The 72,089-nt window shown below is 43.0% G+C and overlaps 1 protein-coding gene across 1 annotated transcript; it reads right to left on the reverse strand.

The window, feature by feature from the left end:
- Positions 1 to 26,570: 26,570 nt before the first annotated feature.
- Positions 26,571 to 55,722, reverse strand: LOC103203082 (myosin-3). The gene is made up of 39 exons (XM_007948042.2): positions 55,519 to 55,722; positions 53,502 to 53,645; positions 52,866 to 53,022; positions 51,969 to 51,996; positions 51,275 to 51,383; positions 49,902 to 49,994; positions 49,104 to 49,167; positions 48,922 to 49,020; positions 47,255 to 47,358; positions 47,036 to 47,174; positions 45,504 to 45,622; positions 45,269 to 45,418; positions 44,120 to 44,290; positions 43,708 to 44,014; positions 43,523 to 43,593; positions 42,868 to 42,955; positions 42,656 to 42,773; positions 41,917 to 42,040; positions 41,674 to 41,810; positions 41,333 to 41,588; positions 40,195 to 40,437; positions 39,745 to 39,921; positions 39,338 to 39,483; positions 39,167 to 39,257; positions 38,367 to 38,756; positions 38,137 to 38,263; positions 36,513 to 36,631; positions 36,147 to 36,343; positions 34,404 to 34,587; positions 33,598 to 33,763; positions 32,165 to 32,289; positions 31,016 to 31,324; positions 30,695 to 30,898; positions 30,493 to 30,618; positions 28,946 to 29,116; positions 28,747 to 28,851; positions 28,284 to 28,379; positions 28,045 to 28,182; positions 26,571 to 26,597 (listed from the first exon to the last, which is right to left on the reverse strand). The coding sequence occupies exons 1-39, from the start codon at positions 55,720 to 55,722 to the stop codon at positions 26,571 to 26,573; spliced, it is 5,823 nt and encodes a 1,940-aa protein (XP_007946233.1).
- Between the last annotated feature and the right edge of the window lie 16,367 nt (positions 55,723 to 72,089).

Here is a 72,089-nt window from a genome sequence, read left to right on the forward strand (position 1 = left end):
GGTGTCGGCAAGTAGAGTTCAGTGATAGTTCTTGGCTGAAATGTCCATATCCTGTGTCCTAAAGATTTAGGAGATACTGCCCTGCACCTATCTCTAGGCCTTCATCTTTTTGAAGAAATATTACTGCCATTGAATATTTTCCTTTTAACTATTTTCCCTGCATACCCTCCAGAGTATCTTTATTAATCTCAGCAACATGATAAGACCCCCAAATAGTGGCTGAGGAAGTTTAGTTTAGAAATAGAAGTCTCAGAAGGGGCTGGAGCACTTTGGAGGGAGCTTCCAAGTACCTAAGATAACTCATTTTAATCGCTTTTACAATGTTCTTGTAAGCAATTCTAAGTCAACCCTCTGCTTTTGCAGATGAGGCCTCTGGGAAGTTGGCCTCCCCAAGAGCCTAGGGAAACTCTGAGATGTCCTTCCAAACAGGGACCCAAACAGCTGAAGGGCTCTAGTTACCCAAGAAATGAGTGACATGAGCACTCTGCCAGTGGAAGAAATGAAAGGAGTAGGGTGAGGAGGACAGAGGAGAAAGAAGGACAGGGACATGAGGGTGGGGCCAATGAAGAAGGAGAGAGGCAGGATTTGGTGAGCCACAGCTGTCCAGAGATCTTGTGGAAGGGAATGGAACATCTTATTTCTAACTTGTGCTTTGGGGGACATGAATGGCACCCCCATTTTGAAGCTCAGGATATAATTGGTGAATTACCAACCCAAATTACATCCTGCCTGAAGTGGAACCACTCTCACTGATTCCCTCAGTATCATGAAGGTCCTCTTATGGCAAGGGACTATATTCCCTGTGTGGTGAAAGAGTCACTACTGCTAACCAAAAGGTTAAGGTTCAAGTCCATCCAGAGACAGCTCAAAAGAAAGGCCTGATAATCTGCTTCCAAATATTCAGCCAGTGAAAGCCCTGTGGAATACAGTTCTACTCTGACACAGATGGGGTCACCATGAGTCAGAATCAACTATGGCAACTGGTTTATGGCAAGGTACTATTGTAAACGAAGCTCACCATCTGTTGGACAGTGGAATTTGTCCTCAACTTTCAATTCAGTATTCAAACATGTATTAAGTTTTTTAAATAGTGGACTCAAATGCACACCCATTGTAATTATTTTTTTAATTTTACCTTCTTATTGCTTAATTTCACATTCTATATTTTTCTGAAATGAATATGGATTACTTTGGTAATAATAGAATAAATTATCTTTAATTATAAAAATTGAAGTGATTGTCAAAACAATTAAATTTTGTTTAATCAGAAAGGGGCAAAGAGATACCTATGAAATTATAAACCTTAGTTAACTTGTAGGATGGAGATGGAATGGCAACCAAGACGGGAGACTGTCAACTTAACTGTCTCTGTATTGTTTAGCTTGTTGAGAAAGAATACTTTTGTCATTCTGTTAAAGTCAATTCTAGAAAGAAAGAAAATACTTTATTTTCAACCATCTGTTTTTAAAAAGCAATGGTGTTTCATTAAGGAAAACATTTTTTTCACTCATTATTTTTTAATTGCATGGAATTTTAAAAAATTGAACATCATTTTTTTAACCCTTTAACAAATCCCTCTGCCAATTTTACCTGTGCCTATCCACCTGAAAAAAAGTTGAGTTTTTCATTTGTCACTATGGGCAATGCAGGCTTTCCATCATAAACCAATGTCCCCACCAAATGAGTTCACATATGTGTATTTGATACAGAGTTTCTAATAGCTTAAATAACTTTTTTTTTCCAATTATGAAGTTGCAAACTGATAGAAGTATGGGAAATAACTAACAAATATCTATACCCACCACTCAGGTTGAACAAATGTAATTTTTCCACATTTACCTCAAGAGTTTAAAAATAACAACTACAATAAAATATTACAGTCATCACATACCTTTAAAAGATACTGTTTGCCTGAAATTGATGTGTATTTTCCTGTCTAGTATGTTACACTTAGGATTGCTATGATTGGGATCGACCCAGTGGCCGTAGGTGGATATTATAACCATAAACAATATATAATTCTATTTTGTTTTTTTTAAAAAAACTACACCAAAATACCATAGTACATTATGTAGAAAATTCTTGCTATTTTCATCAACTTTTTTTTTTGAGACCTAATCAAGTTGATGCAGGTAGATCTGATTTATTAATTTTCATAACCGCATAGCATTCCATTGTATGACTCCACTGTAATTTATTTGTCCATTCTCTTACTGATAGACCTTTAAGATATTTCTAATTCTTCACTATTATGAAGAATACTTCATTGAACGTCCTTGTGTGTGTCTTCTTGTGTATTTGAAACAGAGTTCATGTAAAGGGACATTCCTAAGAGTGACCTTGTTGGGTCACTGGCAAATCTTTTTAAATTCAAGAGTAAGAGAGAAACAGAGACATGGAGAAAGTCTTAGGATTATTTCGGGATGGCTGGCTGTAAAAAGGGTTCTGGGTCATCTCATTTCACCTGACGATGAATTCTCCCACTCTTTTTGCCGCTTTCCTCCCAAGTTTGACAACTGGAAAATGTCTCATGGCATAGTGGTTAAAGCATTCAGCTGCTAACTGAAAGGTTGGCAGTTTGAACCGACCAGCAACTCCATGGGAGAAAGATGAAGCAGTCTGCTTCCATGAAGATGTACAGCATTGGAAACCCCATGGGGTGGTTCTACTATAACCTAAAGAATCTCTGTGAGTTGGGATCGACTCCTTGGCAGTAGGTTTTCTCAATAAAAGCCCCGATTAAGAAGAATTAGTTGGTTGGAATGCAAAGAACTAACTCACTTGAAGCTGATCTAAGAGGGAGATTGACAAATATATTATTTTTTCTTTCTTTTGGAATATTGCATATCAATTTAAACCAACTGACATCGGGTTGATTCTGACTCATGGTGACCCTACAGAACAGAGTAGTACTGCCCCATAGGGTTTCCAAGGCTGTAGATCTTTACAGAAGCAGACTGCCTCATCTTTCTCTCACGAAGTGGCTGGTAAGTTCAAACTGCTGACCTTTTGGTTAGCAGATGAGTGCTTTAACCACTGTATCACCACAGCATATCAATCTAGAACATATTAAATGAAACTACAAAATAAATAAGTTTATTCCAAAAAGAAAATAGGTCAGAATACTTGGTAAGTAGAATTATAAATTAAAAATCCCGACTCATTATGAACCCAGACTAAAGGGTGGCATATAGTCTAAGTTATGCCCCTGTGATGTTACTTTAAGAGCATCCTGTAGTGGAGTGTTTTGTTTTTTTCCCCCTCACCTCTAGATCAATTTCAGCAGGTTTGCATCAGCAGATTCCAGATGAAGGATAGACAACTCCATTTTAACAGTCTCTTGGCACAGGGTGACCTGTGGCCTTTCCAGAAAAGGTAAAATAAATCCTCCTGTCATGCCCTGCCTTCCTCACTCCAACTCTGACATTAATCAGGCCTCACAATCCAAACGTCACTGAGGACTGACAGTCTCCATGAGGATCAGGTACTACCTGGTACCTATGGGATTACCTGTAGTCGATTCAACCTCACATATGAACAACTGCTGGCAAAGGTCTGACAACACTTGCCCTAGACCTTTAAACAATTTAAGAATACCCCAACACAACTGTTCCAGATGTGATGTGTGTACCAGGTGTCAATTCACTTTCATAATTATTAATGTTTAGGTGTACTTCACAGATTTTATTACTGAAGACAAGGCTGAAACAAGCATTTAAATTTTTTTTTTTCTTTTTTTCTTTTTTTTTTATTAGGATTTGGGTGAAGATTTACAGAGTAAATTCACTTTTCATACAGCAGTTCACATATACTTTGTCTCATGTCATTGACCAAAATGTACAATGCAGCAGCTCCCCTCCCACTTCCTCCCCATAGTTACCTCCTCCCAGTGTCCATCCCTTCATACTCTTCGAGAGGCCCATTGTCTGCCAACCCTGTATATGATCTTGGATACACTCTCCATTTAGACATACATAATTGTTTAGCTTGTGACATCTGTTTAGATGGGTGACATCTATCCGTCCCTATACCCATGTTTGCTTTCATTGACAACTCAGTATTGTATTTACAAAGGGGTTCATATTTGTTGTTTGTACTGCCCATGTAACTCTCTCTGTCTTTCTCATCCTCAATGCTGCCATATTGGTCACTCACATTTGGTACATTGCCCTTCTCTTCACCCAAATCAATATTTATCTCTATCTATCTAACAGCATTCCCTCCCCTTCCCTCCCACCCCTGGTAACCAACAAAGAAAATGTCCTCCAATATATAAACCTTTCCTTAACTTTCACAATAACGGACTAATACAATATTTGTCCTTTTGTGACTGACTTATTTCGCTCAGCATAATGTCCTCCAAGTTCATCCACGTTATGCGGTGTTTTGCAGATTCTACATTATTCTTTAGCGTTGCATAGTATTCCATTGTGTGAATGTACCAAAGTTTGGTTATCCATTCCTCAGTTGTTGGACATCTAGGTTGTTTCCAACTTTTGGCTATTGTAAATAGTGCTGTGATGAACATCGGCATGCATATATCTGTTCTTGTTATGGCTCTCACTTCTTTAGGGTATATACCTAGTAATGGGATGGCTGGGTCAAGTGGTATTTGTATTTCCAACTTTTGAAGGAATCGCCATACTGCTTTCCACAATGGTTGTACCATTTGACAGTCCCACCAGCAGTATATGAGAGTCCCAATCTCTCCACAACCTCACCAGCATTTGTTATTTTCTGTCTTGTTGAACTTTGATACTAGTGCTGGAGCAAGATGGTATCTCATTGTTGTTTTGACTTGCATCTCTCTAATAGCTAATGATCGTGAGCATTTCTTCATATGTTTGTTGGCCGCAACAAGCATTTAAATTTTAAAACATCATTTGTTTTAAAGAAAAACTATTAAGTGCATAGAGATGCTTGTGGCTATGACAAATATTATGGAGATCATATGCAAATGACTAAATGATTGCCTCAATCAAAGCATAAAAACCAAACTCACTGCCATCAAGTCAGTTCCGACTCATAATGACCCCTCGTGGGTTTCCAAGGCGGTATCTCTAAGGAAGTAAATAGCCCAATCTTTCTTCCAAGGAGTGGCAGGTGGGTTTGAACCACCAGCCTTCTGGTTAGCAGTCAAATGCCTTAGGCACTACACCACCAGAGCTCCCAAAGCATAGCCTGACTTAAAGTACTACAAATCACTGAACTTATCAAAGTATTACACTTCAATGAATGTAAAAATCATCATGCCCTTTCCTTTCCTTGGGCCCAGTTTACTCATCTAGAAAATGTAAGATTTGGAATAGATCAGTGATTCTCAGCCCTGCCTTCATCTTTGAATCACCTGAGCAGTATTTAAAACACTTATGCCTGGCATTCTTTCCTGACCAATTAAATTAACATCTCTGGGGGCTGGGTCAGGCATTAGCAGTTTTTAATAGTTCTCCTAGGTGATTCTAATTTGCAGGCAGAGTTGAGAACCACTAGATATAATGTTGTCTGAGGTTTCTCCCAGATCTAAATGAATCAGTTTTCTGATTTCATGAAGAGACTACACATGAGAAGGACTGATTTGATCATTGTGGAGGATGCGTGTTGTCCCCTTCAGGCTCAGCCATCACAAGTGATATTTAACTACTGTCCAGGCCTGGCCAACACTGGTCTGGAGCTCCCTAAGGGGAAGGACCATGTCCCTACCAAGTAAAGAGCTGATGCCTTTGAATTAGTGTTGGGGAAGAATACAGAATATACCATGGACTGCCAGAACAACAAAGAAATTTGTCTTGGAAGAAGTACAGCTGGAATGCTCCTTGAAGGCAAGAATGGCCAGACTTCATCTCACTACTTGGACACGTTATCAGGAGGGACCAGCCCCAGGAGATGGGTATCATGCATGGTAAAGCAGAGGGTCAGTGAAAAAGAGAAGACTCTCAATGAAATGGATTGTGACAGCGGGTGCAACAATGAATTCAAACACAGCAACAATTGTGAGGATGGAGCAGGACCAAGCAGTGTTTCATTCTGTTGTACATAAGGTCGCCATGACTTGGAACCGACTGGACAGCACCAAACAACAATAACAGTGCTAAGGAACCTGGTGGCACAACAGTTAAGTGCTTGGTTACTAACTGAAGTGATAGGGGTTTGAAATCGTTACTGACTCCGCAGGAGAAAGACCTGATGATCCGATTCTGCAAAGATTACAGCTTTGGAAACCCTATCTGGCATTTCGACTTCATTCTATAGAGTGACTGTGAGTTGGACTCAACTGGACAGCAATCAGTTAGCACAGTGCTTGCTATCAGTTAGTGCTCAATACATTGGATGAAAAATGATATGTTGAAGTTCAGATACATGCTTTTATCAGGGCATGTAGCCTTGGTCAAGTGGTCAGAAATTGATGCATATGAACCAAACTCACAAGAGACTGATGTTTACAGCAGAATGCTAGTTTATTAGTTTCTAAAAGGAGCTCTTCTGAGTCCAAAAAGTGGACCCAGTCTTTGTTCCAGAGCATTCTCTTCCTAGGGAATGAGATCAGAAGGTTGTTTGGTGAACACAGAATGAAATTAGATCCCCTTGTGTCCTATTTCTATCAAACTCTGATGATCTGATGGCATAGCCTCTTTTTCTTTGAGTCTCTTTTTAAGTGAAGGGTCAGGATCAAGCACCCAAATCACAGAGCTTACTGGATCTCCTAGTGACACACTGATAGATTTTTATTTCCCAACTTTCCCGCTCAAGTATCCATGCAGACCACTCCCCTGGCATTTATACCCGTTACCACAACACACAGTTTCCTAAGTGTCAGGTTGTTTTGTATAGAGTTTGGCTGCTTGCTAATGAAGTACTTGGGAGAAGCACTTTAATCTCCTCTGTAAGGTCACTTCAAATCACTCTGCAAGATGGGTTACTTCTGGAAAGCTGTCTTGTAGACAGCTAATCCCATCCTTCTTGCAGTCTTGACTTACGGAGAAGGCATTTGCTGACCTTAGGTTTTGGGAGCCATCTTATTTTGAGGCTTCTAGCACTCTGTCCACTGTCTACAATTACCATGACTAAAAATACTTTGGAGGTTGAAGAATCCTCAAGGGGACTTTGTAACCTGAACTATATTTCTCGTATTTTGGTATTCTGTTTCAAGGCAGTAGCCTTGTTCCTGTGTTATGTTGCTTAAGATTTTAATTGCTAAACCTATATATTTCACTTTACAGCTGATTGGAAGGCAATCTTTATGTTGAGCCTTATGATCGCATTGCCTTTTCCAAAAAAATTTACCCATTTAATGATGTCACTTGTGGTTCTTCTGGTACTTCCACCACATAACCACCAGACACAGAATTAGCCACCTTCCCTGTGCATCACGACAAGGCTTCATTTTTCTCCTCAAATTTAAGTGCTCATCCATGGGTATCCACAATAATCCCCACCCCAGTAGTATATCTTGGGAGCTTCCATATAAGCCTCCAACCAGAGAAACAGAGATGTATTGTGTTACACAGTGCTGGTGTTTATCCAAAGACGAGGAAAGCATGGAGCACACACCTGCAGGTCCAGACTGGACTGTGCCTGTGTCTTTATGCCTTCTCATGCCATTGACTGGATGACCTGTGTGAGTGTCATTCAGAGTCATCTCATGTGACAACAGGTTGCCCACTGCTGATCTCGGGAACAAATTTGTCAGACTATACCAGCCCCTGTATTTCACCATGCTGAAGTAAAGGGAAGTGCTTCCACCATATAAGGTGAAGACTTGCTCTTATATTAAGGAAGCTCTTCCTTTTAATTAGTTTACATTTTCCCTCTTATATTTTCTGTCTAACTGGACAACAGAGGACATGTGTATATGTGTGTGTGCATACATGCACATGCATAGAACATTTATGGAAGGATATACAATAAACTTGCGATATTGGTTAAGTTAGAGAGAGGACTGGTGAACTGGGCTGAGTTTTCATGTCAAAATCTTTAGTGATCTTTTACAACAAAATACGTAAAAGTCTTGTTCCTCATCCTACATTGGTGAGTAGCAACTGGGGTCTTAAAAGCTTTCAAGTGGCTATCTAAGATGCAGCTAATGGTCTCCCATTGTTGGAAGCAAAGAAGAGTGCAAAAAAACAAGGGTATTTGGAAGCAATCAGCCCTAGGACATGATGGTCCTCGAGACCAGAAGAACTAGATGGTGTGTGCTACCAATGCCAATCACTCAGAAAAGGATCAAATCTGGAGATCCTTGATAGAGTGGGAGGAAAAACGTGGAACAAAATCCAAACACTCAATAATGACCAGAATTACTGGTCAGATGAAATCTGGTGACACCCCAATACTATGGCCCTGGCATACATTCTGTACCTGGAATAAAACGTACCCCCAGGGGCAAGCTCTCAGCCCAATAATAAACCAGATGTGTGTGCAGACCACTCAACCCGGGTGGATGCACCCACATACTCTATGGAAATGCATCCCTTGGAGCAGTAGACCACAGGGCACCAGAGGGGCAACATTCACACGGAGGTAATATAGGACAAACAGGAGTACATAACTATGAGGAGCACAGGGGGAGGGTTACTGGGCAGGGAGGGGAGGAGACTGGGTTAGGGTTCGGCATGGTAAATGGGGAGTGAAACTAAATGTACACGTAATGTTGAATGTAAAACAAACTCTTAAAATAAAAATTTAAAATATCATTCAAAATAAAAAAAAAACCCTTTTGTGCTTTTTTAGACTGTTTCATTAAATAAGTGATTATATATGAATAAGCATATACTCTTCTGCATCTCTTTCTTCTCTTGAAGTCTATAATTCTATTGCATCAAGGGTACATTTTATATTTTCTTTCTCTAATCTCTTTACTGAATTCAGCTCTGTTGATTATATAGAAACACCCCCTTTTTCCAGCCTTGACTGAGAATGGCATTTTCCACACTGTGAATTCTCTAGGTAAATGAACCTAGTCCTTTTATATTGTAGAAGTTTTAGAGTAATTTCTAATGGAATATATATAAGTCATATTACATTCCTTCCTATCCTCTTTTTTTCACAGCTTTGAGATATATTTCACATATCATCACATTTGCCCATTAAAAGCTCAGTGGGTTTTAATATATTCACAGAGCTGTGCAGCCATGACTACAGTCTAATTTTAGAACATTTCAACACCCCAAAAAGAAATGCCACGCCCATTAGTGGTCCTTCCCCATATGCTCCTCTCTCAGCCCCTGGCAACTACTATTTCTGTCTCTAGGAATTGTCTGCTCCGGACATTTAGCATAAATGGATGCTGCAAATATGTGGAGTTTTGTGACTCTATCTTCTTAAACTGAGTAAAGTTAATAGAGCATTTTACCTTCTGTTTTGTTTTCTTTTGTTGGATGTTTTAGGCTTATTGCTATTGACAGTTTGCCAGGCTCATGATGACCTCATGGAATATTGAGGCTGTTTGCCTCTAGATTCCATGGTCTATTAAGGTGCAGATGACTTTGTCAGGGCTCTGTTGCTGAGATCATCAGGGAATTTTGAATACCTTTCCTTAATAACTTTTAATTCCCATTGTAACCATCATTTCTTTTCTGGTCCCCAGAATGCTGGGTCACTGGGATATAAACCAGATGGGCCTAAGATCTGACTCAGCTCTTGATTCAGGCTCAGAATGTAACTCAACTATGAGCCTTTTGGGTGTGTTTCTGTCTTTCTCCTGAGATGATTAAGTAGGCTGAAATCTCACCGCCCCCCGCCCGCCAACCCTGTTTTTTTTTTTTTTTTTTTTGCTATCTTGAGCATCTTGTATCATTCAGTCAGCTAAATTCCATCTTAGCAATAAATCCCCCACAAGTATTTTATGATCTCTCTGGTTTAAGCAGTGTTAAACCCTTTGATTCCTTGTATCCTTCCTCTCCTCTTTCTTAAAATAGTCTGTAGCCCTCATGTCAAGAACCTTATTGACTTCCCTTTCTCTAAAATTGCATAATTAAAAAAGAACATTTTCCCTTATTTTCCTTGAAAAGCATGCTTAATCAAACATTCTTAAACACAAACCCCCAGGCCAAGTGGAGCAGGGCAGCCTTTAAGTTGGTGGGACACACCACTTACCAAGTCCAAGGACATTTGAGTATTTGATATAGAGAATATTCGACATCTGAACTGTTGGGGAAATGAGAGGGTCTGTAAGTATTTCTTCCCTCTTGATTGGAATGGTGGAAAGGGGAAGAGTCTAATTTGGGGCACTGTCTTGGGTCTGGGTCAGATTCTTAGGAGGTGTTTAAGATTTGAGTCTGTTTGGCAGGGAGGGAGTTGTTGCCGTTGTGAATTTGACTAGGGGAACACGAAGGGTCTGACCTGGATTCAAGATCGGAGGATTCTCATCATATATCTCTTATCAGAAAAGGCCCAGCAGTTTGAGGCACGCTGATTGAGAGCAGTCCTGGGTCATTCTGAATCTGGAGGGATCCAAGAAAATTGAGTCTATGCCAAGGAAACCAGCACTACATTGGGCCTGATTTGGGCTGGAGAACAGAACAGCAATAACTCAGTGCCTGGCATGTAGTAGGTCCTCAGAAAATATCTGCTGAATGACCAAATCTCTGGTGTCCAGTCTGAGCAGTTGTAGTCATTGCCTGACATGTGATGTTGAGACAGATTCTTAGACCAGCCTCAGTGGGAAATGCTGTAATTCAAGATTGATCCACACCTGCCACAGGTGCAGGTGAGAGAAGAGCTCACTGACATGCAGAAGGTGGTGTGGAAGCCACACAATCTGAACTCTAAGATGTTGAAATGCATCTAAATGGGCACCAGAAAAGATTTGGTGCACATGCAGTTTGGGATGACTTGATACTAGGTGACTGTGCTCAGCTCAGACCCCGGCAGACTGGCCTAGGTGCCACCTCAAGGCTCCACTAAATGTTTTTAGAATCCAGGCAGCCTTGGCAGCTCTGGTTAGTAGTCCTTTGAGTTTACTGACCAGGAAAAGTTCCTATCATAAGTTACCCAGCACTGCCCTCTCGTGGTCACTTTCGTCATATTCACTGTTTAGAAGAATGCATTCCACAGCCTCTTATTTTACAAGGTCTCAGATAACCTTAGGAGTGCTGGTGGTGTAATGCCTAAGGCATTTGACTGCTAACCAGAAGGCTGGTGGTTCAAGCCCACTGCCACTCTTCGGAAGGAAGACTGGGCAATCGACCTCTGTAGAGATACTGCCTTGGAACCCAAGGAGAGCTCACTGTGAGAATTGGAATCAAATCCACAGCAGTGTGTTTAGTTTTTTTGGTAGATGCCCTCATCGTTTGGGCTTTGGGACCACTTTTCTTAATCTACATGGACATGATCCTGCTGTGATGTGAATATAATAATCAGGAAAAGCTCCTCTGTGCCTCTGTTTAGTTCCAGTAATAGTTTGAGACAATTCAGTTAGCCTTTAAGGAGAACCGTCCAGTAAATACTTAGTATATGACAGGCTCTTTATCTGTGTCATGTCATTATTCCTCTAGGATAGATGCTATAATTATTCACATATTGCAGATGAGAAACAGGTTCAGCGCAGCAGATAATGGTCTCTCCCTTGTTGCAAGAATATGATGCTCCATCTGGATAAACCACAAAAACCAAACTTACTGCCATGGAGTCGGATCCGACTCATAGCGACCCTCCCTGGGTTTCTAAGGCAGTATCACTATGGTAGATTGCCCAATCTTCCTCCTGAGGAGTGGCTGGTGGCTTTGAACCGCCAGCCTTCTGGTGAGCAGTCCAATGCCTTAGGCACTATACCACCAGAGCTCCGCCACCCATATTTTAACAGTGGTTCCCTGCCCCCACCCCTGGACAGTGGGAATGAGAGAATGGAGGAGTCAGGGGGTGCTTTTACTTCTGTTTTATTTTGGTTTTTACAAATATATTTCATGACAAACAAATATTGCTCCTATAATATTTTAAAAAAAAACAAAACAACAACAAAAAAAAAACTTAGACTGAATTCTGGGTGTCACATTGATAAAGATACATCGCCAGTCAGCGTATCAAGAAAAGGACAACCAAGGAGGGAGCAGAACACAGGTGAAAGAACTGGGTCTCTTTCACCTTGAGAGGACTTGCTCCTACAGAAGTAAGGGGAATGTCTTTGGACCCTAGAAGAGCAGAGAGAGTAGATTTATTGTGTCTCCGGTGTGAAGAACGACAGCCAAGGGAGTCCACTTCTCAAGGTGGATTTTAGCTGCATGCCAAAAGATCTTGCTAATCAGTAGCGGCTGCCTCACCAGCACAACTAGTAGCCTAAGGAAGCAGGATATCTTTTGAAGGGCTTGGGGTGGAAGTCACTAGGCAATTTGTAGAGGAGAATCTTTGGTGGGGAAATTAGGTTCTAAAACCCTAACATCTCTGATGTCTGTCTGCCCCCTAGTCTGTGATCCTACCGTAGGTCATACCACCTGCACTAGCCTGTAGGTAGCACCTCTGGGTGGAAGCCCAAGACTGTTTTTGATGCCTTAGTTCTCAAGTTTAAGGAGCTCTGGTGGTGTAGTGGTTAAGGTGTTTGGCTGTTAACCAAAAAGGCCCATGATTCTAATCTGCCAGCTGCTCTGTGGAAGAAAGATGAGGCAGTCTGCTTCCATAAAGATTTACAGCCTTGGAAACCCAATGGGGGTCTCTATGAGTCAGCATCAACTTGATGGCAGTGAGTTTGTTTCTTTTAGTTTGAGTTCTAGTTCTTGGCTGGGTATAGTTTCCACCTGGGGAAGTTTATAAACTACTGATGCGTGTCGGAACCATGCATGAGTTTATAAACACACCCTCAGAGATTCAGATTTAATTGGCTTTGGGTGTGGCCTTTGGGATTTTTAAAAGCTCCCCAGGTAGCTCTAAACCAAGGCTGGGAGTGGCTGTTTATCCAGCGCTTTGATTCTGCCATTTCTGTCAGTTCAGTGGGCAGCTTGTTTCACTATGGTGTCCTGTTACTACACAAGGCAACTGGGCTCACAGAAAGAAAGTAGAAGCATCAGAAGACATGTCACGAGGAACTAAGAATATTAACTCATTAACCCAAACTAAAACCAGTTGCCAGCAAGCTGATTCCAACTCACAAAGACTCCAGGTGTTTCAGAGCACAACTGTGCAGCATAGGGTTTTCAATGACAGTGAACTTTCAGTAGATCACCAGGCCTTTCTTTCAGGGTGCCTCTCGCTGAATTCAAACTGCCAATTAAAACTCACTGACATTGAGTATATTCTGACTCATAGTCACCTCCACTGGGTTTCCAAGGCTGTCTTTATAGAAGCAGACTGCCTCATCTTTCTTCCATGGAGCAACTTATGGGTTCGAACCACCAACCTTCTGGTTAACGGTCAAATGCCTTAACCACTATACCACCAGAGCGCCTTAAATTGCCAATTTTTGTTATTGTTATATGCCACCAGGTAGACACAACTCATAGCCACCCCTCCTTGGGTTTCCGAGGCAGTATCACTATGGAAGTAGATTGCCCAACCTTCCTTCTGAGGAGTGGCTGGTGGGTTTGAACTGCCAGCCTTCTGATTAGCAGTCAAGTGCCTTAGACACTACACTACTAGAGCTCCTAAACTGCCAATTAGGTGAGAGAAAATAAAAAGGCCTCTCCTAAAACAAGACCACTCCTCGGAAGGAAGATGGGGCAATCTACTTCCCAGCAATACTGCTTCGGAATTCCAAGGAGGGGTCGCTATGAGTCGGGTCCGACTTGAGGGCACACAAACAACAACAACAAAACAAGAGGGAATGAGGGAATCAGAGCCCAAACAATGAAGGGATAATAGGCATTAAACTCCCAGGTGAGCTCTGGTAGTGTAGTGCCTAAGGCACTTGACTACTAACCAGAAGGCTGGCGGTTCAAACCCACCAGCCACTCCTCAGAAGGAAGATAGGGCAATCTACTTCCATAGTGATACTGCCTCGGAAACCTAAGGAGGGGTCACTATGAGTTGGGTCCCACTTGATGGCACATAACAACAACAAACTCCCAGGTACTGAATCCCATCAAGTCAAGCAGTGGGCAGGGGAAAACTGTAAAAAGTGGGTGATACACTGAGCTAGGAAATCTGTCTCCTCCAATAGCAGGGGCTTTGGCTTGTGACCACACAGTGGCAGTTCTGTATGTTAGGACTCTTTGGTAGCCTGGTGGCATGGGCTGGCAGAAACTGATTAGCAGGGAGAATGACTGGCTTCCTGAGAGGCAGAACTTACCCTGGGGGAATAGGGCTCCTTCCCAGTGGCAGCCAACTGACCCAGCCCAAAGCTTTCAAGCATAATAAATGCCCTAAAAGGTGCCCAGCCCAGCTTCTGTTACAGGAGGGGCGGGGGAATGCCACTGAGTCGATTCAGATTCATAGCAACCTCCGTCCGGTTTCTAAGGCTTTAAATCTTTACATAAGTTGATTGCTTCATCTTCTTCTATGGAGCAGCTGATGGGTTTGGACCACTGACCTTCTCCATTACAGCAGTCCCAGCAATTTCCATAATGCTTGAAGACCCCAGGGCACAGCCCACACTGTTCTTGAACAGGCCAGGCCTAGGGTGAGGAAAGTGAGGTACTGCTTGGTGCAAAATTTAAGGGGGTGTCAAAAAAACTCAGTAATCAAGATAAGTAATGTTTTCACGCAATATTTTTAATCAACTATTTTTAAAAAATCAATTACATTCTTTAAATCAAAATTCATGATGAACAATATTTTAACATCACAGCTCATGAATCAAAATATCAAAAAAAAATTTTAATCAAAATTCATGATGAACAACAACAACAACAAAATCCATGATAAACAAAATGTCCAAATATTAAATGAAGACGGGAGTAGTATAACTGACTTTTCCTTTTGCCAGGGGCCTCATGCGGCCTGGCACTGCTCTGTTCTTTTCAAAGTGCCTGGCAAAGGGCAGAGAGGTAATCTTCTCCCACTTCTCACCCACATTTTGCCAGCGCCTCCGCTCACTTGGCACTCTCGAACTTTACTACTTGTGGGGAGGCCTAGCCCAGAACCAACGTGCCTGGCAGAGCAGCAGCGCCACCTAGAGGGAGACTCTGGTGTCAAGGGGGTGTGTCAGCAAGTGAAGGATGATGCCGACAGAACAACAGAGGCCTTCAGGAGAAAAGATTTGCATTGAGCACGTTGGGAATCTGCTCCGGAACTTTCATAACATCTTGCTGCAGCTCTGGTAGTATAGTGCCTAAGGCACTTGACTGCTAACCAGAAGGATGGTGGTTCAAACCCACCAGCCACTCCTGGGAAGGAAAGTTGGGCCATCTACTTCCATAGTGATACTGCCTCGGAAACCCAAGGAGAGGTCACTATGAGTAGTGTCCGACTCCAGGGCACATAACAGCAACAGCTGCAGTGACATCACTAGGTTGATATCACTCAGTATGGCAACTGATGATGTTACCCTCCTCTCACAGACCTCCTCCTGTACCAGACCATACAGAATCCTTAGTAATGTTTATTATCAATTTTAATCATAGAATAATATGTGATAAATATTGTTGTAAATTGCTTAAAGTATCTGAATACTAACAAAAAAATTGTTTTGTAAAATCTTTCTACATTGAATTGTATCATTAGTTACAACATTATTAGTAACTGAGCAGAAGCCTTTTTTTTTTCATTTTTCCCTTTTTCCTTTAATTGCTAATTCATTCTCAAAAAGAGTTATTCATAGGTTCACAAATACCAATTTGTGCACATGCTAGATAAAACCACGTAATTTGAAGCATCATTGTAATTCGGTAACAATGACAGCTCTGACTGAAGTGCATTAGATGCTTCAAGAAGTAAATTACCATGTTGTTGTTGTTGTTGTTATGTGCCGTCGAGTCGGCCCCGACTCATAGCGACCCCTCCTTGGGTTTCCGAGGCAGTATCACTACGGAAGTAGGATTGCCCAACCTTCCTTCCGAGGAGTGGCTGGTGGGTTTGAACCGCCAGCCGTCTGGTTAGCAGGCAAGTGTCTTAGCCACTATGCTACCAGAGCTCCCATAGAGTTTAGCTTTGTAGGTATACTGATACATGTTAGCTGGGCCTGCCAAAAAGGTTTTTGTTGTTACAATTATACAGGTATATTTTCACAAAAAATAATAAATTTCTGCTGAAATACTGCACAAAAATTTTACAGACAGTCATTTTCGTGTCACTCCCTCTACGACTGTCACCTGGTGTGATCCACCACCATCAGCACCCCCCTAGTGACACCACTGGATAATTCAAGTGGAAAGAACCCTGGTAGCACAACGCTTGAGCACTAGAACTGCCAACAAAGCCGAACCCACCCGGTAGCTCTCACAGGAGAAAGACTATTGGTCTGCTTCCATAGCGATGACAGCCAAGAAAACCCTATGGGAGTGTTCTCCTCTGTAGCACATGAGGTCTCTATGAGTCAGAACCAGCTCTGTGGCACCCAAAAACAATAGTTGAGGTGGGGCTGCTGGGGACTGTGTGAGCAGATGGGCTCAAGAGGTGGAAAGCGTGAAGCAGAGTTGCTATGGTTATGTCAGTACTTTGCAGGCTTGGGTACCCTAGAGCAAGAAATTCACCTGCAGTCTTAGCACTACCACTGACAGGGTATGTGACTGTCCTTTCCATCTCATCTGTGAGATAAGATGTCTAGCCTAGATCACCTCCATGGTCCCTGTTCTCTTTGACATTGTGTGCCCAAGTCTCTAGTACTGAGGACTAGTGTGGAAAACCAGCTTCTGAAAGAAACAAGTCCTGCTCCTGTGGGGCTCAGGGCTCAAAGGCAGTCCAAGAGCAACATCTCCTGCAGGGCACATCCCAGAGGAGAGGGTGCATGAGAAGGAATGGGTTTCTCCAAGGAGCTTTGGATGGTTACATCCAGCTTTGATGATAGGGTTCTTGTTTGGAACAGTCTATGTCAAACAACTTAGCATTTAAATAGTTATTTAAAAATAAAAAAACAGTTGCCATCTGGTCACTTCTGACTCATGCTGACCCCGTATGTGCAGAGTAGAACTGCTCCATAGAGTTTCCAAGAGTGTGACCTTTTGGAAATATCACTAGGCCTATTTTTCAAGGCATCCCTGGGTGGGTTTGAACCACCAACTTTTCAGTTAGCAGTCAAGTATTTGACCCTTTGCATCATCCAAGGACTCCTTAGTTATACCGATCATTAATTCATAGAATCTTAAACACTCAGGGAAAGGAGCTCTGGTTAAGACATCTGGCTGCTAACCAAAAGTTCAGTGGTTTGAACCCACCAGCTGCTCTGCAGAAGAAAGATGAGGCAGTCTGCTTCCATAAAGGTTTACAACCTTGGAAACCCTATGAGGGTCACTATTGAGTTGGAATTGACTCAATGGCCGTGGTGACTCAGGGTGGGTGAATAGGAGTGTGAGTAGATTAATTAGGTGGATTAATAAAATTAAGTGGATTTAAAGAAGCTAAAATTCTAGAATGTAGATGTTTCACTCAAGTAATAATAAAAAGACTCTTAGAACTAGAAGGACTGTGAGAGATCATCTAGAGCATTGATTCTCAAAGTGTGGTCCGTAGATCGGCAGCATCAGGATCACCTGGGAACTTGTTGTTGTTGTGTTGTTAGGTGCCGTCAAGTCAACTCTGACTCATAGTGACCCTGTGTATAACAGAATGAAACACTGCGCAGTCCTGTGCCAGCCTCACAATCCTTGCTATGCTTGAGCCCATCATTGCAGCCATTGTGCCAATCCATCTTGTTAGAAATGTACATTTTCAGGCCCACCCAGACCCACTGGTAATCGGAAACTGAGGGGTGGGAGCAGCAGTCTGGGTTTTAACAGACATTCAAGAGGATTCTGAGGCATGTTAAAGTTTGAGAGGCACAGATCTAGAGCAATTTCTCAAACGGTACTGTGCCTACCAGTCACAGATGAACCTTGTTAAAATGCGGATTCTGATTCAGTGCTCTGGGGAGAGGACTGAGACTCTGCATTTCTGACAGTTTCCCAGGGGGTGCTGATGCTATTGGTCCTCAGTCTGCACTCTGCATGCAAGCTAGGTTCCAGGCCAACCTTTCTCAAGCCAGCTTTATGATAAAACATCACCTGGGCGTTTATTAACTCCACAAATAACCAGGTCTCTTGCCCTGGAGATTGTGGTTCAGTTGGTCTAGGTTTGGCCCAAGGAATCTGTTTTTTAAAAACATTCCTCTAAGAGTTGATCTTTAGGCAGATCATCTGAATTCCTTGGGAGAGTCTTTAAAAGCAGATGCCCAGGCCCCAACCCAACCTATAGAATCAGAATCTCCAGCCATGAAACCCTTAATTCAATATTTTTTAGAAGGTACCCTAAGCAATTCTGATGCTTAACTAAGTTCAGGAAAACTTTGAATATTTCAGACCTCTAAGTTTCAGGTAAGAAACCTGAAAACTGGAGAGTGAGTTGCCCAAGAAACTAGCAATAAAGTTAGGACCTAGTTTCTCATTCATAGTTCATTTTCTTCCAATGATTGGATCTAAACTATGTGTGTGTGGAATTTTGAAAATACAAAGTACTGAGGATGGGAACTATGATATGAAGACAAGTAAAGCAGTAAGTCCCAGCCCTTATTCAGGCAGAGTAGAAGGAATAAGAAAAGTGTCTACAGAAATGTGGGACAAATGGTTGGGATGAGGGGGGTCACCACTGTGGCTAAGGAGAAGCAGAAGAGCCCTGAGACATGTCAGGGTTTTAACAAGTGGAGGTGGGTGAGGTGGGAGGTGGGCATGGATGCAAAGAAGAATCCCATGTGTCTGGACTGGAGTACTGGTGGGAAGTGAGCTTGACAAGGCCACAGAGTAACCGTCTAAGGCATGTGGACTCAACTGGTAGGCAAACGGGGCTAGTGGCAATATCTGGGAAGAAAGTGCTAGATCCGAATTCTGTTTCAAAGGGGCCCGATGAGGAGGAATAGGTTGTAGTGATGAATTTGAATGGACTCAGTTGTGACATTGGTTGCCTTGATCCCTAGATGTTCTTTTAGGCAAAATGCCTTGTGATGAACATGTATCTCTAATCACCAGATCTTCACATAACCAGTCTGAAAAGGAGTTTCAGTGAAATCGTGAAATGCAGGCAGAGCCCTGCCAAACTGGTTCTTTGTTTTCCTCTAGTGATTAATATTCAAACCATCTTTTTATCTCAGGAAAACAGGATGATTTAAAGCATAGAACTACTGTTAACATTACCTTAGAGAAATAGCTAGAGCCACACACACAAAAGCCTATGTTCATTTTCAACTGCGTAGTTCAGACAATGAAACAAAGCAATAGATTGTGCTGGCTGACAAGGCAAGCCAGAATTTGGAGGAAGAAGGATGGGAGGGAACCAGTGTCCAGGGAGCATTGACTGTGTGCTCAGCCCCCTGCTGGTCAGGCAGTGGAAATATCCCTGGGCTCAGAGTCAGGATTTCAAATTTGTGTGTGGGCTGTCATGGGATTCAGAACTGTGGGGGTCCTTCACTGCTGACAGCACTGAATCCAGGCTTCAGGGAAGCCCAGCTTGGTACCAGCTCAATACCCCCACTCCCCAAGGTGGACACAGAGGAAAGATGAGAAAAGAACAGGTGGCCAGGAGATACCCTATTTAAGCCTCCCTTGGATTGCAACAGAACCTCCTAGGTCACAGCTGAAGTGCTGATCTTCCCAAAGGGAATGACACTTCTACCATCTCAAAAAGCGAGAATGAGATCCATGGGGCTGCCTGCCACTGGCCGTGGGAGATTGATTATGGTCACAGCAAATTTCACGAGGATGTGTTTATCGATCACTCATTATGTGTAAGACACTATTGTGGTCTGGCCTTTATTGTGAGGCTAAACTCAAATCACTTGCAGGGATTAAAAACTCGTGTCCTAATAATCTAATTTTCAACAAGCTATCAGCCTATCTGACCACTAAGGCCTCCGCCTGCCTCCTGGAATGCTGGTAGAAATTTTATTACGAAGTGTAGGTTAGGTCCCTGGGTGGTGCCAACAGTTAAGGTGCTCATCTTTAAACGAAAAGATTGGAAGGTCAAGTCAGAAGAAAGGCCTGACCATCTATTTCCAAAGAAAACAGCCACTGAAAACCCTGTGGAGGACCATTCCACTCTGACACATATGTGATCACAATGAGTCAGAGTAAACTTGACAGCAACTAGTTTTTTGGTTTTGTGCCTGTTAGAAGAGTACCTAAAACAGTGTGTGGTAGATTGTGGGCATGCTCTCTGGAACTGGCTGCTGTTGTCATTCATTTATGAGCATGAAGCACCAAGGAGGCTAAGCCTTGAGGTGGTGTGGAGAGAAAGGGGCCAACTTCCCTTTGTCTCATTATCTGCCACCCTGATTTGACTCCTGGTCCTTGGTCTCTCAGGAAGCAGATGTCGCCTGTGAGACTGTGAACTTTACCCCTCAGTAGCCTAAAGAGGTGGTATAGTGCCTAAGGCATTTGACTGCTAAGGAGGTTGACTGTTCAAACCCACCAGCCACTCCACGGAAGGAAGATTGAGCAATCTACTTCTGTAAAGATTTACCACCTTGCAAACACAAAGCGTGTCGCTATGAGTCAGAATCAATTTGATGGCAGTGAGTTTAGTTTTTTGGGGGGAGCTCTGGTGATGTAGTGCCTAAGGCATTTGACTGCTAACAAGAAGGCTGGCAGTTCAAAACCACCAGCCAGCCACTCCTCGGAAGAAAGATTGGGCAATCTACTTCTGTAGTGATACTGCCTCGGAAACCCAAAGAGGGATCCGACTCGACAACAGTAAATTTGGTGTGTCTTTTTGTTTGTTTGTTTGTTTGTTTAAGCCTAAAGAGGCACCTGCACTCATCCCAAGCCTACCCCCTATTCAGAAACCAGCAGTCACCCTGTGGGGTGGAGATGAGATGGCTGGTGAGCCCTCTGGAAAAGCAGTGAATGAGGAAGGTTCATGTTTCTACCTGAAGGACCAGCTTTTGCTACTCAAAGGACCAGCTTGTGCCTCTGGGTACAGTGCCAGCATGCCCTCAACCCCCAAGTATTATGCCTTGCTCTTTGGGTCTGGACACCTGTTGTTGCCCAGGGGACAGAGACCCCAGGCCCAAAATAGATGCAGCTGCTGCGGATGCTAATGTTGCCCAGCACTGAGTGAAGCTGGGCCATATTTGGAAATGGATGTCTCTCCACCCACCTGCCCTCCCTGCTTGGAGTTTGGGGACTATAAAGCCATAATCTCTCTTCTCCCTTTGCCTGGTCTAATTTCTGTGGGTTTTTTCTTTCCTCCCTCATCCTGGCACATAGTAGGCAGTTAATAAATGATAAATGAGTGGATAAGTGCAAAGAAAAACACAGGTCTGAAACTTACAGTAGCAGAGCATGGGGGATATGGATGTTCTGGCCCTGGGGCTCCTGAGCTGCCGATTCTTCTCTTCACACAGAGGCGCCTCACCCCCAAGGGCCTATTCTCTGATACCTGACTCTTCAAGTTTATGAGTCCTGTGAGTTGCAAACAGCTGTGCTCACTGTGGTTGTTTCACAAAGCCAAGAAAATCAAGTTCATGGTTAGGATTGTCTAAAGAACCACTTCTGGGTTATTAGTCTCCCTTTATTTTTCATACACAAAGGCAGAAAGTTCAAAGAAAAAGAACCTTTCTCCCTCAAGGGCATGTAGATTTCCTTACCACTTTCACTACAGGGTTAGCAGTTCAAAGTCACCCAGAAGCACCTCGGAAGAAAGTCCTGGCCATCCACTGGATGGCATTGCCTTGAGTCAGAATGACTCAAAGGCAACTGGTTTTGGGTTTTTTTTTTTTTCTCTCTCTCTTTTTTGCTATTTTTAATTTTTCCTACTAGGGAGTCAATTTCACACATGCACTGAGTGCCTGCTGTATACAAGGCACTGTGCTCATTGCTAAAAGCATTGACTTTCTTTTGGCCTCTGACTGTAAAAACATATCACTCTGTAGCCTTCCTTACTTTCCTGTTGTTATTGTGGGCCATTGAGTCAATTCTGACTCAGTGACCCTGTAAGACAGAGTAGAACTACTCCATAGTGTTTCCTAGGCTGTAACTTTTACAAAATAAAATAGGTCTTTTCTCTCATAGAGCCACTGATGGGTTCAAACCAACAACCATTTAAGCAGCTGAGTATTTAAACACTGCACTGCCAGGGCTCCTTAATTTCTCATTCTACTTATTTCCTTTCTCTCTGTTTTTTTAAATCACTATTCTTTGGACACTTATATTCTTTACTCTTCTTGAAGTTACAGTTCTATCTTACTTATCTTTTTATTCTTGGGTCACTGAGTAACCCTATGTCAATAGCAACTGTCTGATTCTTTATCTAAGCTGCCCCTCCTCTTTGGTGTTAAGGTTTTTGATGAATGTGGCCTATGGGTGTCTATCACTTGTTTCTATGTTTCCTGAGGGGTCCTTGGCAAGGGCCACAACTCCTTTGATAAAACCTGGAGAAGGCCCATAAATGCTCGGGAGTTGGGGTTTCTTACGCCTCACTGCCATGGAAAGCATGAACCGTCTTGGATAAAAATAACTGGTGGCGTCCTGGGCCCTGGCTCATGATGGCCCACAGCTGGGGCCAGAAGAGCCTGAGGAATGTCTCTGCGTTGTTGAGGGTAACAGGATCACTGCTCAGCCTTACCAGCAGCCTCAGAACCTCTCAGCCTCAGCTGTTTCTTAGCAGTGGGATTATGCATTGGGGTGTAACGAGCCCTCTGTATTCTGGGTGGCTTTCTTTGCCCACATTCCTAGGTCACTTTGCTTTATTAAAACTCTCAGCTATCATGTTGATCCAGGCTTGGAGAAATTATAAATGCTGCCCTCACCAGCTGGTGGCAGGCTGCAAACTATAGCCCTCTTTCCCCCCATAAGGGCATGTTACTGCTATTAGAAGCAGTGTCCCTTGCATGTCCTTAAGAAGGAAGCCATCTGCCAATCATAAATCAAGATCTCCTCTGTTCCAAATAAAGAAGGTGTCTCTAGTCCTTGCTGGCGGACCCTTTATAGTTCACAGATCTTTTTTAATCTTGTGCTTGAACGTGTATGCCTTGCGTAATTTAAAAATTATAAAGGTAATGAAATCTACCACTAAGAAATTTGAGGCTCAGTACAGAATTCAGAAAGACAGAAGTTTCTGGATAGCATGGTAAGTACAGGGGGAAAATACATTTCATGCCCCAATTCCAGAAAATAACAAAACAAAAAATAGAAAAAGTCAGGCTCTTGAAGAAGGGAAAAGAAATAAAAAATGGCTCTTAATTTGGAGATACTGGGATCCCACCCAGAGAAGTGAGATGGGAGGGGAGAGGCCTTTCTCCTTTTCTTGCCATCCTGTTTGGGCTCATGTACAAAAGAGCTGGGAGGTATCATAAATAAGTGAAAAATGCCCAACCTGTAACTGAAGGACCACATGGTCTATCTAAGGGAAGATTCTCTGAGAACAGGATGGGTTACATTGGTGGGCAAGATAAGGGTTACAGTGGAACCCCTGGGAGTAGGTAACAGAAATAGTAAATGTTCAAAAAGCCAAAGGAATATGTGCTTTGGGTTTACCAGCCTAGTTCTAACACATTTTGTCTCGTACTCCACCTCCTCATGGCATATCTCACATCCATTTTGCCAGCTGCTCATGGTATCTGGAGAGAATCCCACCTCTGTTATTTTGACCTTGAGAAAGTTACATCTGTAAGCAGGGTAATAAGGCCCATCTCCCCAAGTTACTATTATGAAGATGCTCTAAAGATGACATGAGATAGCTCATGGTAAGACTTGAATAAATAGTGGCTGATGTCATCTTCCTCCTCTCCTTTCCCAGACAAGACATCCCCTCTTCTGCTTGCGTGTTACAAAAAAAAAAGAACCCACTGCCATAGGGTCGATTCTGACTCAGAGACCTCCATAGGGTTTCCAAGGCTATAAATCTTTACAGAAGTAGATTGCTTTGTCTTTCTCCTACAGAGTGGTTGGTGGGTTTGAACCTCTGACTTTTTGGTTAGTAGCCCAATGCCTTAACCACAATGCCACCAGAGTTCCTTTGTGTAGTACAGCAGGTCCTTATTTAGAATGAGGTATGTGCTCTCATTTTTCTCTCCTCACTAACAGAGAGCTTATATTTTCTGTCATCATGGGCCTCCTTTGCTTTATGGAATAATTGGACACTAGTAAAGGTGGTCACAAAATTAACTCTTAAAAAATGAATTTTTCTGGTTATGTCCTTCACAAAATCAGTGTCTAATAGAGATAGCTATGGTAGCTTCCAGAACCCAATTCCTCACCTTCTCTCTTGCATGAAGTATCAGTTTTTGTGGATAGGAGGACATGTCAGGTTCTACAACCTCAGATTTTCAGGTTCACGGCCCAGTTCTGCATAAATTGCATCTTCTATAAATTCCTTAAATCTGAAATTCTGTAAAACAAGTTCACTTTGAAGATGCCTTCCTTCCTCTTTTACCTTCCTTGCTTTCCTTCCTTCCTTCCATTTCTGTAAATAGTTTATGTATTTTTAAAAGGTCTATTATAAACACACACACACACATATATATATATAATATTATACCTTAAAATTAACAGTAATTCTTTATCATCACATATCTCCAATTGGGATACTTGTGTGTATGCTTATTTTTTAACATCTTTTTTGTACAAATCAAGGAACTCTGGTGGTATAATGGTTAAGGCATTTGGCTGCTAACTCAAAGGTTGGTGGTTTGAACCCACAGCTGTTCCACAGAAGATGAGGTGACCTGCTTTTTTAAAGATTTTCAACCTTGGAAATCCAGTGGGGGTCACTGTGAATCAGAATCAACTTGATGGCAGCGAGTTTGGTTTTTTGGTTTTGTATAAATCAGGATCCCAACAAGGCCCATACAGTGCAATTGGTTGACAAAACAAACAAACAAAAACCTCACTGCCGTTGAGTTGATCCTAACTCATAGCGACCCCTCCTTGGGTTTCTGAGGTGGTATCTCTACAGAAGTAGATTGCCCAGTCTTCCTTCTGAGGAGAGGCTGGTGGGTTTGAATTGCCAGCCTTCTGATTAGCAGTCAAATGTCTTAGGCACTATGCCACCAGAGCTCCCAATTGGTTGATAAGTCCATTAAGTCTCTTTCAATCTATAGATCTCCACTTCCATTTCTTTTATATTTATATTATGGCTTGTCAAGTTCCCCACATCCTGGATTTTATTGGTTGCATCTTGGTGTCTCTCCCCTGTATTTCCTGTGAATTGACAGTCATATCCAGAGACTTGATCAGACCCAACTTAGCTCTTTGGGCAGGAATTCCTCATAGGTGGTGTATCCTTCTATTAGGAGTCATATAATGTCTGTTTGTCTATCTTTTGGTGCTACTAACAGCCATAATTCACTTGCTGTTATAAAGTGGTGATATTTCACTTCTTTCATTGCTCCTTTATGTATCCATTGGAATGCCTCTGCAATGAGAAACTTCATTTGTTTTCTTTATCTTCTTCTTTCCCCAGAAGGCAAATTGTAGCAGTCCTTGTGCATTCTGAGAGGGCTTTTGAGCCTGACCTTTGGGCATGGGTCAGACTTGTTCTCCTTGCTGTAACTTCCTGTCAGCAACAGCCATGACCAGAAGGATATGTCACTTTTTAGCCATCAGTACTGTCATGAAGTGTTCATACTTAAGACTGTATGATCTGAGATCACAGAGAAGCCAAACCTGACTCCAATAATGATCTCCTTCCTACAACTATGACAAATCCCAGGAGTTGTTCAACTTGGGGTTGGGAGCTGAAGAGAACCCCACTTGGTCTTTAATGCCCAATTAAGTCAAACCAGGTCATCTCCTAGCCTTTTAGAATCAGATGAAGAAGGAAACTTGGCAACTATTTCTTATAAGTTTATGGTAACCAACAAATTATTCCAGTCATAATAAGCTATTTTTAGCATCAGGCCAACTAGATGGTTATTCTGAACTCCTGTAGTATTCTCTTTCTTAAGGTCAAGATGGGTTTACCCTAGAAAAGGGGTAAGATTTTCTGTGACCCAGCTTTGAAATATTGCAGACCCCACCAGGATAATGACTTGGGCAGATGTAGAGTGTGAGCCCTTGGAGGGACCTGGCAGTCTTTTATTCGTTGTATATTCCTAATAGTTGGCACAGTATTTGCATGAGCAGCCACCTTGGTAGGATGTAGACAAAGGCGATCTAATCTCCTTTCCTAAGTACTCTATTTAACTTGAGACAGGGCTTTTCTGACCCTAAACTTGGTGTTTCCTTCATGACATATTGAAAGGTGGCTCTTTTGACAACTCCTCACCCTATCTGCCTATTCAAAGTAGTGTTCTGTATTAGGAGTAGTTTTTCCTTCTACTCTAATCTCAAATTTGAACCAAAAGCAATCTCTTCCTCCCTCCACATATACAAACCCATTGAATTCATAAAACCATCTGCTTACTGAGATTTCAACAGTAGGCATAAAAATCACCAAACTATGAACCATTTCTGCATGGGGAGGAGGGGGAAAAAATAAAATTGAAAACAAAAACAAGGTAAAGTTTATTGCATGTGAAAAGCGGTCAGGAATCATGAAAATAATACATTTTGTCTATTTTCCGTCCTGTTCCAGAAGGGTGTCCTTCACTCTTCACTTTCATGGACCACCATCTGGAAAGGAATAGGTATTGTTAGTTATGTGAGATGGTGGAGATACATTTCTTCCTAGTCCCTCTTGTAACAATCATCATGGAGTTGCTCTTACACGTTTCATAGGAGAACACAAGGACATTTTTTGGACCTCAAGAAAATACACAAGTGCATACACAGAGGGAATTGCCCAGAGCCTGAGAAGCTGGCCCTCAGAACTCTTTGGAGAAAACAGCTCCACTCACTCCTTGCAGCTATTTACCTGCTGACAGCTTAATACTCAGCCTGCTCTGGAAGGCACTCCCACAGCAGCCATCAGAGGGCGCTGGAGTGCTCTCAGGGGGACAGAACTCATTCCTTTTCAGGAACGTGATTAATTTTTTTTTTTTTTTTTACCTGTTGCCATCAAGTTGATTCCAACTCATAGCAACCCTATAGGACAGAGTAGAACTGCCCCACAGGATTTCCAAGGCTGGGTTTCCAAGGCCATAAATCTTTATAAGAGCAGACTGCCACATCTTTGGTTCAAATCCCCAACCTTTCCATTAGCAGCCAAGCACTTAACCAATGTGCCACCAGGGTTCCTTAATTGTGCTAAAAAACCAAATGAAATTCACTGCTGTCAAATCAGATCTGACTCATAGCAACCCCTCCTTGAGTTTCTGAGGTGGTATCAATATAGAAGTAGATTGCCCAATCTTCCCTCCAAGGAATGTCTGGTGGGTTTGAACCACCAGCCTTCTGGTTAGCAGTCAGATGCCTTAGGCACTATGCCCCCAGAGCTCCCTTAATTGTGCTAGGTACATACATCATGAAACAATTACCATTTCAACATTTTTTCCCATGTATAACTCAATGACATTATGTGCAACATGTTGTACAATTATCACCACTCTCTATTTCCAGATGTTTTCCATCACCTTTCACAGAAGCAATGGCATGTTCTTACTCCCTTCTTGCTACATCAGCAGCTGCTAAAAAAACCTTTGGTCTCTGCACACTTGCCTATTCTAGATATTTCATGTAAGTGGGGTCAGACAATATTTGTTCTTGTGTGACTGACTTTACTCAGCATCATGTTTTCGAGGTTCATCCATGTTTTAGCATGTATCAGGATTTATTTCTCTTTATGGCAGAGTAATAGTCCGTTGTCTGTGTGTACCACTTGTTTATCTATTCATCTGTTGATGGACATTTAGGTTGTTTCCAGAGTCTTTAATCATTTATTGTGGCCTAGACTATAGTTCTGGGTTCTAGCCAGTTCTGCCACTGCTCAGCTAATGACTTCAAGAAAACCTCTTTTCTTCCTGAGTCTGAGGTTCTCCATCTCTAAAATAAGGGATTGTCTAAGATTCCTCCCAGGTCAGAGCATTCAACAGTCACTGTGGGTTCTTCCCAGTCATCCCAGGAGCTGCTCCTGGAGCACCTCTCTGTTGTTCTCCACTTCATGCTGACAGAAGGGACTTACCCTGCTGGAGGTGAAGTCTCGGGTCTTAGCTCGAAGCTTATTGACTTGAGATTCTGCAATATCAGCCCGCTCTTCAGCCTCCTCGAGCTCATGTTGAGCTTTTCGGAATTTGGTGAGATGAACATTGGCTTGTTCATCCTAAAACCAAACAGTCCAGGCCAATAAGGTCAGTGTCCCCTCCCTTGCTGTGAGAACTGGAAAAGGTTGCTGTTCCAAAGCCACAAACGGATCTGACTTACAGCCTCCTCAGCCTGCCTCTTGTAGGATTTCACTTTCACTTGCAGTTTATCCACCAGATCCTGCAATCTCAGCACATTCTTCCTGTCCTCTTCACTCTAAAAATGAGAAAATGGGAGTGTAGCTACAGAGGATGGGGCATCGTTGCACAAGGTCCTGCAAGTTTTCTGGAGCTGAAGCATGTCTACCTGTATTCTGGTGAGAGACTCCGTGGTGGTGTTTGCACTGTACAGAGAAAACACCAACAGGGATTTCTTGTCACTTAACCTGTAAATCAGTTGCTGTCAAGTCGAGTCTGACTCATGACAATCCCACGTGTATCAGAGTAGAACCATACTTTCTATGGTTTTCAGTGGTGGATTTTTCAGTAGATTGCTGGGTCTTTCTTCTGAGATGCCTGAACCTCCAGCCTTTCAGCTGGCAGCCAAGTGTTTGCATCACCCAGAGACTCCCCTTCCCACTTACCTGGTAAGTTAACTCCTTGACCCGTCGCTCATATTTCCTCAGGCCCTTGACAGATTCTGTGTTCTTCTTCTGCTCCCCTTCAAGCTCAAACTCCAGCTCTCGGATCTGCAGGAAATGGTTGGGAAATTGGTTTACAGCTGTAGCATAAATGGGAGAGTCTGGAAGGCTCTGCTTATGCTGGGCTTCTTCCCATAAGTACCCGCGTCTCCAGTTTCTGGATCTGCTTCTTGCCCCCCTTCAGGGCCAGCTGCTCAGCCTCATCCAAACGGTGCTGCAGGTCCTTCACCGTCTGCTCCAAGTTCTTCTTCATCCGCTCCAGGTGGGCGCTGGTGTCCTGCTCCTTCTTCAGCTCCTCAGCCATTATGGCTGCCTGAAAAGCAAATCACACCCGCCAAGAGGCAGACAAAGTCAAGTGCATTGGGGCTGCCAAAACCTGGGTACTACAGAGAAGCAGGGACATGAGAAAGGAACAAAGACTGTAGGTAAGACAGTGGCTGGGCATACCCTCCCACCACAGAATATGAGAAGAACTGTATCGGTTGTATGAAATAATCTAAGAAATGACACCCCTAATGGCTGGAGGACAAATGGTTTCTTCCTTTCTTAAAACTGGCCTCCTTGGGACCTTCATTCTTCTCTAAGAAAATTCTTTCATTTATCACCATTGAACACAACATAGCTACAGGTGTCTCCTGCTTTATGCCACTTCATTTTTGCAAAAGACTTATATTAGCACCTGTTTCCACTAACAGAAAGAAATCCAAAGAGGATTTTCTCTTTTAAGAAAAAAGGCCAAAAATGAAACTAGCGAGTTTGTTTTATAGCAAGCCATTAAAGAGGTAGCACACACTCCAAGCAGCAAGGGTGGTGTCACCCAGTTTCTTTTAGGGAACTACACTCGGCATCTCAGCATTAAGCCACCATGGCTTTGAGCTATGTCTGTGAACACTAAATGTCAGTGTTATTTTAGATTTTACATGTTGTTAGGTATAATTTGATAGGTTATTTTTGGGGTCTGGGAATGCTCAAAAATTTTTTCCAGGTAAATTAATGGTAATTGCTTCTTCACTTTACACCATTTCGGCTTATGAAAGGTTTCATAGCAACTGTCTACTTTCAGATAGAAAAGAGAACCTGTATTTTCCAAGGCCCCTGAGACTTAGAGGAGACTGACTTGATATCCAGCATCACAGGTTTGGGAATAGTGAGATTAGGGAAGGCTTCTTGAGACTTGTGGGGTGTGAATGTGCTGGAGAACAGGTGTTGAGAAGTGATGTTCTCCCATCAGCAGCAGATGGTGCTATTGTAGCTTTGGACAGCAGAGAGAAGCTCCCCCCCCCCCCCCCCGAGATGCAGTAAGGTTTGATGAGGGTGGGATGGAACCTGGCTTCATGGGAGGTGAAATTTGGTGGGATATTAACATATGAGGGTCTCATTTTCATATCTGGAATCTGTCAGATGTTGAAGGAAAGATGAGCATAACTTTCAGTGGGCATAAGGAAAGAAACAGAATAGAATCCCTTCCTGTCTTTTTTTTTTTTTTTTTTTTCCCATGCTCCATTCTCATGCCCACTTTGAAATGCACAGTAGGGAACAAGCTGAATTCCAGGGGAGGTGGAGCAGAATGCCACACCATGTTTATCCTGACCTCAGCCTGTCCTATATCAAAGAACTCGGGTTTGGGACAGGGGAGAGGGCTTTAATGAAATACTGAGCAGCCAAACGGGCAGAAAGGAAAGGCCTTACATCTGTGATTGCTTTCTTTGCTTTCTCTTCAGCGTTTCTTGCATCCCTGCTGGCATCTTCAACCTCACTTTGGAGCTGTGTGACGTCTGTCTCCAGCTTCTTCTTGGTGTGGATGAGGCTGGTGTTCTAGGGCAAGAGGCGTGATGTTACCGTAGTGGATCTGTACCCGATAGCTCTTGTCTCTTCCTCTCCCTCTTATTACCTGGGTGTGCAGAAGCTGCACTCTCTCATTGGAATCCAGCAGCTCTTGTTCAGCCAGTTTCCGGGCTCGCTCTGTCTGCTCCAAAGAGGCCCGCAGTTCCTCCACCTCGGCCTGCAGCAGGTTGCCCCTGCGTTCCACAATTGCCAGTTGCTCCTTCAGGTCCTCCTGGCCCCGGAGAGCATCATCCAGGTGGAGCTGGGTATCCTAGCCAGAGAGACAAGGAAAATTCTATATGAAGTTGAGGCATTAGGACCACTAGCCTAATCTATGTCTTCAAGTATGTGAGGATGGGAGGTTGTCTGTCATGGAGCTTTCTCAAACCTTCAGCTGTCCCTGGACACTCCGGAGGTGCTTCAGGGTCTCAGCAGCCTGGCGGTTGGCATGACTGAGCTGGATCTCAATTTCATTTAGATCCCCTTCCATCTTCTTCTTGATCCTGAGGGCTTCGTTCCTGCTCCGCACCTCTGCGTCCAGGGCACTCTGCATTGTTTCCACCGTCCTCTGGTAGTTCCTCTTCAGCTGCTCAATCTCTTCATCTTTCTCAGCAATCTTTCTATCAATTTCCGACTTCACTTGAGTTAATTCAAGCTGGATTCGGAGGATCTTGGCTTCTTCATGCTCAAGAGCAGCCTTTAAGCAAAACAGAAAGAGTACAGTGGTGGTAGAAAGCCTGCCACACTACCCTTTGGTGTAGCAAAATGGCAATGGACTATTCCTAACTCTAGGGGCAATGGTAGTTCAGTGGTAGAATTCTTGCTTTCCATATGGGGGACCCAGGTTTGATACCCAGCCAATGCACTTCATGTGCGGCCACCACCCGTCTGTCAGTAGAGGCTTGCATGTTACTGTGATGTTGAACAGTTTTCAGCGGAATGTCCAGACCAAGATGAACTAGGAAGAAAGGCCTGGCAATCTACTTCTGAAAATTAGCCAGTGAAAACCCTATGAATCACAACAGTCTCATTTGTTGTACAGGAGGTCACCATGAGTCAGGAACCAACTGAGCGACAGCTCACAACCACAACATTCCTAACTCTAAGTCTATGATATTCAAAATGACTTCTAAAGAAAAAAGTCCCTAATTTATATTCAGTGCAGAAATAAAATCTGTTTCATTGTTATTTATTTTTTATTAAACCATCAAACAATGATTGCATATTTAAATCATATTTCTTAGAAGCTTAAAACACTTTTTAGATATTTTAAATTCATCTACGACTTTTGTGAAAATCTCCTTTCTGACCTCATTTTAATGCAATGCTTTTCTCCAAGAAATTCAAGATAATTCACAGGCATTATTTCGCTCAGCCTTGCACTTACCCTATTTGAGAGGAAAGGAGCAAGTATTAAAACTGTGATTTTATAGAGATGGAAATGCGGAAGCTGAGTGGGGCCAGTGAGCCTCCCAGGCCACAGCTCTACCATCATCACATCTGTATCTGCTACTCCCTCCCCAGCGTTGCTGCTCACCTCTGCTTCCTCAAGAGCCATTTGGACATCAGCCTTCTCCAACTCCATCTGCTTTCTTGATTTCTCCAGTTCATGGATGGTTTTACCATTTTCAGCAATTTGTTCTGTGAGATCTGCTATCTCCTCTGTAAAGAAACAAAATTCACTTATATTCAAACCCTTCTTTGCAGGTTTCCTGGCATGGTAAGCACCAATTAAGTGCTGTTAAATTAGTTTATTAAAATCCTGTTTCCTAAAAATAAGACACTGTGTGTGGTATTTAAATTGTATGTCAACTTGGCTAGGCCTGGTTTTGAGTGGCTTAGCAGCTGGATATAGTTATTTCCCATGATGAGACTGGTAATAGATTCCATGGTGGAATCTACTGGAGCAGCTGAGTTGCTGCCTTAGGGATGTGGTCTGTTTCCAGCATATAAGAAGAAGCACCAAGAAAGGTCTCAGCAGCTTTAGGCAAGCCTGAACCCTGTATGTAGCCTAGTCATTGTTCAGCAGCCTGCCATGATGTCAGCCAACCTTGGGACTGTTAATGGATTTGAATTAGTGGCCTGCCATGTGGTTTGATAATTTGGGGACTGTGCCATTTTACTTGTTGACCTTGGGTTTGTGAGACTCGATGGTCAGCAGCTGCCTGAGTGAAGAGAAGCCTCCAGCTCCAGTGGGCCAGGAGCAAGAGGCAGAGCTGAAGCCCAAGGTCGAGGGGCTTTCACACAGCCCCTAGAGCTGGCACTTTGAACTCACACTTCTAGCCTCCTAAACAGTACAAGAATAAATTCCTGTTTGTTAAAAACTATCCATTTGTGGTATTTTCTGTTAGAGCAGCACTAGAGGACTAACAGACTGTATGTAAAACCAGGAGTTGCCATGGAGTCAACTCCAACTCATAGTGACCCATGTGTCAGAGTAGAAGTGTGCTCCACAAGGTTTTCAATCACTGGTTTTTTGGAAGGAGATCACGAGGTCTTTCTTCTGAGACACCTCTGGGTGGACTCGAATCTCCAACCTTTTAGTTAGCAGCCATGTGCACTAACCATTTGCACCACCCTAGGACTCCACTGTATATATAAGAGAACCAAACCCATTTCCTTTTAGTTGATTCCAACACATGATGACCCCACGTTACGGAGTAGAACTGTTCCGTAAGGTTTTCTTGGCTATAATCTTTGTGAAAGCAGATTGCCAGACCTTTCTTGCATAGTGCTACTGGGTTGGTTTGAACCATCAACCTTTAGGTCAATAGTCAAGGGCAAACAGTTTGTGTCACCCAATAAGCCCTAGGATAATGAACTTTTTCTGGGCATGCAATAACGGCATGCATGCAGGGAATGAGTGGGTCTGAGGGCATGATCTGAGTAATGAAGTCATGCCCACTCTAGCACACTCTCTGGCAATAGAGTGTGAAGGTAGGAGATTTCAGATGGCTTCAAATGGCTTACGCTCTAAGTTCTTATTTTCTCGCTTCACAGTTTCAAGTTGATCTAAGGCTTCCTCGTAGGCATTTTTCAACTTGAAGAGCTCAGTGCTCAGGGAGCGGGACTCCTTCAGAGATGCCTCCAGCTCTGCTTGGCTCTCCTCACACTTGGTCCTCCATTCAGCTAGCACCTGAAACATCAGGATGGGAGGTACCCCATTTATTAGCACTTCTCCAAACTTCTAACTCAATATAACAAGTACTCTTAGAGTTAGGGCTGGGCTTGGATTTGACTGGCTCCTTGTTCTTGATTCTTAGACTAACCAAGATTTAATTTCATCAATTTACTCAAGATAACTAACCAGTAGCAATTATCTCCAACAAGCAAATAGATCCTTAGAGAAGAAATCAGCTGGACATAGGTGCCCTTTTCCTAATGTGAAAATGGCTCTTCACTTTTAAATATTTCACTAAAACACTGGCTCAACCTTACAGGCCATACTGAAAGGAGGGCTTCCAGGAAGCCTCTTAATGGAGCCTAAGTTAGATTCCATTCCCATATGTTAGCTCAGGTGGACCAGCAATATGGTGAAAGGCAAAATGTTTGAACAGCTTTGTAGAAGAAAATGGTTCATTTCCACTGACAATGTTTAAAAGGGACCTTGACCCCCATCCCATTCCTAATCTATTCTACAGATGAGGAGACCACAGCCCAGTCAAGTTCAAGGACATGCCCAAGGTCACATGGCTAGCGGTGGCAGAGGCAGGACTGGACCTGGTCTCCTACTTCCATGACCATTAGGCATTCCCAGCATAGAGCAGACCACATACTTTGTCAAAGTTCCTCTGCTTCTTGTCCAGGGCAGCGGCCACGGAGTTGGCTCTTTCAACATCAACCATCAGATCCTCGACCTCTCCTTGCAGCCTCTGCTTGGTCTTCTCCAAGGAAGCACATTTAGCATTCACTGCCTCAACCTGTTCCTCAGAATCTTGAAGGCGCTGAGCAAGTTTTTTCCTAAAGGAAAATAAAAGAGAGGGAGCTGTAGTTGGCGTAGTGCCTAAGGCATTTGACTGCTAACCAGGAGGCTGGTGGTTCAAACCCACCAGCCACTCCTTGGAAGGAAGACTGGGCAATCTCCTTCCATAGAGATGGCAGTATGTGAAAACAGAGGATGACCACATCACCTCACCCCTTCACCTGTACTTTGAACATCCTGCTGGGCCCCTGCTGAGGTCACCTGCCACCGCCACCAATGTTACCTCAGGAGAGCTTGACCCCCACTTCTGCCCACAGGGGATAACTTCCTAGTCTTACAGTGTCAGAATGGCCCAAATGCTGCCCCCTCCTCATCCCCAGGGTCCCGTCCCTCTCCTGCCCTTATCATATTTCTAAGATGGGTGGCACTGGCTCATTACCTCAACAACCCCCAATGCCCTTGATAGCTTTCTTGGGGGCAGGGGCTCTCTGTCAGTGACCAGAAGGGCCTTGTTGCCACAGAGCAGAGGGGTGCACACTGCCCACTGGGTTCCCCCACTGGCCTCTCATCTGAGCATCCTCCAGCTATCAGTGGATGACCCTGCCCCCCTTTGCCCCCATGTTCCCATGAGAGTAGACAATCCAGAATTTCCTCCAAGGATATGATGGCCAGGCCTGGCCTCTGCCCTTGACCTTAAACTACAACTGCCTCTGGGCACTTATTCGCTGACCCTACCCCCATGCAGATAGCCTGCCTTGCCTTCACCTATGCCTGCGTAAGAGGGGGCATTGAAGAAGCGTAAGGGCTGCACAGGTGGCAGTCAGCTAAAGCAGGGACCCAGGCACCCAAGTGCCACATCTCAAGGCTGTTTCCGACCATGGTCTGGCCCAGCCCTGTTGCCTCTTGGGTCTGGGAGCTGGAGCCAGACCCGAGGGTCTTGCTTCCTTCCCAGCCCCAAGGACAGACCACCTTCAGAACACTGACTGCCACTGCCACCAGGTGTCTGACAGTGTCTTGCCTGACAGTGTCTCATCCCTGCTAGCCCCACTCTACCCCTCCTTGTCTCTGTCCAACACCCCAGTGGCTCTGGGAGATCACATCTCCTCTCCCCTCCCAGGCAGTGAAACACTATGCAATAGGAGCTTCCTGTCTACATGTAAGCAAGGGAGACATGTCAGGGACTCTGACATACACCTAGGTGCTCATTATTGCCAGACATACATTGTCAATGCTCAAAACAGTTGGATAGATTTTTTACTATTATCTTAAATGTGAAATGTCAGATAATGAGTGAGTTGATAAGTGAGCAGTAGGTGTACCGTTTCCTTCCATCATCCCAGAAGAATTTGTCTGCCAAGAATCAGTGATCAATACCCTGCCTTGTCTCTAACCAAGATCAAAGCTGTTTTTCTTAATGAAATGTGCTAACACCAGATCCCTCTAATAGAATATTACTGCATTAAAAGACAAATGAGATGAGGAAACATCTCATAACAAGGCAAATCCATTCCCAAATTATTCTATATCCAGTGATCTCTATCATGTGATTCATTAAGGGTTCTAGTTTTCCTGAAGGCACATAGATAGCATTGCATACTTGGCCTCCTCCAGCTCCTCTGTACGCTGGATGGCATCTGTCTCATACTTGGTCCTCCACTGGGCAACCTCACTGTTGGCCTTGGACAGTGATCTCTGCAGCTCAGCCTTGGATTCCTGCTCCTCCTCATACTGTTCACGCAGCAGGTCACAGTCGTGACGTGAGGACTGCAGGGCATGGGCCAGGGCATTCTTGGCCTGCAGAAGTCGAGAAAGAGTAGGGTACCAGCAGATTCAAGTCAATGCCATGTACCCAGTACAACCAATGTCCGTTCCTGTTCTCATCATCTACTGAATAAAATGGCTTTTGTTTCTGCAAGTGTTATTTGAAAGCTGGATCAAGCAAGAACTCCCTCAGACAACATACCTTGTTCTCTTCCTCTAACTGCCTTTTGAGCTCTTCTATTTGTTGGGTAAAGGCCTGCTTGCTTCTGGAAAGTTGGGATACTATACTTTCCTTTTCTTCCAGTTGACGACCCAGCTCACCTGTGTCAAAAAGGAAATATTTTCATTATATGCACAAATATAAAGCTCCTACTATTTGTAAGGACTTGTCTAAAAGATGGGGAAAGAGCAAATTATAAGGCGTGGTCCCTTCCTGGGAGAGAAGGGACCCATAGAAGGAAACTATTTGGGAGCTCTGGTGGTGTAGTGCCTAAGGCATTTGACTGCTAATCAGAAGGCTGGCAGTTCAAACCCACCAGCCCCTCCTTGGAAGGAAGATTAGGCAATCTATTTCCGTAGTGATACAGTCTCGGAAACTCAAGGAGGGGTCGCTATGAGTCGGATCCGACCCGACGGCAGTGAGTTTGGTTTTGGTTTGGTACAATATTGTTGTAAACTACTGGAAATTTGGAGTGATGTCTGTCAATTAAGAACAACTGCAAATTTGAAACATTACTGGAAGCACCTAACAACTCCCATCAGGCCTGCCACTGGCTGGTGTTTCCAACTGTTGGTTGGTTTTGTCATTAAGGAATAACTGCTTTCTTGAGGACTTTATACCTCTAGCAATGTGAGTTAGACTCTTAAGAGGGTAAGTTCAGGTTTCTATGTTATAAAGGTAAGAGATTTAAAAATAGGAGGGATACTTTATGATTCCAGAAGTAAATCCCCCAGGATTATTGTAGCAGTGGCAACGAAACATCTTTTCTTAGTTGTCTTGGTTGTGGCTGTTAGCACCTGTGATCATGGGCCAAAGGACTAGCTCTAGGTCGAGCCACATTTTCCAAGCAACCCTACCAGATAACGTTCTTCAGTATTTTTATTATTCCAAGGACCTGTGGACATCGAGTATTTTTCTCAGTGTCTTTTATATCAGTTATTATAAACCAAATTCACCTCTTGAAAGAATTTAGATTCTGTCTTGAGAAAATAATTATTCTAAAACACTTGGATGCAGACACTGAATCACTCGATTAACGTGCAGCAAGAAGTAGGAGGAGCCCTGGTGGTGCCACGGTTACAGTGCTCAGCTGCTAACCTAAAGGTTGGCAGTTTGAACCTAGCCTCTCCAAGAAAGAAAGATGTGCCAGTCTGCTTCTGTAAAGATTTACAGCCTTGGAAAACCTATGGGTTATTTCTACTCTGTCCTGTAGTATCACTATGAATCAGTATTGATTCAATGTCAACAAGTTTTTTTGTTTTTTTTTTAATAAGTAGAAAGCCCCAGGACTTTGTTTTAGTTCTGATTCTGCCCTTTAGATTCTGTTTGCTTCAAGGTTATATTGCTTTTGAAAGTATTTGATCTAGATGATACCTTGAGTCTCTTCTTGTTCTGGTCTTCCTCTTACTCCTGTTTTTACTGAACTCTAAATATCCTCCTTCAGGATATTTGGCTGTTATTATGGAATATTTCAATTAATTTTCCTTGAAAATATACTCTCCTAGAAATTCTCCCCAGAACAAATTCTGCCCCTTCTTTTTGACCACTTGCCCCTTTGAGATGTTCGTGAGGTTTTGCCCTTCCCCATTTCCTGCACATTCCTCACCAGCCTCAGTCTGAAGACGAGACTTCTGTGTCGTCTGTTCACTCAAGCTCCTTTGAATTTCCTCATTCTTACTCCTAGACTCACTTAACTGATCCTCCAGAGTTCGGCATATTTTTTCCAGATTTGCCTAAAGAATTGAAGGGGGAGGGGGAATTAAGTTAGTATTCCAATTGTAATAATCATAGATAGCTATTTTATCAAAAGCATTGGGTGGTGGCCTGCCCGAGCACCTTAGATTTCGACACGCTCTCCACATTGCTGGAGAGGTCGTCAATCTCAAGTTTGAGCTCGCTCTTCTCCTTCTCCAGCTTCTGCTTGACCCGCTGCAGGTTGTCGATCTGCTCCCCAAGCTCGGCAGCACTGTCTGCGTGCTTCTTTCTCAGCGTAGCAACCATGGCCTCATGCTGCAAGGTGGCCTCCTCCAGGTCCCTGCGCAATTTCAGGAACTCGGTCTCTCGCTTCTTGTTCAGTTCTATTTGGGTGGAGGTGACACCTCCCGCCTCCTCCAGCCGCTCACTCAGCTCCTCCAGTTCCCGGGCATAGTCACTGCGCTGTTTCTCTGTCTTGGCACGGGTCGCCCGCTCTGCCTCAATCTCTTCTTCCAGCTCCTCTATTCGAGCCTGCAGAGGGCAGCCAGTCACCCCAGAAAGACTCTGAATATCAAGGACATGCCAGTTTCCATTCCCTTTATACAAATCAATTCTTGGACTTCATTCAGAGAAATATGAATGTTGTCCTTTTCCTTTAACATGATTTTTTTCTTGCTCCAATACATTCATTACCCCTGCAGTGATCAATCCAGGATATTTTTCCATTCAATTAAATATTGACCAAAAATGTTTTAATTATGTATTTTTTAAAAGTTATGGAATATTTGTTCAGCACTGCTATACCAGTCTAGAAAACACAAAATCAATTTGGCAGGCTGACCCATGATCCTGCGCGGTTGGTTGCTCCACGTGGCTTACAACAGACAGTAGCCAGCCTACAATGCATGACCCCACATTGAAAAGAAAAAAATCCCTCTTACCTGGAGTTCTTTGATTTTCTTCTGAAACTGGAGGCCCAAAGTCTGTTCATCTTCCACTTTGCTTTGTAGTTGACTATATTCAAAATCCTTCCTGTAAGGTGAAATGTAGACTCCATGAAAACAAAATACACAATAACTTGTAAAATTGGAATCAGTGGTTTTAGGACATACTTCTTGAGTCTTTCATCCAGCTGCTGCTTATCATTCTCCAGATCTAATATGGACTCTTGGGCAAGCTTCAAGTCTCCCTCAAGCTTCCTTTTGTTCCTTTCCAGGTCCACACGGAGCTTCTTTTCTTGTTCTAAGGAGCTTTCCAGCTGAAAAAGTCACCATTTCTTTTAAGAATAAATGCCTTGCACCAGAGGATGCTTGAGGACTATTAGAACCTTGAAGGCCTGTTGTTGTTGTTGTTATGTACCATTGAGTCAGACCTGACTCATAGTGACCCCTCCTTGTGTTTCCGAGGCAGTATCACTACGGAAGTAGATTGCCCAACCTTCCTTCCGAGGAGTGGCTGGTGGGTTTGAACCACCAGCCTTCTGGTTAGCAGTCAAGTGCCTTAGGCATTATTTACTTACATCATCGACTTGTTGTTCTAGTTTGCTCTTGATTTTGCTCAAAGAATTGACCTTGTCTTCTTCAGCTTGGAGGTCATCCAGGGTCTGCTGATGGGCCTCTTGGAGGGCTTTCTTCTCTCTAGTTAACTTTGCGATTGTTTCATCCAACCCAGCAAGTTCCTCAGTAAGGTTTTTAACCTAAGAAGAAACCACAAGCAATTACGCACACGAACGCACTGCTGTTGAGTCAGATCCGACTCATAGCGACCCCTCCTTTGGTTTCCAAGGAGATATCACTACTGAAGTAGATTGCCCAACCTTCCTTCTGAGGAGTGGCCAGTGGGTTTGAACCCTCAGCCTTCTGGTTAGCAGTCAGATGCCTCAGGCACTATGCCACAAGCAATTATAAGGAGAAATAAAGTTTGGTCAGCAATAACTACATCAGGCTAGAAAGACCCACAAAGAGAATACCTTGTTCTCCGTAGCATGCTTCTCCTTTTCAACCTTGGCCAGTGTCAGCTCAAGGTCATCTATGTCTTTCTTGAGCTCTGAACATTCATCCTCCAGTTTCCTCTTTTTGGCCGTCAGCTCAGCATTGATCTCTTCCTCATCCTCAGCTCTCTCAGTCACCTCTTTGATTTTGGCCTCAAGCTGGAATTTGGCTTTGATCAGTTGGTCACATCTTTCTTCAGCATCCAACAAGTTTTCACTTTCCTTTAAAAAAAATTAAATAATTATAATGTTCTTTAATGAGATAAGGCTTGTGACATTCCAGCATTTGGTTGTATATAAAGTCCTTTATAAAATATCCCAAATGGAAAGGAAAAATCCCTGCAAATAATCTAATTTTCCTGTATAATCAAATCTAGAAGTAAAAAAGGAGCTCTGATAGCATAGTGCCTAAGGCACTTGACTGCTAATCAGAAGGCTGGAGGTTCAAACCCATCAGCCATTCATTCCTTGGAAAGAAGGTTGGGCAATCTACTTCCATAATGATACCGCCTTGGAAACCCAAGGAGGGGTTGCTATGAGTCAGAGCCGACTTGGTGGCACATGACAACAACAACAACAGAAGTGAAAAGGGTGAAAGGATACAACCCTGATGCACAACCATTTCTGAATTTAAAGCATGCAGTATTCTCTTGTTCTATTTGAATAATGCCCTCTTGGTTTATGTATAGGTTCCTCATGAGCACAGTTAAGTGTTCTGGAACTCTCATTCTTCATAATCTTGCCCATAATTTGTTATGGATCCACACAGTCAAATGCCTTTTGCATAGTCAAAAGAAGTGCAGCTGGAATGCTCTTTAAAAGCTAGAATGGCCAGATTTCATCTCACCTACTTTATTCACATTGTTAGAAGGGACCAGATGCTGAAGAAACATATCGTGCTTTGTAAAGTGAAGGGTCAGAGAAAAAGAGGAAGACCCTCAACAAGATGGATTGACACAGTAGCTGCAATGATGGGGTCAAGCATAGCAAGGATCATGAGGATGGTACAGGACCAGGCAGTGTTTCATTCTGTTGTACACAGGGTTGCTATGAGTTAGAATCCACTCAATGACACCTAACAACAGCAACAGAAGTAAAAAAAAAAGTAAATACATACAGCTTGTACTTGGAGCTGCAGGTCATTTTTCTCTTGTACCAGAGTCACCAACTTTTCCTCTAGCTCCTTCCGTTTAGCCTCTGATTTGGCGAGCTCTTCTTTGGTTTTTGCAAACTCTTCCTTCATGGTGGCCATCTCCTTCTCGGTTTCTGCACTCTTGAGGAGGGGCTTGATCTTGAAGAACAGTTTCATCCAAGGCCAGTGCTTCACATTCATGAATGAGCGAATGTTGTACTGGATGCAGAAGATGGACTCCCTAAAAACAAAGTCTTGGTTACTCCCAAAAGAGATTCATCCTTTTCCCCTAAAGAGCTCATGTTTGAACAGAGACCCTGCTCGACCTTCTCTGCACCATCTTCTGGAATTCCACCCGCATGAGAAACCCTCTACACACAGCTTGGGTTCGGGTGATTAGTTTGGCCAAGCGGTCATCTCGCATCTCTTCCAGCGTTCCCAGCAAGCCAGCCTTGAAGAACACCTTGAAGAAAAGTTGAGGGAGGGGAGAAGGGAATCATGGGTCAGTTTTCTGGAGTTGTACTAATAAAAGGACTATAGGTCAGCATCTGTTATAACTGATGCCTAACCTTGGTATGTCCGAACTTGTACTGAGTGTGGTCAATATCAATAGATGCCAACAGTTTTTCACAAGCTTTCTTGCTGTCAATAAATTGTCCCTCAGGAATTGCACTGGCATTCAACACTCGGTATCTGAAATGGTAGACACAGAAATCATCATAAATTGCTAGAAAAGGCAAAAACTTTGGAAACCATCTAGTTCAAGCCTCTCTTCTGATAAGGCAATAAGACCAAGGTCCAGAGAGGTGAAGTAATCTGCCCAAAGCCACACAACTATATAGTGGCCTAGAATCTAGGCCTCCTGAGTCTTACCAGTACCAGTACCAGTTGCCATCAAGTCAATTCTGACTCATGATGACCCCATGTGTGTCAGAGTAAAACTATGCTCCATAGGTTTGTCAATGATTGATTTTTTGGAAGTAGATCACCAAGCCTTTCTTCTGAGGCCCCTTGGAGGCACTCTGAAACTCTAACCTTTTGGTTAGCAGCCATGCATCATCCAGGGATTCCTCCTGACTGTTAGGCCAGGACTTTTTGTGCTTCATTGTATCTAAGTTAAGCTCCTGAGAAAACAGGTAGAAACAACTACGTATACATTGGGCAAGTGGTAGGTTATTCATTTTACCTAGAAGTCCATAATTGTTCTTTGGAAAAGGGTCTTTTCGTACACATCTTTCTCCTTTCAAACTCTAGCATTTGCACATATAGGAAGAATATAGAACACATGTTTGTTTATATACTACACACCTTTGTTTAAAATCCCCATAGAGAATCCTATTTGGGAATCCCTTCCTGCAAATGCGGATGCCTTCCAATACACCATTACACCTCAGCTGATGGAGAACAAGGCTATGTTCCATAGCCCCTGAGAACAGAAGCAAAAAACACCAGCATCACACACAATTTCTTAAACATTCTTAAACATTGAGAATCACCTAGAGAGTCAGCAGGTGTCTTACCTGGGGTTTTGGTTTCATTGGGGATGATACAGCGCACAAAGTGAGGGTGAGTTGTTCTTAAATTTGACATCAGTTTGTTCAGGTTTTCCTAAAAGAAGATTGAATTTGACAGCCTACTATAGGCATTTATAAACACAGAGATAAGTTGTAATGAAAGATAAAATGTATGTTTTAAATTCATTATGAATTCTAAAGAATAGTAAAATTAACTCATTCTTTTTAATAGTTACTATGAGTTGTAATTGATTCAATAGTAATGGGTTTGGCTTGGGTTTTTTTGGTTTATGGCGAGAGCTATAGTGAACCAGAGACAAATGAAGTACAAAATGCTTCCCGAAACGAATTCAGGAGATATATCCAACTCCACTGGGAACCAGAAGTGCCACTTCATGGATCCTTAAGACAAACTAGACCTTTTGTTCTGAGGTCCCACCTCCCAGTCCAGCCAACCCAGCTAGTTGTAGTACAAAATGATAATTAACTTCTAGACCTACATTTTTTAAATCTCATGCTTCCATATTAATATACCACCACTCAGCCTTACTAGGTGACAGTAATCAGATTAGGATAACATTACTATTCTTACATAAATTCTACATTGCTCATTTTGAGATAACATAAACTAATTGCAAACAATCTGTGGTATTTTTCCTACCCTGAAAAGGGCAGAGACCGTTTGGAAGGAAGACCCCTTCTTCTTGGCGACTTTCTTCTTTCCACTATCTGCTGCAGGAAATAAAACATAACACATACTATTAGCAGATCTAGAACATTTTCTGATCACATGGGACAAGTGGAAGGAGACTGCATGAATACAAAGCCTTCCTGAGGGTTCATTACCATCCACTGTAGCAAAGGTGGCATAGAGGTGTGCCAGGAGCCTATTAGAAGACTTCTGGTACAGCCCAACTACAGTCTCGTTCAAGGGATCCTTGTTCTTCTCCAGCCAGCCTGAGACACTGTAGTCCACTGTGCCAGCATAGTGGATCAGTGAGAAGTGGGCCTCAGCCCTGCCTTTCACCACTTTGGGCTTCTGGAAGTTGCTGGACTTGCCCAGGTGCTGGTCATACAGCTTGTTCTTGAAGGAAGTGTCTGTTGCCTTGGGGAACATGCACTCCTCTTCCAGAATAGAGAAGATGCCCATGGGCTAGATTTGAAGGAAAAATGCATGAGATAAGCATCAGTGGCAGTTAAGAGCAGCAGAGTATATGAGAAGAGGTTACTGAGTGGACAGGTTAGCAGGAGGGGATACCTTCTCAATGAGTTCAATGCAGGCAGCCAGGTCCATCCCGAAGTCAATAAATGTCCACTCGATGCCTTCCTTCTTGTACTCTTCTTGCTCCAGCACAAACATGTGGTGGTTGAAAAACTGTTGCAGTTTCTCATTGGTGAAGTTGATGCATAGCTGCTCCAGGCTGTTATACTAACACCAAAATATAATATTAACATGGGAAGTTAGACTTCTTTCAAAAATCAAAGGCCCATCAACATTCCTTCTCATTGCCTCAGACTGTCACCAGCTTACTTATCATTGTAGATAAGGCCACACTCTTCAAGGCCTAGCTTGGATCAGCTTTCCTCTATGGAACTTTTCCTGTGCTTTCCCTCTCCTGAGTTGCCAGGGTCTGGGCATCTCCTGGAAACCAACCATGTTCTGCCTTATATCATAGCTGTCTGGTTATCTGCCTTACATACTTCTAATTTTCCTGTCCAAGACTACAGGTTCATCTTTATTCATTTTCACATCTTGACCAGGTAGACACTAAGTATGTACTGTGATGAATGAATATATGCTTCTATCACAGAACCGGTAGAATATTTATACAAAATATTGCATGATTGGCTTATTATCAAGTTTTCTACATCCTTTTTCTGGTTCCCCCTAAGTGAATAATTGCATTTGTTTGTTTCTTTGTTTTTATTTATCCACTTGACAATGACTTCTACAATTCCACTTAATAGGATTTATCCTTTCTCTTAAAATGATGCAAACTGCCTCCACACACACACACATATACTGCTACTTCTCTTCTGCCTGATCCATCTTCTGTCTAGTTTTCCTGGACTGTGCTATGACATGTTGCTCTTCTTGATATATTACTTATTAAAAAAAAAAAAAAAAAAACAGTTGCCATTGAATCGATTCTGACTCAAGGCTACTGCATGCATGTCAGAATAGAACTCTGGTCGATAGCGTTTTAAATGGCTGGTATTTTTCAAAACCAGATTGATAGGCCTTTCCTCTAGGCACCTTTAGGTAGACTCAGACCTCTAATCTTTTAGTTAACATCTGAGTGTTAACGATTTATACTTCTCAGGGACCCCACCTTTCCTATAGGATCATGAGAACCAATCTACACATACAAAGCCACATGAAAACATGACTACGAGTAGCACAAACCTCAAAGATTTCAAAACCTGCAATGTCCAAAACACCAATAAAGTGTTGTCTTGGTAGCTTTGTGTCCAGTTGCTGGTTGATGCGAGTGACCATCCACAAGAACAGCTTTTCATAAACAGACTTGGAAAGGGCATTCACAGCATGATGGACCTGTTAGGGGAAAGATGGGCTAATCATAATCACTTTGAACTTTGTGGGTACCCGTGTCCCTTCCCGTCCTGGAGCAGTCCCTTACCTGATCCACAGTTTGACCTTTAGTAACATACTCATTCCCAACTTTGACTCTGGGGAAGCACAAAGCCTTCAGGAGGTCCGAAGAGTTTAGGCCCATCAGATAGGCTGTTTTGTCAGCCACTAGTCAGAAAAGATAAGACAGGTACAAAGGGGAGCTCTGGGTGTTCGCAAAGCAGAAGAATAACTTTGAAAATCAACCAGGCATTTCAAAGCTTGGGATATGTTCACCTCAAACCAAAATAAAAGCTAAACACACTGCTGTCGAGTCGATTCCAACTCATAGCGACCCCTCCTTGGGTTTCTAAGGCATTATCACTACGGAAGTAGATTGCCCAGTCTTCCTTCTGAGGAGTGCCTGGTGGGTTTGAACTGCCAGCCTTCTGGTTAGCAGTCAAAAGTCTTAGGCACTACACCACCAGAGCTCCCATGTTCACCTCAGTATATTAATTTTTTCTTGAATAACGTCAGATGCAAATGAGTATTTCATATGGCACAGCAGTTAAGTCTTCAACCAAAAGGCATCAGTCTGAACTGACTAGCCACTCTGTAGGAGAAAGATGAGTCAGTCTGCTGCCATAACAATTTGTCGTTGTTGTTGTTGTTATGTGCCATCGAGTCAGACCCGACTCATAGCGACCCCCCTTGGGTTCCGAGGTGGTATCACTATGGAAGTAGATTGCCCAACCTTCCTTCCAAGGAGTTGCTGGTGGGTTTGAACTGCTAGCCTTCTGATTAGCAGTCAAGTGCCTCTTGGAAACTCTATTAAGGCAGTTCTACTCTGTTTTGTTGAGTCAATATGATTTGTAATTGATTTGTGGCAACGGGTTTGGTTTGGGTTTGGTATCCCCATTTATTTCCAAAACTTTTTCATCACCCAAAACAAACTCTGTACGTATTAAGCAGGAACTCCAGCTCCCCCTCCCTCTAGACCCTTGTAACCACTGTTCTACTTTCTGTCTCTCTGCATTTGCCTGTTCTTGATTTTTCATATAAATAGGATTGTACAATATTTGTCCTTTTGTGTTGCCTGGATGTACTTTATATTACAAATCTCTAAACTGTTTATTAAGTCCATGGGTGGTACAAATGGTTGCATACTCAACTAACCAGAAGGCACTTCAGAAGACTGGCGTAGTGATCTGCTTCTGAAAACCCTATGGATCACAGTTCTACTCTGACACGTGGGATTGCCATGAGTCAGCATCAACTTGTTGTCAACTAACAATAACAAAACCGCTTATATGTATATGACCAATGGAAGCTAAATCATTCAGAGAATCGGAAAGATTTTCTGAAAGGGTAGAATTGAGTTCTAGAAAATCCTTGTCCCTTCTTACTGCATCTGAAATAGGAGCACTCCATTAATTCCACAAACATGATTGGCAATGGCATCTAAGACATCTGAGCCCTAGAGAGGTTCCATACTCCAGGTGGAAGAGACACCAAATGATTTCAGTTGAACCACCCCTGTCCCCTCACCCCCATGCCCCCCACCCCTGCTCTGGCTTCTGGCTTGTTTTGGTGATTATCTACCTTCTGTGCCATCTGGTTCTGCCTGTTCCTCTCGTTGCTTCTGCTTGAACTTCATGTTCCCATAATGCATCACGGCTCCTGTTAGCTTGTAGAGTCCAGACTTCTCTTCTGGGGTGAAGCCCAGGATGTCAATGGCACTCTGGCATTGAAATAACAGTGAGTCAATTGGTTGTCTCAGTGATGGATGCAAACCCACAACTTTCTCTGGGGCCTACTTACATCTGTGGCCAGCAGCTCCTCAGCATCGTCAATGCTGGCCACCAGGATTTCCCCCTGGCTGATGAATGGGTAGTCATAAGGGTTGGTTGTTATAAGCAGGAGCTCTGAAATGATAAATAGTTTTGAGATTATATAAACAAACAAACAAACAAACAAAAACACCAAACTCACTGCCATCCAATAGATTCCGATTCATAGTGACCCCCTTTGGGTTTCTAAGGTGGTAAATCTTTACAGAAGTAGATTGCTCAGTCTTCCTTCCGCAGAGTGGCTGGTGGGTTTGAACCACCAGATGCCAAGAACTTATCCACCTGGTGGATTTGAGCTCCTGTACCCTGGGCTGGATGTCTCTAGGTGGTGCAAGTGGTTAACACACTTGGCTGAGTTCACCCAGAGGTGCCTGGAAGAAATGTGGCAAACTACTTATAAAAAATCAGCCGACGGAAACCCAATGGAACACAGTTCTGCTCCAACACATAGGGGATCTCCATGAGTCCAAATTGACTCCACCAACTTGTTGGTTTTCCCTTTTTTTTTTTTTTTATCCTGGAGGGTGGCTTTACAGCTGAAGCCCAAATTGAATTTTGAGTTAGAGGTCTTTTCAGACAGCCTACAGATAGTAAGCTGCAGTTGAATGTAAACTCTAGGGAAACCTCTGCAGGCCTTCCATGAAATGTAGGTGAACTCTCTAGAGAATATTTAAATCATTTCACTTTGCAATGAATGCTGCATAGTAGTGGATTTGGAAAGATTAATTCTGGAAATTGACTGAGAGTGGGTTAGGACCTGAAACCATTTGAGCAGAAGTACCAGTTATTTGGTATAATTTTCCAGAATCTGTTGAACAGCTACATCCAATACTGTTTCCAGTCTGTAGACCAGGATGAGAACAGCCAAAGAACAAGGCAGAGTGAATATCCCCAGGCTAGATTTTTCATCAAATTTCACACTGGGCTCACAGAATTTGGTGGCAGGTTATTTCCATGCCAGAACACAAGGGGGCGCTGAAGGACAAATGCTTAGTTGTTCAGGTTTTTATAACCCAAAAAAACCAAACTCACTGCCCACCAGTCAGATCCGACACATAGCGACTCCTCCTTGGGTTTCTGAGGCAGTATCACTACAGAAGTATATTGCCTGATCTTCCTTTTGAGGAGTGGCTCGTGAGTTTGAACCACCACCCTCCTGGTTAGCAGTCAAATGCCTTAGGCACTACACCACCAGAGCTCCTATTTTGTTGTTGTTGTTGTTATTTGCCATTGAGTCGGCCCTGACTCATATTTTGCAAGGGACTCAGTTGCTAACTGAAAGGCTGAAGGTCTTGAAAGAGAGGCCTGGTGATCTACTTCTGAAAAATCAGCCATTGAAAAACTCACGAATTAATTATACCCTGACACACATGGGATATCCATGAATCAGAATCAATTCAAGAGCAACAGATAATGGTAGAATAATCTTATTGCCGTCAATTTGATTAAGTTTTTCTCACATTGGCATGTCACTGTCAAAATAACCACATCCCATTTCTTAAATAAACTTCCTCCTTTGACTGTTGAGTTATCTATCCATGTACAAGTACAACTCTCCTTGGTCGAGGGATTTAAGAGCCAAATTGTCTAACAGACCAAGCCCACAGATGACTGAACATGAAAGCCCTGACTTCCTACCTATGAGCTCTGGCTTCTTGTTTGAAAGAATCTGGTAGAAGATGTGGTAGCTTCTCTCTGCCTTCAGCTGAAAAGTCACTCTTGATTTTTCCAGCAGATCTATGAACACAAACACAAGACCATTTTCCCAGACTGCTCCCCTCCTCACCCAAGATATTGTCTGATCCTGTTAATTTACTCACAAGTTTCAATATCTGCAGAGGCCAGCTTCCCAGTGGTACCAAAATGGATTCGGATGAACTTGCCCTGTGGGAGGTGGAAGAAGAGGACAGGACCTAAGCTGTAAGTTGTTTCGACTAGCCTCCTGGAAGGAGTCCCTGGGTGGCACAAATACTTAATGTGCTTGCTGATAATGGAAAAGTTGGAGATTCAAGTCTACCTAGAGACTCCTTAGAAGAAAGACCCAATGGCATACTTCCAAGAAAGCAGCCAATGAAAACCCCCTTGAGTCAGCAGGTGTCTTTCTACCTCTCCACCTTATCTCACATGGCTCACCCCCTTGCCTGCTACTCTGCAGACTCAGGAACCCTCTCAGAGACTGTGCACATGTTTTTCCTTCTATCCCTCCTTCTCCCTGTTCTTCCCAGGTCTGATTACTTCTCATTCTGCAGATCTCAGTTCACATGCCCACCCCAAGAGAGGCCTCCTTGCCAACCTGTCACTCTCTATCACTCACCAGTAAAAGCACTTGCCATTCATCAATTCCAGCTCCAGTCAGTTCCACCCGGGTGCCTCTGGGTGGGTGGCCACCAACTGTTCAGTTAATAGCCAAGTGCTTAACCGTTTGTGCCGCCTAGGGACTCCTTTCTCTTTCACACACCCTGTTGACTGAACTCCCCCTGAATGTATCATTATCAGAAATTGTTTCATTCTTTCATTGTCTGTAGGCACCTTGTTTGTCTGTAAACTCCTTGAGGTCAGGAGCCTTGCCTATCCTGTGGAGTACAAAGAAAATCCATCTTAAGGGTACTCAGACTCACAAAGCGGGAAGAGTTGTCATTCCTCACAGTCTTGGCATTCCCAAAGGCCTCCAGCAATGGGTTAGCACTGATGATTTGATCTTCCAGAGTCCCCTAACGCAAGACATCAAGGGAGGAAACAAAAACATGTCTTAAGTCACAGAATGGCAATCAGAAGTGCTTGCCAGCTCTTCTTCCCGCCAGCCCTTGCCACCTAGTGGCCTCTGGAGAAGCCAGTCCCCTCCCTGATTGTGCTTTTGAGGATGGCCCATCTTTACAGCGTGTCTTACCCAGAGTGCTTCTGCTGCTCTGTTATCTTGAGCTATTTTGTTATGCTTGTCTGCACTTTTAAATTCCTCTAACACCCCGATTCCTTGATTCTCAGAGGTGGTCTGATTTTGTAAAAATACATTAACTTACAATTTACTCAAAAACAAGGAGCTCTGGCAGTGTAGTGGCTAAAGCATTTGGCTCTAACCAAAAGGTTGGTGGTTCAAACCCATCAGCCACTCTGCCAAGAAAGATGAGGCAGTCTGCATCTCTGCAGATTTACAGTCTTGGAAGACCTCTTTAAAGTGTTGAAGAGCAAAGATGTCACTTTGAAGACTAAGGTACACCTAACCCAAGCCATGGTATTTTCAATCACCTCATACACATGTGAAAACTGGACAATGAATAAAGAAAACCAAAGAAGAGTTGATGCTTTTGAATTGAGGTGTTGGTAAAGAATACTGAAAGTACCATGGACTGCCAGAAGAACAAACAAATCTGTCCTGGAAGAAGTGCAGCCAGAATGCTCCTTGGAAGGGAGAATGGCCAGACTTCATCTCAAGAATTTTGGTCATCTTGTCAGAAGGGACCATTCCCTGGAGAAGAATATTATGCTTGGTAAAGTGGAGGGTCAGTGAAGACCCTCAACAAGATGGATTGACACAGTGGCTGTAACAACGGGCTCAACTATAGCAAGGATTGTGAGGATGATGCATGACTGGGTAGTGTTTAATTCCATTGTACATAGGGTCTCTATGAGTTGGAGATGACTCAACAGCACCTAACTACAATGAAACACTTTTCTCAAGCTGGCATTTGTGATTCTGCCAGAGAAGGGCAAGTCATGGAGCTGTCCCTAAACTAATCTTCTTGAGTTAAGCTCTAAATCTTTACCTCCTAGGAAATCATAACATCTGGTCATGTAAGATAACACACATGCTGTGCTGTCTAAGATGACCAAATGTTCTCCAAGATTTGAAATTCTAGGTTGCTCTCCTTTCCTAGGAGAATTTTAGTCCTCTTTGCTACCAGGTGTATTGCCTGCCTCTACCTCCTCACTCTGATGTTAAGACAAATTTAGAAGTGAAAGTGAAGCAACCTTTTTTCCTCATCACATCCCATACCTTCATTTTGGAGTCCTTCTTCTTGGTGAGGTCTCCAGTTGCTGCAATTGTTGCGAAGTACTGGATGACCCTCTTAGTGTTCACAGTCTTTCCTGCCCCAGATTCTCCGCTATTCAAAGTGAGCCAAAGAAAGAAAGCAAAGGAAGCAAGCCCTGTTAGTATGAACAGCTTCCCCAAGATAAACCAAAAGCCAAACCCGCTACCATGGAGTCAATTCCAACTTACAGTGACCCCCATTGAATTTTCAAGGCTATAAAATTGTATAGAAGTAGATTGCCTCACCTTCCTCCCATGGAGCAGCTAGTAGGTTTGAACTGCCAACCTTCTGGTTAGCAGTTGAATGCCATACCCGCCCCACCCACCCACCCAATTTTGTTTTCTTGGGAGCCCAAGGAGATGACCAGTCACACTGAGGCCTGGACATACTGAGAGCTCCATCCGACACAGACCTAATAACCAAGGGCCAAAGGAAAGACTCATTATAGTCCCTCGTGTAGCTGACCCAAGGATGAGTAATTCCACTTTTTTGAGACCTTATACATACATCCCTTGCCCATCCCCAAATCTATCCTTTCATCATAGACTAGGATCCAAACACTTTCGAATTAATAGGCTATAACAAGTAGCACCGTTGCATTCAGCACTGGGGACAACGGCCACATCTGTGAAACCATGCTGTGCTGCGGATACTTACGTGATCAGAATTGACTGGTTTTCACGATCTGCCAAAGAAAAAAGTAAAGCAGAGTTGATGGCAATCTATGAAAAGCTTCCTGATTCTACTCCATTTCTCATGCAGTGAAGAGTTGAATTGCACAGTCCTTCTTCCCTTTAATTTGTTGTTTAGTTCTAGATGAGAACTCGGAGTCCCTGGGTGGTGCAAATAGTTACTGCACTCAGCTGCTAACCGACAGATAAGAGGCTCAAGTCCACCCAGAAGTGCCTCAGAAGGAAGGCCTGGCCATCTACTTCCAGAAAATAGGCCACTGAAAACCCTATGGAGTACAGTTCTACTCTAATACACACAAGGTAGCCATGAGTCAGAGTTGCCGCACCTGGTAGATGTGAATTGAAGACCCTTATTTATGAGTCTGTAACTCAGAGAGATTAAGCCCCTTCTTAAAACTCCCCAGTGGCTTTTCACCAGTTAATGGCTTCCCATTGTTTCAGGTTGAGTCATATAAGACTGCCCACAAAAATTTGTTATGGTTCAATCAATAAACCAGTTGCCATTGAGTTGATTCCAACTCAAGGTGACCCCATATGTGCATAGTAGAACTGCACTCTGTGGGATTTGCAAGGCTATGATTTTTAGGGAACAGATGGCCAGGCATTTTTTCTGAGACACCCCTGGGTAGGTTTGAACCACCAACCTTTTAGTTAGTACTTAAAACATTTAATCGGTTACACCACCCAGGATCTCCAAATTTTCATCAAATTTTTGGCCTCTTTCAATTTCTGGTATCCTCCTATTCCCTATGCTCAACGTCATACTACCAGGCAGCAGCAGGCCCAGGCCCAAAGGGCAGCTCTCCTGAGGCCCTACCTAATGCATGCACCCCCCGTCCATGCTTCCTCTTTGGAAGCATACCAGTCAACATGAACTGATAGGCATTGTCAGAGATGGAGAAGATGTGAGGTGGGGCCTCCTGGCGCTTTTTGCCTCGGTAGCCGTCCACCACCTCAGGGTTATATACCGGCAGCCACTTGTAGGGGTTGACAGTGACACAGAAGAGGCCCGAGTAGGTCTATGGAAGTAAATAATAATAATTATTATTATGTATAAATATATATGTATATGTATATATAATACTTTTTGCCTTTATTAATATCTCATATTTTCTTTATGATAACCTTGTAGAGAAGGGAAGATATTATGATTTCTATTTACACATGAGGCAATGGAGACTCAAACTGTGGTATAGTGGGACTTCACACAACTTGTAAGTGATAATGCCAAGACCCAACCCCAGGCCCCCATCCTTTCTGCTGTCCCCACTTTTCCTCCTCCCTATGTTCTTTTCAACCTCTTATTTTCTACCCCATTTATGTCTTGCTTTCACATGTTCTATCTTCTTTGATTCTCCTTCCCTTTTCTGTTTTTTCATTTGCCCTGTCATTTTCAACAGCATAATCAAACAGTATTCTGTTGAAATCCTATCACTAGCACAAACATCTCTCCCTCCATCCAACGTCCTAGAAAACCGTGGAGAAAGCTGGCACTGACGTAGATCATCCACGAGGTGTAACGGTCCTTGAGGTTGTACAACACTGCTGGCTCATTCAAGTGAGTCAGCATGGCCATGTCCTCGATCCTGTCGAACTTAGGGGGGTTCATTGCGTACACGTCCTCAGGTTTAACCACCAGGGTCTGAAAGGGAAGAAGCACAGTGTTTCACCGATATTTTGTGCTGCAGATGTTTGTCACCCAGGAAGAGACTCAACCCCTGGTCCAGAGGGTCAACCCTAGAGGGAATGCCTAGTTCCCAGAGAGGTAAGGTAAGGTTGTAAAATAAGGGTGGCTTGTATAATGGTGATAGAATGAGATTTGTTTCTGTTATTCAAGTTCCCCCCTCGCCCCGACACACAAAGGGCCTGAGGTGGAGGGAAGGATGACAGAAGTGAGAAAGGAGGTTCTCCATGGGAGGATGAGGGAGAGGATGGTAGGGAGCCAGCAGGAACAATTTAGCTATCATGGTGGCTGGACAAAAATCCAGCTCCAGCAACCAATGGACAATTTCCAATCTACTCAGAGGAAAGGGCACATCCATTGCCGAATCTGAGGAGGGGACACAAGAGAAAAGGGAGGTGGCATTGGGCCACCATACTGGCATCCATGGGGTTAGCCAACATTCTGAGTGTTTGTAAATGGCTGTCCCGATCCCCATCTCCTTACATATGCTCCCCCCCTCGCCCCTTCACCTCTCTATGAGTTGAAGAGTATTGCAATTCAGAGAAAGGGTAGAATAAGGCAAAAAAGTGGTTTTAACACTTCTGTCCAAGGAAAAACCCCTTGCCCAGATGAGCTCAGGCTTCCCAGAACTGAAAGACCCATGCCCCTTAGTATGTGGACCTGGTCTTCCTGTCCCCTGCCCCACCTTCACCACCTTCCTCTTTCCTTTTCCCACTGAGACTTCCTTTGGAGATGACTGAGACCCTTTGGGTCTCTGGGCAAGGTGAGGAGGAAGCCTGCCTTTTCCCTGCCTTCAAGCAGGGATCCCTTAAACCACCTCATACAACTGGCCATTCTTCTGAATGGTCTTTTAGATTGTCTGGTTTTCATTCATTTTGTCTGATTTCCATCCTCAGATGGTTACGGCATTTAGCTGTTTACCAAAAGGTCAGTGGCTTGAACCCACCAGCTGCTCCATGGAAGAAAGATTGGGCAGTCTGCTTCCATAAAGATTTATAGCCTTGGAAACCCAAAGAGGGTCAATGTGAGTAGGAATTGACTCGATGGCAGTCAGTGAGTATGTGTGTGTGGTGCTTCGTAAATTCATTCTTAGTTACTTTATTTGACATATAGAGCCACCTTCTGGGAGAGCCATTGCTCAGTAGCATTAAAGGGTAATCCTTAATGCCTCCCCTTCACACCCAAACCAGTGATGCTACTTCTTTTGCCCTTCTCTCTTAGATCTTCAATTTCCTCTCTTGGACTTCTCCTTCTCCTTCTTCTTTTTTCAACTTTCCTTGGATCCTTTCCAGACTTTTAAGGCTTGAGCTCAGAAAATAATGAAGTGTAGAATGCTCCCACCACTCTCACAATGGCCTGGGACAGTGTCTTCAGATACAATATTCATCTCCCTTGTGATATGCAAATCCTGCTATTTCATTACATTTGTGGTTTATTAGGGCCCCTTACACACTTGCCTGTCTTCTTTGGTTAGATAGCTATAGCTCAAAGAATTAAGGGATAACCTAGGCTATCAAAGCAGAAGGATAACCTAGGCTATCAACTGAAAGACCCCAACTCTACACCCTTGGGATAAATGAAGCTGGTCCCCTATGACCTGGAGCAGCTTGAACATTGACAAAGGCACCTGAATGCTAATTGTTTTGACTGTCTACAACCGGATTCTTCTCCCCACTTGCAATCTGAGGCCAGTATTTGTGGGAAATTAAGGCAGTGACAACATGTGTGGCATATCTGGAAGTGGACGGGGTGGGGAAGTCGCATACACAAGGCAACTCCAGGAGCAGACTGAAGGGCCAATCAGCCTGCAGAGGGAAAAGATGAGGCTTACCCTGTTGTCTTCCGTTTCCACTGTGACCTTCCCATCTTGCGTACTCTTAATTTTCCCCTTGGCATATTCTTCCTTGGAGTCGACCACAAAGCAGTAGGTTTTGGCATCAAAGGGCTGGTTCTGAGCCTCAATTCTCTCCTTCTCCGACTTCCGGAGAAAGGGAGCAGCTATTCCAAACACTTCCATTTCAGTGTCACTACTCATGGTGTCAGCTGGAAGGCAAGAACCCCAGGTGAGTTCAGCTGCCTCTGAGCTAGCACCCGGCCACTGCAGGCCTGCCTCAGCCTCTGCACTGCCACCCTTAGCCTGGTGAAGTCCCAGAAACAAAGCTGTCCTCCTTCACAGTGGCTCTCCATCCATAGGATTTAAGCACTGGGAGAATCAAATTGGCACCTATTTATTGGGTGGGTTATTCTGTGTATAGGGTAGCACCAACGGTTAACATGCTTGGCTGTTAACTGAAAGGTTGGAGGTTATGTTCACACAGAGGAGTCTTGGAAGAAAGGCCTGATGATCTGCTTCAAAAAGATGAGCCATAGAAAACCTCTGGAGCACAATTCTACTCTGACACACAAGGAGTTGCCAGGAGTCAGAGCTGAATTGACAGCAATTGGTGACACTCTGTGCAGAGATCATATTTCATCCAAGCTCCTCCATTATCTGAGGCTTAGATTGGGGAAAAGCTTTTAGAAGTTGAGTGCCACACTTTGGACCTCATTTTCCTCTTCTGTAAAACTCAGATATTGCTGGGGGAAGATTTAAAAATAAACATACAAAAAGTAAATAAACTCCATTCTTCAGAGAGTGTGCTCTAAGGGAAATAGCTAAGGAATTCTTGAATCATTTTAACTCATGGTGGCAACCTCCTCAGACAAAGAGACCAACTTTTTCTTTTTTTCAGTTGCCAAGAATAGGAGCTCTGGTAGCTTAGTGGCTAAAGCACTTGACTGCTAACCAGAAGGCTGGAGGTTCCAACCCACCAGCCACTCCTCGGAAGGAAGGTTGGGCAATCCTACTTCCATAGTGATACTGCCTCAGAAACCCAAGGAGGGGTCGCTATGAGTCGGGGCCAACTCGATGGCACATAACAACAACAACAAGAATAGAAGCTATGACTTCACATAACCATTCGTAAATTCTCTGGAAGTGCACCTCCTCTCTGTTCCTCCCCAGCCTAACCTTCCTGATCCAATGCTTTAGTTCCTCTGTTTTTCTGTGCTTTAAAGCCATTGAGAGGAGGGAGAAACTGGCAACCTGCGATCATCTGGAGACCTCCCACAGCCATAGGCAGGAATTCTCACCTGGGAGTCACACCCACAGGACAGCAGAAGACAACTGAACCGAGGAAATTCCAACCTGCAATAAATACACACAAAAAAAAGAAAATTCAAGGACTACTGGGAGTGTTTGGTTCGGTGTTGAATCAACTTTTGACAAGTTCGTTAATAAGGATATTGTTACTGTTGTTATTGTTAGCTATCATCGAGTTGGCCCTGACTCACGGCAATGCCATGCATGACTATATTGGGCTGTTGTGATCCATAGAATTTTCACTGGCTGACTTGGAAAACACATCACCAGGCCTTTCTTCCTAGTTCTTCTTAGTCTGGAAGCTCCACTGAAACCTGCTCAGCATCAAAGCAACACACAAGCCTCCACTGCATAAGACGCAGTGGCTGAGAATAGAACCTAAGTCTCCCACAGGAAAGGCGAAGATTCTACCACTGAACCACCACCACCCTCTATTAATAAGGATAGCTCACTGCCGTGGAGTGGGACCCGACCCATAGTGAGCCCTCCTTGCGTTTCTGAGGCAGTATCACTAAGGAAGTAGATTGACCAACCTTCCTTCCAAGGAGTGTCTGGTGGGTTTGAACCACCAGCCTTCTGGTTAGCAGTCAAATGCCTTAGGCACTACACCACCAGAGCTCCTATTAAAAAGGATAAAGGACTGATAATTTTGAAAACATTTTACCAGAGGCCAGTTGGAGGAGCAGATGGGACATGACTCACAGGAAGGCTACTAAGGTTGGAAAAGCCCCAAAATGCCCTGAAATCTGTCTCCTACCAGCCTACCATGTTCTACTGGCAGCATCCTCAGTTTCTGCCTAGGGTGTAGGCCTCCCATTTAGAACTGGGCAACAAGGGCTGAATTCCTATCAAAAAGCTTGCCTCACCAGGCCAGACTCAGATCCCCTTGTTGTTGAGAAATTTCTTAGATTGGCTGATTTACCTGTATCAGGTAGCTACAGGAAGTGTGGTCTTCAATGGATGACACACTCAACAGGAATAAAGCCCAGATAGATAAGATAAGGTGAGGACAGTGGTCTCATTGGTCACTTAACAGATCACAGGCAAAAGGAGAACAAAGGCCATCATAAGCAGGTGCCCATGGAGTGTCCAAATGCACCCTGCCCCACAGGGCACTCAAAGAAAAGGACAAAGGGAGAGTGGGGAAGAGGAAAGAGAGCCTGAGGGATAGACACTGGCTTTAGGTGAGGTGCTGGAGGCAGAGGGTATGTGGTCATACGGGCCTGGGGAAATCTATCTTCACATCTTAGCATGGAATCACCTGACTCATGGCACCCCATGTATGTCAGAGTAGCATTGTATTCCATGGGGTTTTCAACTGATAAGTTTTCAATAGATCACCAGGCCTTTCTTTGAGGTGACTCTGGGTGGACTTGAACCTCCATCTTTTCAGTTAGCAGCTAAGCATGTTACCCATTTGCACCACCAGGGACTCCAACTCTACACCACCTTAGAAAGAGAAATCAGATACTACCTCACTGTGCCAGACAGGGCCCTTCTTAGAATGTTCAGCACCTGTGCTAGGGGTTCTGCATAGAGAAGGGCGAGGAGGAGGGCGTGACTTACCTCTGCCTACCAAGAGCAAGAGAGCCACAAAGGGGCTGCTGCTAACTCTGGGCTTTTATAGGCTGCCGCTCACGCCTGTGGCTCATTCCTGTTCTATATTTGGAAAGAGAATGACCGACACCACAGGCTGAGAACCAGCTCCTTCCTTTTTTTTTTTTTTTTTGGTCATTGCCAAGGGAAAGGTATATATAGAAATGAACAGGATCCATAACCATTTTTCCGACTGTAGAAAAGTTGGGAGTTTGAGATGCCTTTCTCTGAACTTGGAGCTGACGCATCTTCAGCTTGACGTACCTTGAGGCAAAGGGGGCACCCTCACCATGAGAAGCCTGCTGTACTCTGTTCTGCATGCCAGGATCACACTGTCCATCACTGTGAGCCCCTACCTTCATGTATAACAGGAGCCACTCCATGGGCCAATGTGCTTGGAAATGTCATCATATGGAAAATGAGAAACACTGAATAAGAAAATGCTAAATTCCTCTGGGAATTTTGAATGAGACTTTTGTCACAACCAGGGTTGTGACAGGACCATGCAGTTGTAAAACTTGTGCCAGGAATTTTTCCTTTTTTTATTTTAATGATGTGACTTTCTGTCTAATTAGTATCATTATTAACTTAATGCTTTCTCCAGCACCAATAGAACCAACAAGTAAATTAATGACAAGGAGCTGTTCTGCCAGCCAGTGCTTACAGCAACAGCTGTTAAAGGGTCCGTTGTTATTAAGATATATCACCAATTAGGAAAGACCAGCTGCTGGCCTAGGTGGGGGGCGAGGAGGGAAGTGGTGGCCTGCAGAGAAAGAAAGGGCTGGGGGTAACAAATGGGTAGTTTCTAAATCAGGATTTGGGAAAAAAAATAAATAAATGACAACCCTAAACGGGGAACAAAGGTAGATTTGAAGCTTTTTCCCATTCCAATTATGCTTTGCTTTTTATTTCTTTTTCTTTTTTTCCTGACCATGTCTTTGGGAGGGTGGCCGGGTGTCTATGGCTCTTTGTTCTGAATTGGACTGTATATCAGCATTTCCTACCTAAGATGAAGACCTGTCCCATTCTCCAGCACACCCAGGCCAAGCTCAAAGAGGGGAGGAGATAAGAAAGGGGAAGCAGAGCTACAGTCCCCATGACGAAGGAACATTTATGAAATACCTGCTGTATGCTATTCCCTCTACAGAGCATGGCAGAAAGACACAAAAGAAATGGAAGACCCAGCCTTTACCCTGACATAGTTTATATTATAAATTATGAGTCATATAGACTACACAGACTCATTGGGAAGATTTTGGTGACTTCATATTGATGCAACAAATATTTAGTAAGTACCTGTTGTGTGAATGCCAGGCATTGTAGGTGGCTGCCGAGGGAGTAAGTTGGGAGGGGTTCGCTAACCCACTTGCTGGTCCCACCAGCCAGCTAGGGATTGCCCTCATCTCACTACCCCTCTTCCTCTAATTTGGAGTGGAATGTTCATCCTTGAAGCCCTTCCACACCCAAGGAGAGAGCACCATTGCTCCTAAAATGTCCATCCATGTCCTGGAAGGGAGTGGTCTCCTCAGGGCTCTCTCCTGCCTGCCTGGTGACACTTTAGCATACATCCTTGTGCCGCTGGCTGGCCATCTCCTTGGGAGACCTGGTCAAGAAAACCACTGGACAGTTAAACCACAGACAGGTGGGAGTGAAGAAGAAGCATTAAGAAAGCCCATGGGGCCAAGGGATAGTGTGAAGGGCCCTGGCTATATCTGGGGCAATGGTGTATCCAGGGCAGGGCATTGATGGGGGATTTGGGTTTGCAATTCGTTTTCAAACAAGTTGTTGTTGAGAAGTGGTTGTCATGAAGGACTTTGTGGTAAATGTGTGTCAGCTTCCTTTTTTCCTTCTGTAGTCATCAGTTTATCCACTGAGTTATATAACTTTATCCATACCCACCTCCACAGGACTGGAAGGAATTATCCTGTCCAGTATTTCTCTCAGCTCCTTTTAAGAGAGGACTTATGCCACATTATTGCAGCGACCGCAAGCTCTAAAATGCTGATGTCTCACACTCTAGCTTTCCCAAATTAACCCATTTTTTTTCCTTTTTCTTCATCCTACCCACCCCCCCCATCTTCAGCAAACAAATATAAGTGAGTGTAAGAGAGAACACTCCAGAGTAACAGAGGGTTCAGCTGAAAGACGTTAGAGATCATTCCCTCAACAACCTACTTTTACACATGAGGAAATGGAAGAAAACAGTTTAAACACTAGATATTAGGAATGAAAAAGAATTTCCTTTTGGAAAACTATCTTTAGGAGAGAGCAAAACACATAACCCCTAAGAGCAGCTGTAGGCTGTAGGAGGAAGAGCACAGGACTTTGGAGTCAGATCTGGGTGTGAATCCCAGCTCACCTACTTGCAAACTGTTTGAGGGTAGAAATTGTGCTTAACTGTTCTGGGCCTCAGTCTTCTCTTCTGTAAAATAGGGACAATAATGCCTTGCACACAGATGAGCTACAAGGATTCAAAAGGACATTTAAATATTAGACACACCCTGCCTAGTGCTGTGCTAGGAACATTGTAGGTGTTTAACAAATACCTAAAAGAAACCTAAGTTATCTTCACTGTCTGAAGTTTTCATGTATTACAGCATAGTACCACTGGTTTTCTTCATGATGACTCTGAATAGGAGCACAGTTCTTCCCTGACACACATGGGGTCCATAAGTCAGCATCAACTCGACAACAATTGGTAGCTATTGAGATGGGAAGGGGGAGAGGGAAACAGATAATATTAATAAAATAAAAAGAAAGATTTCCATCCAAAGAGACAGAAATCCTAAAGCAGAGACTCTCTTGCTGCTTCAAGGAGCAGGCTAATTGTATACTCTCCTCTGTTGGAATGCCTCCTCTGATAAACTGTGGACAGATGACTTCTCAGGATATTCTTAGATGGCTTTTTGGGAATAGGAGGAGTCCTTGTTCTTTCAGCCATCTCACAGCTAGTGCTAATCCCCACAGCATGGCAGAGAGCTACATTTATCCTGGGATGAGCTAGAGAAAGAATGTATTGTGTCTCAAGAATGCATGCCGGCTCCGGAGGCGGTGAGAAATAGAGCAGTGGCTGCCTCGCTCCGGCCCAGATGCCCTGCTGCTTCCTCCTGCACTTTGCTTGCCTGTTTGATGTGCTCTGCTGGCCCCAGGAGTGGCCCTTCTCAGGACGGCCTCTCTGCCAGAGCATGAAGTCATTTTGGGGAGCACATGCCTGCTGGATCAAGTGCCTTCTCCATGTCCCACTGTGAGGGGATTAGGTGTCACCGGAGAACGGGGATCTTGATTATTCTGAGCCAAGACTGTTCCCTGAAACTGAGGTGAAGGGTGAGGGTCTGGAGCCAATGTCCACAGTTCCAAGGAGAAATTAAAGCAGAGAGAGGCCACAACTCTCCTTTAATTTTATTCAAGATGCACTTACTTTTCCCAATTATCTGTTAAAAAAAAAAAAAAATTCAAACTCATGGCTAAGTTCAGAGCATATAAATGAACGTTCTTCTTAATATTATTATTACTGGCCATCAAGTCTGTTCCTACTCATGGCAATCCTTTGCACAACAGAACAAGATGTTACCCAGTCCTGCAGCATGCCCATGAAGGGTCAGTGATCGGATTGTAGTGACCCATAGGATTTCTAATGTCTGATGTTTGAAAGCAGATCATCAGGCTATATACCCTCCATCTAAATGCAACAATTGTCAACATTTTGCCAATTTGCTTTCTCTTTCCGTACACACACCTACACATATACAGAGACATACATATGTTTTTGTTGGCTTTTTTTTCTTCTGTACTATTTGAGGGGGAGAAAAAAGTACAGTGGAAAAAAAAAAGCTGGAATGGACTTGATGGCCGTGGGTTTTGGTACTATTTGAGAGTAGTATGAAACTTCACCAGTAGATACTTCAGTAAGTATCTCCAAAGAATAAGGACAATCTAAATGCTCCTTTTCCACCTACTAAAATTAACTCACTCACTGCCATCAAGTTGAATCTGACTTAAAGCGACCCCTCCTTGGGTTTACAGTAACTCTAAAATCTCATCTCCTCTGCCATCCGTGGGGAGCTCTGGTAGTGTAGTGCCTAAGGCACTTGACTGCTAACCAGAAGGCTGGTGGTTCAAACCCACCAGCCACTCCTCAGAAGGAAGGTTGGCCAATCTCCTTCTGTAGAGATACTGCCTCGGAAACCCAAGAAGGGGTTGCTATGAGTCTCAATCAACTTGATGGCAATAAGAGTTTTATGCAATCTGTATCAATTTTCTCCAACCACTGTATATGTTTTTTCTTTTTTTAATTTTCAAATCAGGTTCTAATCTAATTTTGGGTATTACATTTGGTGGTTGTGTTTCTTTAGTTTTAGTCTAGAACATTCTCCCCATACTTTTTTTTTCAATAATAAAATGATTGAGCATGTTTGTAAGCCAAAAATAGTAATCAACACCATAAGAAAGATAGAGATGTATGTATGTGACTCGGCCCCTTCCTTCAGACACCTCCGTCTCTAGGTGTGGGAAGGGGATTTTAAAATAAATAAATAAATAATCCAAATTAACTGTGTAGCTCAAGATCAAAATGTCATATATGCCTATGGCATTTAAGTGAGGGAGAAATAACCTGCAGCTGGGTAAGACAGACAACGAGCTCCAGTGGGATGGGGATAAAAGAGCACTTGAGACTTGTGATGAGGCATTAGAGCTGGACTCTGAAGAATGCAAGGAACAGTAAATTGAAAGATAAAGGTTACAGGAAGGGTGTATTTTAGGTGAGGGGAAAAGTAAAAGCAAAGACACAAAAGCAGGAAAGCTTGAAGGATGCTAAGGAAACACAAAGACTTCTATTAGCCTGTTGTCCAGTGAAAGCCAAGTCCATTTGAAGCAGATTTCTGTTGATTTCTCAGAAGCTTCCTTTTCTGGAGAGGAAAAACAAATGACTGAGAAACAGATGAGGGAGAGTTATTTTTTTGCTTTTTACTATTTACTGTTGTCTAACTTTTGAACTTTGTACCTGGCATATGTATTATCCATTCCCAAAATTAATAAATTAAAACTGAATGTGATATAGTATGAAAAATGCTCCCCTCAAGTGAGTAGTTGGACCTGTGGGCTCAGGATCACGATCACAGGGGACATCAAGCTCAATTGGCATAACATATTTGTGGTGGTTAACTTTGTGTGTCAACTTGGCTGGGCCTGGTTGAGTGGCTGGCCAGCTGAATGTTCTTATTCCCCATGGTGAGATTAGTAATTAACTCCATGGTGGAATTTATTGGAGCAGCTGAGTAGTTGCTTTGGGTATGTGGTCTGCTTCCCGTATATAAGAAACAGCTTTGGAATTGGTCTCTAGCTTATGGCATGCTTGAACCCTGCATGTAGCTGCATTGTTGCTCACTCAGTAGCCTGCCATGCTTTGCTGACCTTGGAACTTTCAGTGGACTTGAATTAATGGCCTGCCATGTGGTTTGGCAACATCAGGACTGTGCCATTTTATTTGTCGACCTTGAGCTTGTTAGCCTCAGCAGCCAGTAGCTGCCTGAGTGAAGAGATGCCTCTAGGTTCAGTGGGCTGGGAGCAAGAGGCAGAGCTGAAGCCCAAGGTTGAGGGGCTTTCACATAGCCCCTAGAGCCTGGCACTTTGAACTCGGACTTCTAGCCTCCCAAACTGTAAGAGAATCAACTTTTGTTTGTACAAGCCATCCCATTTGTGGTATATTCTTGTCAGAGTGACACTAGGTAACCAGAACAATACTATACAAAAACATCATTCTACATCCTGCATTGGTGAATAGTGACTAGGGTCTTAAAAGCTTGCATCTAGATGTAACAATGGGTCTCTCCTCATCCAGAGCAAAGAAGAATGAAGAAAACCAAAGAGACATGAAAACAATTAGTCCCAGGGATCAGTGGACCATGCAAACCTCAACCTATATGAGCGTGAGACCAGAAGAACGAGATGGTGCCTGGCTACCACTGTCAACCACTCAAAAAGGGATCAGAGCAGGAGACCCTTGATGAAGTTGGAGAACAATGTGGAACAAAACTCAAAATAATAAAAAATAGATAGAGCTTGGTGTGACCTCCAAAACTATGACCCCTAGACTAGACCCCTTCAGGTCTGGAACTGAACTCACTCTCATGGCTTCCAGCCAAACAATAGACAGGGTGAACATTTACATCAGTTAGATATAATCCTTAGAAAAGACAATCATGGGAGAACAGAAGGACAGTATTTGCACAGGAAGATAATTCAGGGGGCAGCAATCCATAGGAAAGGACACAGGGAAGATATAACTACAGGGAGGAAGTAGGAAGAGACCTGTTACATTGTGGGGATTTGCAGGCAATGTCATGAAACAAAATGTTCATGAACTGCTATATGGAAAATGAATTTACTCTGTAAACTTTCAACTAAATCACAATAAAATTAAAAGAGAGAAGAAAAAATGCTCCCCTCATGGCCAAAAATAAATAAATAAATAAACAAACATCATGTTTGCTTTCAAGAGGATTATGGACTATATGTTCACTATTCACGTAGTGGTAATAATTGCTAATAATTATTGAGCACCTTATCTCTGCTAAGGAGCTCTGGTGGTGCAGTGATTAAGGCATTGGGCTGTTAACCAAAATGTCAGTCATTTGAACCCACCAGCCACTCCACAGGATGTGGTAGCTGCTTCCATAAAGATTTATAGCCCTGGAAACACTATGGGGTCACTACAGGTCAGAATCGCCTTGGTGGCAGTGAGTTCTGTTTTGGTTGTGTTAAGTCTCTGTGAGCAATGCTCTGAATGTTTTGTAAGCATTAGTTCATCTAGTGCTCACAGTCAGTGAGGGAGGCACTGTGATTAGCTACATATTACAGAACAACAAACAACCACCTACTGCCATCGAGTTGATTCTGACTCATAGAGACCACCACTGGGTTTCTAAGATTATAATCTTTACAGAAGCAGATTGCTTCATCTCCCTATCAGGAGCAGCTGGTGGGTTTGAACTGCTGACCTTCCGGTTAGCAGCCAAATATCTTACCCACTATGCAACTCTGCTCCTTACATATTACAGAAGAGGAAATCAAAGCATAAGAGAGGAGAAGGAACACTCTTGGGATATGCAGCTAGGAAGGGACTATGCCAGGATTATAATGCAGTTTTTGTTTGATGCTAAAGCCAGGCTATAAACCATCTCACTAACTATATAAGAGGAGTGTAGAGGATGGATAATTTAGCAACTATGATGTGAGCCAGAAAGTTTATGAAGTTATTCAGAGCAAACTTCTTGAGTAACATCAAACATCAATCTGTCAATAAAAGGGAAGGCTAGTCCTGGAAGGTAACCAGGTAAGGAAATGATTCTCTACACACTGAAAAACATAAGGAGAGGATTAATGATGAATGTGAGATGAGTGTGAGAGTCAGGTTTGGGAGACAGAAGAGTTGACAAAGAGGAGATGGACCCCATATCTAAGGAGGGGAAGGTGGCAACTCCTGTCGCAAGTCTGCATTTAATTGAGATGATTGATGGGGTTGGAAGCATGTTACAGCATGACTGAAGCATGAAGAATGCTTTGAGTGGGACAGGAGAAGATGGGGATTTAGAAGGAAAGGAGGTTGTAAAAAACCAGGCATATCCCAGGACTGTGCCAGGGGATTTGGGGACAGGAATGAAAAGTAATGGGTGAGTATGACAATGCCTACAGAAGGAAGCAGATAAACTAGGCCACTTGCTATATGTGGGGGTAGAAGGGAAAGATCAAAGATCACCCTGAGGCTGCCAACAGGATGAATTGGAAGACAAAGGACACTGTGATAGCAGAGAATCTGAAAGAAAGATAATCAATTTGGGTATGGAGTGATTAATATTTAACTCATAATCTTTACTATAAAAGATCCCACTGAATAAATTTTCAGTTAAAGTATGGTTTTCAAAGCTGGCTATACCTTAGAGTCACCTGAGGATCTGTTTATTTTTTAAAAAATGCTTTACATAACCAGTTGGTAGCTATGATGGAAGAAAAAACTCCATAGCAACAAAATAAAATAAAAAAATATTTAAGAACAAATTTAACAAGATATATGCAAAAGCCTTAACACACTACTGAAGGCTACAAAAGTAGACATATCTGATTGTTGGATAGGGTGATTCAATTTCATAATGATGTCAACCATCTCTGAATTAGTAATTAACCTAAATGTAATCTCAATAAAAAAAATACTAAAAAATATTTTTCTGGATCTAGACAAGTTGATTTTTAAGTTAAGTATATTGAAGAAAATACTGAAAAGGAAGAGACACAGGGAGGACATCCTATCAGACATTAACTCACAATGTAATTAGGAGTAACGTATTGATGCATGAAGAGACAGACTGACCAAAGGAACACAATAGAAAGTCCAAAACTAGGCCCTAATACATATGGAAATTTGGTATATGATGAAAGTAGCATCTCATGTCAGTAGAGAAAACAATGGATCCTTTAATAAGTGGTGGTGGATACTCACTTGAAAAAAGGTAAATTTGGATCCATACCTCACACCACACATCACACCATAAATATCAAGGGTGTCATATCCAAATGTAAAGAAATAAAATCTTAAAGTTCTAGAAGAAAACATGGGTAAATTCCTTTATAATCTGGGAGTGGAGGAAGCCCACTGTGACTCTAACTTCAGAAGCAATAAAATAAAATGTAGATAAATTCATCTTTTAAACATTTTTGAAAAGTTTTTATGAAAGAAAAATAAACAAAATCAAAAGAGAAATGACAAACTGGGAGAAAATATTCGCAACTTCTGTCCCAGTCAAAATGCCAATCTCAATATATAAATAATTCTTAAAGTTAAGAAGAAAAAGACAAAAAAGAAAAAAGAAACAAACGGACAAATGGACAAACAAGCAGACAATTCACAGAAAAAGTTATATGGTAGCCCTTAAACATATGAAAAAATGCTCATGCTTACTAATTTTAAGAGAAATGCATATAAAAACCACACTAAGATACCATTTCTCACCTATGAAGTAGAGAAAATTTAAATGGTAGACAAGAAATGTTGGCAAGCTGTGATGCAACATACACTCATATTTTTCTGTACAACTGCTATGGAGAGCAGTCCTCATGAAATAAAAGGCCCCTCCAGGGTGTGCCCAGGTTTATGCCAAGTGTGGTAGTTAAGGTTATGTGTCAACTTGGCAGGGCCTGGTTTTGAGTATCTGGGCAGCTGGATGTAGTTATTCCCCGTGATGAGACCGGCAATCAACTCCATGGTGGAATCTTCAGTGAGCCTTAGGGATGTAGTTTGCTTCCTGTATATAAGGAGAAGCACTGAGAAACGTCTTGGCAACTTTTTGGCATACTTGGACCCTGCATGTAGCTGAGTCTTCATTTAGCAGCCTGCCGTGTTTCCTGCCAATCTTGGGACTGTCTCTGGACTTGAACTAATGGCCTGCCATGAGGTTTGGTAATATTGGGACTACATCATTTTACTTGTCAACCTGGGGTTTGTCAGCCTCAACAGCCAGCAGCTGCCTGAGTGAAGAGAAACCTATAGCTCTAGTGGCCCAGAAGCAAGAGGAGGAGATGAAGCCCAAGATCAAGGAGCTTTCACCTAGCCCCTAGAACTTGGCACTTTGAATTCAGACTTCTAGACTCCAAAACTGTAAGAAAATAAACTTCTGTTTGTTAAAGCCACCCATTTATGGTATTTCTGTTAGAGGGGCACTTGCTGACCAAACCACCAGGTAATGAGAACAAGATGGTAAACATGGTAATATTAAATAAATAATTATGAATTACTTGATGAGTTACATATTTGTGATAAATACTACAAAGGAAAAAGACAGGGAGTTCAAAAAGTGACCCAGATGAGGCCAGGAGGCCACCCTAACCACAGGCATCCTCAATTCTGCCTTTGCTTATCCATATGTCAGTTTAAATGCAAAACTCACATTCACTTGTTTTCTCCACAAAATGCAATGGCACAAACATTCTATGGTTTGTTGAATCTTATGAAGGATGGGAGGGGAGAAGGGGATACATCACTTTTCTCTATTTCACCCTCCCTGTCCCCTCCCTCCAGATTCCATTCACTACCTCCAAGCAGGGAGCTGGAAATACCTTTCTCTTGGTTATACCAAGTGGCTTTTTTATCATCTCAAGTCTGGATGCAAACTCACTCTGGGGGCCTAGATTCTACCCCAGATAAGGCATTTCATTACAAAGATAACTCCACTCTAAGATAGTCTCACACCAAATGACTCCAAAATAAGTTGTTTCCATTTTATGGCACCCTCAGCCCTACCCCAAACCTACTGTTACTTTTGGAATAGAGCTATAAGTGCCACACACTGCTATTCACTAGCAAATGGCACTAGGGGGGCTGTAGGTTGTCAACTCTCCCCTGGCATGACCACCATATCATTGTCAGTTTGTTATAAATGTATTGATTCCTACATACCTGATTTCACATTTTCCCTAACAGCATGTGGGAACAGTTCCATTTGTGGTCCAAGGTATGTTGTTTCTCACCATGCTGAGCATTCTATGAATGCACAGCAGCTTCCAGCAGCCTGGTACTGTGAGGGCTCTTGGGAGCCATGCTGCCTTATGCCAGCCTCTTTTCTCCTGCCCCACTACTCTTCTTTTCCCAAACTGCGTCAGCTCCTTGGCTTTTCCCAACCCTAGAATGGATTGGGGACTGGACCCTGGCTAAGATAAGGACTCATCTCTTAGCAGGATGGATCATCAGTTCTAGAAAAGTATATTACAGGTTTTTGAGGAAACTGGGAATAACAAGGGTGAGGAGAAGAATAAATTTTAAATGATTTCATAATCAGATTTTGTCTGGAAATGCACCATTTCTCAGCTGTATTTTTTTTTAATGATTATAAAATTAATATTCATAAAAAAATTGAATTACAGAAAAGTATAAAACAAAGAAGATAAATCATTATCTCCTCACCCACAACTAACAGACATTAATATTGTCTGTCCCTTCCAAATATTTTTTCTATACCTATTCACATTTCAGTTGCCTCATATACATGTGAAAGCTGGACAATGAATAAGACCAAAGAAGAAGAGTTAATGCTTTTGAGTTGTGGTGTTGGTGAAGAATACTGAAAGTACCATGGACTGTCAGAGGAACTAACAAATCTGTCTTGGAAGAAGTGCAGCAGGAACGTTCCTTGGAAGCGCAAATGGCCAGCCTTCGTCTCACTTTGGTCATGATGTCAGAAGGGACCATTCCCTAGAGAAGGATATCATGCTTGGTAAAGTGGAGGGTCAACGAGGAAGGGGAAGGCCCTTAATGAGATGCATTGACACAGTGACTGCAATGATGGGCTCAGGTACAGAAAGGATGGTGAAGCTGGCACAAGATCGGGCAGTGTTTCATTCTGTTGTGCACAGGGTCACTCTGAGTCAGAGCTGACTCCACGGCACCTAACAACAATAACAACATTCACAGTTGCCTTTCAAAATAAAAATAGGGAAATATTTACATACTTTTTTAAAGCAATACATTCTCAACCCTAAAATAAAAATCATATTGTTTGAAAATGTAATTGTAACAATTTTGTTTTTACTCTATTGTATCTTTCCATGTCAGAAACATTACACATTATCATTTTTAGTGAAGTCATACAAGCCTGACATGTAGATCTGCCATAATTAAGCAGTTCCACCATTAAAAAATATATATATAATGATGAAGATCCTTGTGTGTGTGTGTGTGTGTGTGTGTAGAGAGAGAGAAACAGAGAATGAAAGAGAGGGAGCATTCATCCAATTATTTAACATAAATTCCTAGAAGTAGGATTACTGAAACTTATACTTTTCTTACATGTAGACATATCACTCTCCTAAAGGATCACCTCCATTTATAATCCACACACACACATGCACCCACACATGCATGCACATGTTCACACACACATACATGCATACTGTGTAAGTTTATTTCCCCACATCTTTGCACCTCTGGATATCGTCACTCAAATTTTGGCAATTTTATAGGTGAAAAATATAATTTACTGATATTTTAATTTTCTTTTCTTTGGTTATGTATGAAGTTGAACTTCATTTTATATGCACACTGGTCATTTATAGCTCTTCAATAAATAGCCTTCATACCTTTGTCCATTTTTCTCTTGAGGTGTTAATCTTTTTTATTTTAAGAACTTTCATATGTCAACGATTTTAGTAATCTCTCATGTATATTGCAAATGTTTCCCCCATTTTGACATTTGTCCCTTATCTCCTTTGAGCCTCACAACAATCCCATGGAATACACAGAACAGGTGGCATTATCCCCACTTAATTGATATGGAAACTATGACTCATTGGGGAATGGTTTGCCCAAGGTAACTACACAGCTGTGGGCAGACCTTGCTTTCCTGCTCTGAGTGAGGTGCACTGAGCTGTCCTACTGCTCAGAATCCTGACAGCATCCTTTAGGATTCTGGGAGAAATTTGGTTTATATAAATTAAAAAGGAGCTCTAGTTAAGTCATTCTGCTGCTAGCCAAAATATTCGTGGTTCAAACCTATCAGCCATTCTACAGGAGGAAGATGTGGCAGTCTGCTTCCATGAAGATTTTTAGTCTTAGAAAACCTATGGGGCAGTTCTACTCTGTCCTCTAGGGTCACTAAGACTTGGAATCAACTCGATGGCAGTGGGTTTGGTTTTGGTTATACAAATTAATATTTCTTACATACCTAGGCTGCAGTTTCTTCTTCTATAGAAAGGAGTTGAACTAAAAGATCTTTCTTGTCCCCTTCAGCTCTATTATCTTATGACTCAACGATTTAAGGTATAAGAGAGAGCCACATAGATGAAAGGATGGTCTTTCTCCTCCCAACATTAATGTGAATGTTGCATTGTAGGTGCAAGTAGGGAATAGCTGTGTCACTCTCTTAGTGGCCTTACCTTTTTCCATGTCTAAAGTGCAGGATGAATATCCACAACAGAGAGTTACCAAGAGCATTTCCAGCCTTGTTGTCCCCTGGTGGTGAATGAGGACTTTGAGGCCTGCCACACTTCCCCCAAGTCAAAAGCAATCAAATATGGCAACAACAATCAACTTCAGCATTCTCTTGAAAGAGGATTGCAGAGTACTAGATCAAAAGAACTGCTACTTATTTCCCTGACCTCTATAGACATCATTAATGGATGATATCACACACCATCTGAGCCTGGGTGCCACTTCATCATCTTCCTTAGCACTGTGTTACATGAAAAACTAAAAAAAAAAAAATAGACTCACTGCCATGGAGTCAATTCCAACTCACAGTGACTCCTTTGGGTTTCCCAGGCAGTAAATCTTTACTGAGGTAGATTGCCCAGTCTTCCTTCCACTGAGTGGCTGGTGGGCTTGAACCACCAGCCTTCTTGTTATCAGTCAAATGCCTTAGGCACTAGGCCACCAGAGAAATAGACAAGAGAGATAAACTATTTGTCTTCCTGGCACTAGACTGCTTTTCCTAGTAATGAATGTTTCTTATTATAAAATTATGCTCATTTAGGTAGGTTTAGAAAATAGATCCTCAAAAATAAGGAAAAAAACTACCATTGTTAACCACTAGTAACGTTTTGGTGTGTATTTTTTGTGATAATATAAACTTTAAAAAAATGGGATCACATTTTGCAGGTTATTTATTCACTAAAAGTATTAT

This window comes from Orycteropus afer, unplaced genomic scaffold, assembly GCF_000298275.1.
Source record: "Orycteropus afer afer isolate SDZICR_OR568_19922 unplaced genomic scaffold, OryAfe1.0 scaffold00199, whole genome shotgun sequence".
Classification (NCBI taxonomy): domain Eukaryota; kingdom Metazoa; phylum Chordata; class Mammalia; order Tubulidentata; family Orycteropodidae; genus Orycteropus; species Orycteropus afer.

Bases quoted from the DNA above. Each gene is read 5' to 3' on its own strand.
- LOC103203082 (XM_007948042.2), bottom strand. From the start codon at position 55,722: ATGAGTAGTGACACTGAAATGGAAGTGTTTGGAATAGCTGCTCCCTTT. The intron at 53,023-53,501 runs GTCAGTGCCAGC...TTACTTCCATAG, and splicing joins ACACCTCGTGGATGATCTAC to ACCTACTCGGGCCTCTTCTG. The intron at 49,021-49,103 runs GTGAGTAAATTA...TTGTGTTCATAG, and splicing joins CTCTGCAGATATTGAAACTT to ATCTGCTGGAAAAATCAAGA.